The sequence below is a fragment of the Ambystoma mexicanum genome, chromosome 6q (assembly GCF_040938575.1).
Source record: "Ambystoma mexicanum isolate Mex_15411 chromosome 6q, UKY_AmexF1_1, whole genome shotgun sequence".
Lineage (NCBI taxonomy): Eukaryota > Metazoa > Chordata > Amphibia > Caudata > Ambystomatidae > Ambystoma > Ambystoma mexicanum.
In genome coordinates this window covers 894,804,993-894,877,081 of record NC_090937.1, presented here as the reverse complement: position 1 = coordinate 894,877,081, position 72,089 = coordinate 894,804,993, and positions in this window count along the sequence as shown.

The following is a 72,089-nucleotide window of genomic DNA, read 5'->3' as shown; positions in this document are numbered from 1 at the left end:
GTGGTTGTTTCATGAGACTCCAGCGCCTGTACAGGGGATCTGTGACAGTACACATCCATTCATGGTGCATCATCCTATGTCATGTACCACACATGTCTCACATCCTGTCGTGACATTGTTTTGCTGTGCTACCTTGGTTGTTGCATCATAGTGGTAGTACTTGGCCTTTGAGACGTACTGCTATGTCAAGTCATCTACTGGAGGGTGTTTGGGTTCCTTTTCATGCCTTGGATTTTGTGATTTTGGAAATGAGTGTGGATTCTGAGGGTTCAGGCATCTCTTTACACACAAGGTGGGAGATGGACACGAAGGGTAAAGGTGATCCTGTGGCCAGGTGGGAATGAGGGTTGGAGGCTCCATGACCCAGGTGCAGTTGTTCAGTGGGTCATGGTCATTTGCGAGGGGGGGGGGGTTGTTGTTGATAGTTGCGTTGCCCTGCAGTGTGATGGGAACTCTGACATTGTAATGTTGTTGTCCTATGTACATGTTGTGTTCTGCTGATCAATGCCTGTTCATGTGTTGTGTTTTCCTTTCAGGTGCGAGGGGATAGTCGTGGTTTGACATGCTGGGGTGTACACATGGTGGATGTTCACATGTGATGTGTAGGGAACACTGATGGTCACTTGAGTGCACATGCATATGTGGAGTGCATGTCCTTGCAGAACCACACACTTGCACTCGGATGCACTCCATGTCCTCCCACCCTTGCATATCCACGTGTACACTGTTTGCCTTCTGGTGCCCACTGTGTCCCGCCAGCACATGTTCTGTGACCGATTATGGTTCGAGTACATGCCTAATTTGTTTTTTGATGTAGTCTGTCACTTAGATGTGATGCTCAGGGTGTGCATCACACGCAATGGCTGTTCACTGTGCTGTGCGCTGAGCAGTGTGATGCAGGAGTAGGACATTGCACACATGAGCTGCAGTGTTCATTTTGCAATGCATCATGTGCATATAGCCAGGCATTCATTGTGATGTTACGTCTACGACTGTTGTAATGCATTAGGAATCGACTTATTTTTGGTGGGACATTTTGTTGGTCTGTCATTTCATCGGATTCCGGGTCAGGCATCATTGTCCGATGCCACTGTACATTGAGGACATGGAAATGTGTACCTTATCGTTACTGGGTCGGTGTATGGGTATTGCTTGCCATGTCATGTTGATGTTTGGGAGGGTTTGACTGACATGACAGTGATGGCCATGGCCTGTTTTGCAGGTGTGTGTGATGCACACCTTGCATGTCCAGGTCATCCGCTTCTCAGAGCAACTAGCTGGGGGTAGGTTTCTCTCCGCAATCAGGGCCCTCCCCCTCGAACAGACTTCCTGACTTGAACTTGAGGGGAACCATCTCCAGTTCTGGAAGCACCTCAAGACCTTCCTCTTTGCTTCTGCTTACTCTCTGCCTCTCCCTTGCAGAATTGTTCACTGGAACTGCACAGGAGCTGCAACTGGGCCACTCTCACCAACCTCGGTCCCTGGCCCAGCCACTGTCCACTTGCACTGCCACCCTGGCAACCCCTGCACTGCAGTACTGTCTCTCTATCCCTACAGCCCTCCCTTCCCAGCACTCGTCTGCACTTACCTTAGCAGTTGCCACCAGGCGACCTATGTATAATTTTTTGGCCTACTTCCCCTGTACTGGACTCCCCCCCACCCTTGCACTTTTCCCTTCCCCCTACCCCTGCACTTGCACAATCACAATGACACCTGGCCTAGTAGTACCGTTCTCTGTGTTCCCTTGTTCCCCCCCCCTGCCTCATTGTGCCTTGTAATACTTGTGTATGGCTCATGTCATGTCACATGTCATGTGTGCATTTTGGTTGCACAGGATAGCTTGTGTTTAAGTAGCTAGGGATGCAGACGATGTGGCACTTCCATGGCAACTATCTCAGGGTGGTAGGGTTGTGACAGTTGACTGTCACTTTGTCATCATCGATTGTCACCTGGTATGTGCCAGGCCTGTGTGCACTCCGCAGGGTTTGGAGTTTAGGTGAAAAATGTGGCCACAAGCTGGGTCCGGGCTACCTCGCCACGTGCCCTGTCCCCTCCCATGGGCAGCGCCTGTGCCTGTGGTTGGGGATGTGGGGGCACCACCATGTCCACCGGGACGCCCTGCCATGTTGCAACATTGTGCAGGACACATGCTGCCACAATGATCCTGCACACAACTGCTGGTGCATAGAGTAGTTGCCCACCAGAGCGGTCAAGGGAGCGGAAACGTGACTTGAGCACTCCGAATGTGCGCTCCACTATGCCCCTGGTTGCAATATGGGCAGCGTTGTATCTTACCTGGGGTGGTGTGGTGGGGTTCCGGATTGGCGTCATCATGTGGTTGCTCAGAGGGTAGGCACTGTCCCCTGGGGAGGTGATAATTGTTCAGATTATTAGGGTTGGTATATTTGTCTGTGTGTGACTTGCATGCATGTGCAAGGGCATTTGTACTCACCTAGGAGCCATGTGTCGCCATGCTGCCCAGCTTCCAGGGCCCGGCTCAGGGCGGACATTCTGTATATGAAACTGTCATGGGTGGAGCCAGGGTAGTTTGCATACACAGAGGTGATGATTCCCTTTGCATCGCATACCACCTGTACATTGATGGAATGCCAGTGCTTGCGGTTTCGGTAGATGTGCTCAGTGGCCCTAGGTGGACGTAGGGCCACATGGGTGCAATCTATGGCACTGAGCACTTTGGGGAAGTGTGCCACCCTGAAAAAATCCAGGACAACGGCCTGCCTTTCTGCGGGTGTTCTGGGCATGTATATGTGCCTGTGGACTGAGGGGCGCGCTGTCATGATTGCCAGTACCTGGTGTAGGCAGCGTGACTGCGTGGCCTGTGAGACCCCCCCCACTATGGCAGTGGTCCGCTGAAACGACCCAGTGGCCAAGAAATGCAAGACATTGAGCAGCTTCTCCAAGGGGCTCAATGCTTGGGAGCAAAGGGTGGGGGATGTGAGGTCATCTTCCCACTCCCTGACCAGGTCTAGGATGATATGGGGTGGAAACCTATACCTGCCGTAGACCTGGTCGTCAGGCAACCCAAAAAGGCCTGTCCGTGGTGCAAAAATGCGTGCCCTGGCTATTCTCCTCCTCCTGCGGTGTCCCACAATCACTGCAGCAACAAATGGGGCATTCATCGTCGCTGTATATACGCGTTTGTTGTTTGCGCGCACTTTTATGCTGTGCGCGGGCGCGGGACTCCTCCGTGTGGGCGGACTCGTTGGTTTCCCGTATTCGGGTGTCATCGCGTGTGGTCGGAGGGGAGCGAGCATACACGCGATTGGCCTGGGTACGTGTGTTTCGGGGTGCGCGGGTAGTTCCACACGCGATTGGCCTGGGTACGTGTGTTTCGGGGTGCGCGGGAAGTTCCACACGCGATTGCCCTGGGTACGTGTGTTTCGGGGTGCGCGGGAAGTTCCACACGCAATTGGCCTGGGTACGTGTGTTTCGGGGTGCGCGGGAAGTTCCACACGCGATTGGCCTGGGTACGTGTGTTTCGGGGTGCGCGGGTAGTTCCACACGCGATTGGCCTGGGTACGTGTGTTTCGGGGTGCGCGGGTAGTTCCACACGCGATTGGCCAGGGTACGTGTGTTTCGGGGTCCCGTGAACTTTCACACGCGATTGGTTGGGATCCACGTGTGTACTGTCATCACGTGCAATGAGGGATACTCCCTCGCACGTCACGTCACAGACGCGCTCGCGCGCTGAGGGCCTTTGGTCCAATGAAAATGCGTATGCGTGCAGACGCGCTTACGCGCTAAGGGCCTTTCCTCGAATTACACGCTGACGTGCAGAATTTTCACGTGCCAAATCACTCCGTATCAAGCTGGCCACGCGTAAGCACACGGAAGACCACGCTCCTGCCCAGAAGGCCGAACTACTGCCCCCCAGAGCCCCGAGCACGCTCCCACCTGCCATCTGCTGCTGCCTGACTGCCTGCTGCCCACGTGCCCTGCCATTTGCTGCCTGCACATCAGCCAGGGGTGCTGTTGGTGTGACCACCCCTGCTGGAACCAAAGACTCCCGACTGGGATTCCATCGCTCCACAGCCCAGCCCCAGGACCCAGTTGCCCACCCACTCCTGCCTCTGGGGTTGTCATGTCGGGGCAAACTCCATCTGTGACCACTGACAACCCCCGGCCAGAGAGGCAGAGGGGCACCAGCTTCAGTGCCACCGAAGTTGGTGTCCTGGTGGAGCAAGTCCTGGGGCAGTATGATGCCCTCTTCGGAAGTTGCCGCGCCGACAAGGAAGGACGGACTCGGATCTGGACTGACATCGTGACTGCCATCAACGCGGAGGGGGTGGCAGTCCGCGACTTCCAACATGTCAAGAAGCGCTGGGAGGACTTCAGGTCCAGGACCCTGACCAAGGCCCGGCGCCTCTTGAAGGCAGCGGATGCCAAGGGGCGCCGGGGCCACTTGTCGGAAGAACAGATGAGGGTCCTGGAATACATATCCCCAGCGCTCCACGTCCAGGTCCTTGAGAGGCAGACCCGTCTGGAGTCGAGCGGTGAGTGTACATGCATCCTGATTGTGAGCAGTGCGTGTGGTGATTGTTCAGTAGTGTGCAGGTTGCACATCTGTTTGTATGGGGTCGAGTATGGGTGCGGGTGTACAGGGCCGTGGGGCTGACACATGCGAGGGCTGTAATGTGTGAGACATGGATGGTGCCTGTGTGTGTGGGCTTGCATGCCAAATGCTGTTGTGTGGGCACACAAGTTTGTATGAATGTGTATGTGAGTAGACATGTCCGTGATGTCACGCATGTATGTTGTTTTCAGCTGATTGTATCAGCGCTGTGTACATGTGCATGTGTGTGTATTTGACAAGGGTGCAACAGTGATGCAACATGGATGCATGTGACAGCGGTATGTGGAAGCCTGATGGGCAGATGTGACATGGATGCCCGTCTGAACACTGCGACACTTAGCAGAGGTGTACACATGCATGCAAGTGTGGTGGTGTGTGTACATGTGTGGTGCACTTCCTGTGTTGCATGTGATGTCTGGCTCACCTTTGGCTGCTGATGCTGTTGTATGTGTATGGATGGTGTTGGCAGTTGCAACATGGCTGTGGTATGGCTCGTGTGTGCAAGTTGTAATGACATGTGTGTTGGGGATTGTGATGACATGTCAGAGGTTTGCCAATGCCACTCATGTACAACTGTCATGTGTGTATGTGTACATTGTACAGTGCCCTGATGCCTGTGTTTTGTTTCTCCCTGTCTGCAGCGTCAACTCATGAAGAGGGCGGAGAAGGTGCTGTGGAGCACAGCGGCGGGGATCCCACCGCCAGCCGGAGACGCAAGGCCCGGCTCCCCTCCCAGGTTGTCATCTCGTCGGGGAGTGAGGAGTCCGGTGCCGCGTCCCAGGCCGCAGCTGCCGGGGGGAGGTCCAAGAGGCGGAGGTTGCAGTTGGACTCCTCGGCAGCAGAAGGGGCAGCTGGGACCCCACAGGGCCCAACGGGGGAAGATGGCACAGAGTCATCCAGGTTGGTGGGGGGTTTGGTGGAGGAGGAGGCCATGCAAGCACCGGAGACGGGGTCTGGGGGTGGGGATCCCACTGGTGCTAGTGGTGCAGTGCAGGACCAGGGACAGGAGGCAGCACAGGCCGCCGCGGAGGTGCCTGTGTGCAATCCTGTCCCTGATCCTGTCCCTGCATCATCTTGCACCAGCAGGGATGCCCATGTCCAGACCAGTTTTCAGGCAGGGGATGAGCTGACGTCAACTGGCCTTCCTCTGCCTGCGGACGTGGCTATCCAGGCCCGGGTTGAGCCTGTCCTGGCTGGAGTGGCGTTGCGTCAACGGGCCATGCGAGGTGACCTGCAGTCTTTTCATGAAGAGACTGCAGGTCATCTCGAATGGCTCGTTGACCACGTCAGCCTGCTGGGACAGGTCACCCAGGCCGGATTCCTCCGTCTGATGGGGCTTGCCACGACCCCCTCCTCAGCTGGACCCCCTACGCGCCAGTCGTCCTCTGTGCCATCTTCCCACCCATCAGTCACCTGGGTGCCCTGTGGAGCTGCCTCTGACGGTACGGCCAGGCTGGTGGAGGAGGCATCCCTGCCACAGTCGGGAGTCGGACGTCCAGCAGGGGTGGCCACGTCAACGACTGCACCCCAGCCGGCGGAGGATGTGCAGGCAGCAGGAGGCAGTGCAGGGGCAGAGGCACAGCAGCAGCAGCACCATGGTGGGAGCCATGAAGGCTCGGGGCCTTCGACATCGGAGGGGCAGGCATCGGCCGGAGGGCAGGAGGACCCAGGACAAAAAGTGTCTTCCGTGTGGCAGCGGTTGGGCCACGCCATAGATGCGGAGCAGCAGCGGGCGGAAGAGGCACGGCTCTCAATGGTCAGGGCGGAGAACTCCATGCAGAGGGCCCTGAGGCGGGTCGAGTGCCTCGAGGCAATCCGCAGGGCTTTGGAGGTGGACACGTCGACGGCCCTGCGGACCCTCGGGGCCATGGAGGAGGACCGCCTCCGGGACATTGAGGAGGAGTTCGATGATGCCCTGGCCCGGCACATCCAGAAGTGAGCCGTGGAACTAGCCCGCTGCCCTTGTACATAGTTATGTAGGTAGTGTTAAGTTTCATTTTTGTTTTTATTTCATTTGGACCTTTTGGACATTGGTCACATTTTTGTATATAGTTTTTTTTATTAGTTAGTGTAGTTAGTTAGGTTTCCTTTATTTTGTTGGGATGATGGACCCTGGCTTCTTGGATTGTACATAGTTGTGGACTTGTACATACTTTCTTTTTTAACATTATCCATGGATCAATGGCTTATAATTTTTTTTTCACATTGGATTTTGTTTGGTGGACTTTGACTTTGTACTACATTACTTTGGATTTCTATATTCTTTAATTGTTTTTTTATTTTGAACGGACATGCTTCTTTTCATTTTTTTCCATTCACATTTCTGTTTATTCATTTTTGTTTCTATTCATCTTTCCTTTAATACATTATTTATTTGTTGCACTTCAATGTGTGGTGTCTCATTGTTTTCATGCATTTCATGTTATGTGTTTTGAGAATCACTGACACCCATTGGGTGTATGTGAGGGACATGTGTTTGTTTTGGAACTTGCAATTGGTGTTCTGTGATGTAATTGCAGAATATGAGTGGGTGGATGCAATACTCGGGTGGGTGTTTTGCATTTGGGGGCTGACCATAGAGACCAGGGATCTGGACTGTGATGACATGTTGGGTGGGGAACATGAGTTGGACATGGGTGGGGGCCTGCTGGAGGGTGCCCCTGGATGCTGGGGGGTGAGGGTGCAGGGGGACATGTGTGGGGGCCTGGTGGAGGGTGCCCCTGCACTGCTGGGGGGTGGGGGTGGTGGGAGACATGTGTGGGGGCCTGGTGGAGGGTGCCCCTGGATGCTAGGGGGTGGGGGTGCAGGGGGACATGAGTGGGGGCCTGGTGGAGGGTGCCCCTGGATGCTGGGGGGTGGGGGTGGTGGGAGACATGAGTGGGGGCCTGGTGGAGGGTGCCCCTGGATGCTAGGGGGTGGGGGTGCAGGGGGACATGAGTAGGGGCCTGTTTGAGGCTGCCCCTGCACTGCTGGGGGGTGGGGGTGGGGGGAGACATGAGTGGGGGCCTGGTGGAGGGTGCCCCTGGATGCTAGGGGGTGGGGGTGCAGGGGGACATGAGTGGGGGCCTGGTGGAGGGTGCCACTGGATGCTGGGGGGTGGGGGTGGTGGGAGACATGTGTGGGTGCCAGGTGGAGGGTGCCCCTGGATGCTAGGGGGTGGGGGTGCAGGGGGACATGAGTGGGGGCCTGGTGGAGGGTGCCCCTGGATGCTGGGGGGTGAGGGTGCAGGGGGACATGTGTGGGGGCCTGTTTGAGGCTGCCCCTGCACTGCTGGGGGGTGGGGGTGGTGGGAGACATGTGTGGGTGCCAGGTGGAGGGTGCCCCTGGATGCTAGGGGGTGGGGGTGCAGGGGGACATGAGTGGGGGCCTGGTGGAGGGTGCCCCTGGATGCTGGGGGGTGAGGGTGCAGGGGGACATGTGTGGGGGCCTGTTTGAGGCTGCCCCTGCACTGCTGGGGGGTGGGGGTGGGGGGAGACATGATTGGGGGCCTGGTGGAGGGTGCCCCTGGATGCTAGGGGGTGGGGGTGCAGGGGGACATGAGTGGGGGCCTGGTGGAGTGTGCCCCTGGATGCTGGGGGGTGAGGGTGCAGGGGGACATGTGTGGGGGCCTGTTTGAGGCTGCCCCTGCACTGCTGGGGGGTGGGGGTGGGGGGAGACATGAGTGGGGGCCTGGTGGAGGGTGCCCCTGGATGCTAGGGGGTGGGGGTGCAGGGGGACATGAGTGGGGGCCTGTTTGAGGCTGCCCCTGCACTGCTGGGGGGTGGGGGTGGGGGGAGACATGAGTGGGGGCCTGGTGGAGGGTGCCCCTGGATGCTAGGGGGTGGGGGTGCAGGGGGACATGAGTGGGGGCCTGGTGGAGGGTGCCCCTGCACTGCTGGGGGGTGGGGGTGGTGGGAGACATGAGTGGGGGCCTGGTGGAGGGTGCCCCTGGATGCTAGGGGGTGGGGGTGCAGGGGGACATGAGTGGGGGCCTGTTTGAGGCTGCCCCTGCACTGCTGGGGGGTGGGGGTGGGGGGAGACATGAGTGGGGGCCTGGTGGAGGGTGCCCCTGGATGCTAGGGGGTGGGGGTGCAGGGGGACATGAGTGGGGGCCTGGTGGAGGGTGCCCCTGGATGCTGGAGGTGGTGGGAGACATGAGTGGGGGCCTGGTGGAGGGTGCCCCTGGATGCTAGGGGGTGGGGGTGCAGGGGGACATGAGTGGGGGCCTGGTGGAGGGTGCCCCTGGATGCTGGAGGGTGGGGGTGGTGGGAGACATGAGTGGGGGCCTGGTGGAGGGTGCCCCTGGATGCTAGGGGGTGGGGGTGCAGGGGGACATGAGTGGGGGCCTGTTTGAGGCTGCCCCTGCACTGCTGGGGGGTGGGGGTGGGGGGAGACATGGGTGGGGGCCTGCTGGAGGCTGCCCCTGGTGGCTGGGGGTGCAGGGGGACATGCGTTGGTGGGCAGTAGTGCTAGTTGATATGTGGGTTGGCTGGTGGGCATGGCCATGGTGGATGGGGTGCCTGCAGGACATGTGCTGGGTAGGCCCCTGTGGTGTGAGCCACCTGCAGGGGCCGTGGAGGGTGTAGAGGGTACACCTGGGAGGACCCACACGTGCAATTCACGTGTGCTGCTCCCCGCGCACCCCCGGAATACACGTACCCCGCTCAATCGCGTGTGGAACTTCCCGCGCACCCCTGGAATCCACGTACCCGGCCAAATCGCGTGTGGAACTTCCCGCGCACCCCTGGAATCCACGTACACGGCCAAATCGCGTGTGGAACTTCCCGCGCACCCCTGGAATCCACGTACCCGGCCAAATCGCGTGTGGAACTTCCCGAGCACCCCTGGAATCCACGTGCCCGGCCAAATCGCGTGTGGAACTTCCCGCGCACCCCCGGAATACACGTACCCCGCTCTATCGCGTGTGGAACTTCCCGCGCACCCCTGAAATACACGTACCGCGCTCAATCGCGTGTGGAACTTCCCGCGCACCCCTGAAATCCACGTACCCGGCCAAATCGCGTGTGGAACTTCCCGCGCACCCCTGGAATCCACGTACCCGGCCAAATCGCGTGTGGAACTTCCCGCGCACCCCCGTAATACACGTACCCCGCTCATTCGCGTGTGTCACTTCCCGCGCACCCCCGAAATACACGTACCCCGCTCAATCGCGTGTGGAACTTCCCGCGCACCCCTGGAATCCACGTACACGGCCAAATCGCGTGTGGAACTTCCCGCACACCCCTGGAATCCACGTACCCGGCCAAATCGCGTGTGGAACTTCCCGCGCACCCCTGGAATCCACGTACCCGGCCAAATCGCGTGTGGAACTTCCCGCGCACCCCCGTAATACACGTACCCCGCTCATTCGCGTGTGTCACTTCCCGCGCACCCCCGAAATACACGTACCCCGCTCAATCGCGTGTGGAACTTCCCGCGCACCCCTGGAATCCACGTACACGGCCAAATCGCGTGTGGAACTTCCCGCGCACCCCTGGAATCCACGTACCCGGCCAAATCGCGTGTGGAACTTCCCGCGCACCCCTGGAATCCACGTGCCCGGCCAAATCGCGTGTGGAACTTCCCGCGCACCCCCGAAATACACGTACCCCGCTCAATCGCGTGTGGAACTTCCTGCGCACCCCTGGAATCCACGTACACGGCCAAATCGCGTGTGGAACTTCCCGCGCACCCCTGGAATCCACGTACCCGGCCAAATCGCGTGTGGAACTTCCCGCGCACCCCCGTAATACACGTACCCCGCTCATTCGCGTGTGTCACTTCCCGCGCACCCCCGAAATACACGTACCCCGCTCAATCGCGTGTGGAACTTCCCGCGCACCCCTGGAATCCACGTACACGGCCAAATCGCGTGTGGAACTTCCCGCGCACCCCTGGAATCCACGTACCCGGCCAAATCGCGTGTGGAACTTCCCGCGCACCCCTGGAATCCACGTGCCCGGCCAAATCGCGTGTGGAACTTCCCGTGCACCCCCGAAATACACGTACCCCGCTCAATCGCGTGTGGAACTTCCCGCGCACCCCTGGAATCCACGTACACGGCCAAATCGCGTGTGGAACTTCCCGCGCACCCCTGGAATCCACGTACCCGGGCAAATCGCGTGTGGAACTTCCCGCGCACCCCCGTAATACACGTACCCCGCTCATTCGCGTGTGTCACTTCCCGCGCACCCCCGTAATACACGTACCCCGCTCATTCGCGTGTGTCACTTCCCGCGCACCCCCGAAATACACGTACCCCGCTCAATCGCGTGTGGAACTTCCCGCGCACCCCTGGAATCCACGTACACGGCCAAATCGCGTGTGGAACTTCCCGCGCACCCCTGGAATCCACGTACCCGGCCAAATCGCGTGTGGAACTTCCCGCGCACCCCTGGAATCCATGTGCCCGGCCAAATCGCGTGTGGAACTTCCCGCGCACCCCCGAAATACACGTACCCCGCTCAATCGCGTGTGGAACTTCCCGCGCACCTCTGGAATCCACGTACACGGCCAAATCGCGTGTGGAACTTCCCGCGCACCCCTGGAATCCACGTACCCGGCCAAATCGCGTGTGGAACTTCCCGCGCACCCCCGTAATACACGTACCCCGCTCATTCGCGTGTGTCACTTCCCGCGCACCCCCGAAATACACGTACCCCGCTCAATCGCGTGTGGAACTTCCCGCGCACCCCTGGAATCCACGTACACGGCCAAATCGCGTGTGGAACTTCTCGCGCACCCCTGGAATCCACGTGCCCGGCCAAATCGCGTGTGGAACTTCCCGCGCACCCCCGAAATACACGTACCCCGCTCAATCGCGTGTGGAACTTCCCGCGCACCCCTGGAATCCACGTACACGGCCAAATCGCGTGTGGAACTTCCCGCGCACCCCTGGAATCCACGTACCCGGCCAAATCGCGTGTGGAACTTCCCGCGCACCCCCGTAATACACGTACCCCGCTCATTCGCGTGTGTCACTTCCCGCGGACCCCCGAAATACACGTACCCCGCTCAATCGCGTGTGGAACTTCCCGCGCACCCATGGAATCCACGTACACGGCCAAATCGCGTGTGGAACTTCCCGCGCACCCCTGGAATCCACGTACCCGGCCAAATCGCGTGTGGAACTTCCCGCGCACCCCTGGAATCCACGTGCCCGGCCAAATCGCGTGTGGAACTTCCCGCGCACCCCCGAAATACACGTACCCCGCTCAATCGCGTGTGGGACTTCCCGCGCACCCCTGGAATCCACGTACACGGCCAAATCGCGTGTGGAACTTCCCGCGCACCCCTGGAATCCACGTACCCGGCCAAATCGCGTGTGGGACTTCCCGCGCACCCCTGGAATCCACGTGCCCGGCCAAATCGCGTGTGGAACTTCCCGCGCACCCCCGAAATACACGTACCCCGCTCAATCGCGTGTGTCACTTCCCGCGCACCCCTGGAATCCACGTACCCGGCCAAATCGCGTGTGGAACTTGCCGCGCACCCCCGTAATACACGTACCCCACTCATTCGCGTGTGTCACTTCCCGCGCACCCCCGAAATACACGTACCCCGCTCAATCGCGTGTGGAACTTCCCGCGCACACCCGGAATACACGTACCCCGCTCAATCGCGTATTTTACTTCCCGCGGCGCCACTTTTTTGATGCGCTGGGACTCTACCGCCTGCCTTCGTGTGGCGGACGTGTTTCAGCTTGTGCGCGGCTTTGGCTGTGCGTGGGTTTGCCCTATTCCATTCCATGAATACGTGTGGTTCGTGTGCGTGTGGGCGTTACCTCTGCTTCCGTGCAGTGCATCCCCAGTTACGCCCTTATTTTCGCGTGTTGTTCCCCATTCCGCGCGTTACGCCCCATGTCCCGCCCACTTTCTGCTGTGTGCGCTGAGGTTGTGCGCTTTCACTGTGCGCGTCGCGCACCGTCGCGCACGCCTTTCGCGATGTTGCAGTGACTTGTGCGCCATGCACGGGTTTGGCGCACATCCCGCGGTGAACACGCGCAGGGACTTCCATGAATCGCACACGTGCGCGTGCGCCTGTTTTTTTCCGCTTGCGCCTGCTTGCGCCTGCTTGCGCCTACTTGCGCGTAGATTTTCGGCGCACGTTTGTTCCATGAATCGGCCCCATAGTGTTTTTGGAATAAGACGACAATTGGACTACTGTGCTGGAATGGTGAAATTCACTATAAACTCACAGGAAGATCCACAAGAATTTCTAATGTACTTACTACAAGTACTGGAAAACAAAAACATACCTATAAATGTAATCTTTCAGATTTCATACATGTGGAAACATACATGCACTCTCTGCAATAATGTGACACAAGAAGAAATCCCCAATGAACGCTTCATATATATATATCAATACCAAATTGTGAATCCATTCCATTTCAGCAACTTGTACAGAATGCAAACCATGGTAGATTATGCTCTACCTACAATTCAGATAATCGCTCCACGTTAGTAATACAAACACATAGTAAATACGTAATACTAATGCTTCTACGTTACAATGCAGATGGTACCAAAAACAACTGCAAGCTGACTGGATTCACACATGGTCAAATATCACTTTGTAAGAAAACCTTCACAACAATAGGTATAATCTACCACGCAGGAGCCACAACCAATTCAGGGCACTACACTGCATATATAAAAAAGAAATGTGGATGGTTTGAATGTAATGATAGTACCATTACTCTAAAGCAGAGATTACCAGCAAATCTTACAAACGCTTATTTGATGTTCTTAAAACCAAAATTTGATAAATAAACTGTATTTAAACCTTTAAGTAAATTTGTGTTAAAAAAATATAAACTGTTAGAATACTCCAAAAGCTATCTAACTGCTCAAAGATTCTACAACAACTAATCAGGTAAATGAATACCACTAAATTAGACCAAAAAATACACAGTTAGAATAGGCCAATTGGTATCTAACTGTCCCAAAATTATAAATTTGTGTTAAAATAATATAAACTGTTAGAATACTCCAAAAGCTATCTAACAGCTCAAAGATTCTACAACAACTAATCAGATAAATGAATACCACTAAATTAGGCCAAAAAATACACAGTTAGAATACGCCAATTGGTATCTAACTGTCCCAAAATTTAACAATATTTAGGAATAGATAAATCAAAACCACTAACATATATTAAAAAAATAGACAGTTAGAATACGCCAATTGGTATCTAACTGCTCCAAAATTGTATAATATCAAAACAAATGAAGAATCTGTTACTGCTCCAAAAAAAATACAACAAAGCAAAGTATTAAGCATTAGCCAGAAACAACAAGTGAACACTGAAAACAAACAAACAAATAAACTGTAGCATAACAGAAAAAGGGTCTTTTTTAATCCAACATGGATTTTTTTTTCTCCCACAGACCCAATGATTTTAGCAACAAATACAGAAACTGAGCAAATTGCACAGTACTCTGATTTGTACTCTACTAAATTTGAGGGTCGAAAAAAAATAAAAGTATATTGCTTATACAATGTAATAAGTCATTACAAAATACTAATACTAACATGCTATTTTCTTTTATCACAGAAATGAAGAAGAAAAACATGGACTCCCATTACTAGACCAAACAGTAAGTATACAATAATAAGGACAACCATAGCAGCATATCACATCCATAGTATCTAATACCTTTGTTCCTTATACATTTGTTTTTCACCAAAAGTTATAAGCAAATATGAATGTGATATGCTGCGGTGGTTGTTGCCAGGGCATAGAGTCTTGGGTGCATGGCAAAATGGCCATGCACCCAAGACTCTATGCCCTGGCAACAATGACCGCAGCATATCACATCCATAGATTCAAACATTTCAACTATGATCTATGGGAAACTTTTAATGTCCGCGAACAATGTGAGTGTTCTTAGAACACTTTGAACTTGCCAGCGAACAATACGGACACCGTTTTCAGGACACCCCTACGAACATTTCAGAACAACGCGATAGTTCTTAGAACACTTTCAACTTAACAACAAACAATACGGACAGCGTCCTAAGGACACCCCCTACGAACATTCCAGGACACCGGGAGTGTTCTCAAAAACGTCTTCAGAACACCCCCATTTTGTTTATTTGCGAACATTTCAGGACACCGCGGGTGTTCTTAGAACACATTCAACTTGACAGACAACAATACGGACAGCGTCCTCAGGACACCCCCTACGAACACTCCCCAGACACAGCGAGTGTTCATAGAAGCGTCTTCAGAACACCACCATCTTGTTTATTTGCGAACATTTCAGGACACCGCGAGTGTTCTTAGGACACATTCAACTTGACAGAGAACAATACGGACAGCGTCCTCAGGACACCCTCTACGAACATTCCAGGACACCGGGAGTGTTCTTAGAAGCTTCTTCAGAACACCACCATCTTGTTTATTTGCGAACATTTCAGGACACCGCAAGTGTTCTTAGGACACATTCAACTTGACAGAGAACAATACGGACAGCGTCCTCAGGACACCCCCTACGAAAACTCCCCGGACACCGCGAGTGTTCTTAGAAGCCTCTTCAGAACACCACCATCTTGTTTATTTGCGAACATTTCAGGACACCGCGAGTGTTCTTAGGACACATTCAACTTGACAGAGAACAATACGGACAGCATCCTCAGGACACCCCCTACGAACACTCCCCGGACACCGCGAGTGTTCTTAGAAGCGTCTTCAGAACACCCCCATTTTGTTTATTTGCGTACATTTCAGGACACCGCGGGTGTTCTTAGAACACATTCAACTTGACAGAGAACAATACGGACAGGGTCCTCAGGACACCCCCTACGAACACTCCCCAGACACCGCGAGTGTTCTTAGAAGCGTCTTCAGAACACCCCCATTTTGTTTATTTGCGAACATTTCAGGACACCGCGAGTGTTCTTAGGACACATTCAACTTGACAGAGAACAATACGGACAGCGTCCTCAGGACACCCACTACGAACACTCCCCGGACACCGCGAGTGTTCTTAGAAGCGTCTTCAGAACAGCCCCATTTTGTTTATTTGCGAACATTTCAGGACACCGCGGGTGTTCTTAGAACACATTCAACTTGACAGAGAACAATACGGACAGCGTCCTCAGGACACCCCCTACGAACACTCCCCGGACACCGCGAGTGTTCTTAGAAGCGTCTTCAGAACACCCCCATTTTGTTTATTTGCGAACATTTCAGGACACCGCGAGTGTTCTTAGGACACATTCAACTTGACAGAGAACAATACGGACAGCGTCCTCAGGACACCCACTACGAACACTCCCCGGACACCGCGAGTGTTCTTAGAAGCGTCTTCAGAACAGACCCATTTTGTTTATTTGCGAACATTTCAGGACACCGCGGGTGTTCTTAGAACACATTCAACTTGACAGAGAACAATACGGACAGCGTCCTCAGGACACCCACTACGAACACTCCCCGGACACCGCGAGTGTTCTTAGAACAGTTTCACTTTGCTTGCGAACAAAACGGACACATATTGAGTCCTTAGAACACCCCCCAGTCAGTTTATTTAGAACATTTCAGAACACCCGTGATGTCCGCAAACAAATCGAACACAAAAAGAATGTCTAACACATAAAAAACACAACTTTCATCCTATCTCATACACTCCCACCCTCCCCAAACACTCCTACACACCAACACACTCTACAAAATACACATTTTGAACAAAGTTTCACTGCGCTGTCCGCAGACGTCCGCGAATCCAAGATGGCGGGCGCTACCGAAAAATCTGACGCGCTTCACTCTCCACGCCGTCCAATCAGCGAACACGTTGCATGTCCGCGAACATCACGCAAGACGATTGGCCAATCAGGACACTGTCCGCGGAGCGAACAGGGAAGTGTGTCTGCGAACCGAACACAGATATCACAAATTTTTTTTTACCTACTTTTTGGTCATTTTAAAAAAAACTACTGGACGGATTTTCACCAAATTTGCAAAAGCACGCTTTCGGGACCAAGCCGCTGCTCCTGGTCCAAATTTGGTGGAAATCCGACAAGCGGTTTGGGCTGTAGGCGCGAACAAAATTGTTTTCCCATTCAGTCTATGGGAAAAAAACAAGTTTTGGGACCCCCCCTATAACTTTGCCCCCCCTGGACGAATCCTCACCAAACTTTGCAAATACTTTTTTTGCAAAGTTTGGTGAGGATCCGTCCAGGGAGAGCGAAGTTATAAGCCACCCAAAAAGTGCTCTTCCTATGGAAACAGCAACTTAGTGGCCATGTAATATACATATATATATATATATATATATATATATATATATATATATATATATATATATATATATATATATATATATATATATATATATATATATATATATGTGAATTGGTATCTGCATATGCCTGAAACAATCAGTTCTCGATTTTAAAAAAATGTGCACATGCATGCAATCCAGTCCTTGTCATGCCTTTTCTAAAAGAAAAACAAATTCTCTTTATCTATGTATTTGTGAAAGTGTGTTTGTATGTTCGGGGTTGGCTCCAGCCACGTAAACAGTTGGTGGCTGAAATCTTGGCCCAAGGTCGGCATACCAGTCTGAGGTATACTGGTGATAGTGAAATGTGACCAACCCCACCCCTTCGCCCTGCACAGGCTGGGTCCGGGAAGATTGACGATTTGGCAACTTTTACAAAAATATTCAGGACACAAAGTCGGCATACCAGTCTTGGGTGTACTGGTGACAGTTAAATTTGACCAACCCCACCCATTCACCGTGCACAGGGGTGGAGCGGGGTCGGGCACTGTGCTACCAGTATATGCGATTTTGAGTGATTGCTGATTTTGCTATTTTTCATAATTAGGATGTTATGACACAATAAAACATACAGAAGGCTATAGCAGATCCCCACGTGCATGTCAGCTACAGACCCATGCAACACCACACCGGGTGGTGCCACTAGTGTTAATATCAAATTAACAATTTTATTACCATTTAGAATAATATCAAAATTATTTATTTTCATGTTTTGTGTACTTTTCTTAAGGAATTCTTTTCAAATCTAGATCCATGAACAGAATCTTGAAGTCCAAATAAGCTTGCAGTACCTTTTTGAATCGAGATCTCGGGGAGAATAATGCAGGTTTGTCTTCATTCAAACTGAATAAGAGGTTAAAATTGAGTTTTATTTCATTGCGCATATACGTAGATTGAGATATGCGAGCAGTTTTAGTTTGCTTTAATCCCCATTCACCTCTTCCTTATCCGAGTACTGTAATAGTAATTTGTAGCCTTCCCACTTATTGTGGGTAGCATGTTTACATCTGAATAATGTACAACTGTTACAGTATTTTCTCTTTTCTTTAGTCACGTGTCACAACTCTAGTTCTCATACTCATAATTCATGTTACTCATCCCAGTATTTTGTTAGATCTCGATGTAAATATAGAAAAAGAAAGCAAGAATGTCACAAAGTGTGTGTAGTTCACTTACCATATCTGAAAAATTAGTAATTTTTGCAGTAACATACTGTTTTAGTAGGTAACTCGTTTTAAAAATAGATCTCATACCTGTGCATAATTCTCACTCATTACAGTGGTATGCAAGATCTTGATGTCAACATGGAAACAACAAACAACAATCTTACACATTGTGGACAACGATCTTAACACATCTGAATAATGCATTATCTTTACAGTATTTACTGTTTTCTTGAGTCACTTTTTACAAATCTTGATCTCATACTCACTCAGTATTCTGTTAGATCTTGATGTCAAAATCGAAACTGAAATTAACAATCTCACACATTGTGGGTAGTGTGCTTAAGACTTCTGAATGATATATTCTGGCATTTAATTAAATAGACCAATGCATACTGGGAGTGTTAGTGTTTTATCTTTCAATTGGATTACAACACCAAAACATTATGATTTTCAAAATCAATTCCAGTCGAGTTCAAATGATATACAGTCATTCATTTAATGACCCTAAAACATCTCCAAACAGAACAAACACCCTCCTCACTTGGTAAAATAATTTAAATTAATTCCTGTTCCTCACATCCCGTTTCATAACTGATCGTCTTGAAATCTTAAACTACGTTTACGCCATGGTGGTTGGCGGACTTACCGCCCCATTCCGACCTTGGCGGTAAGTCCCCAATCCCCATTTACCCTTCCCCATTCCCATTTTTGCCCCATAGGGCATAATGGGAGTGGGGAAGGCGTTAATTACGCCACCGTAAATTCATAAATTTAGCGTTAAAAGCGCCATGGCGCTAAGGGACCTCGTACTCAGGCGGTAAGGGTCGGCGCTGTTTACGCTGCCGTAAACCCCTTAGCGCCTGGGTCGTAATGAGGCCCCTAGACATTGTAAGAGTACTTATTTAATGTTAGCCTAACCAAAATGTAAAATGTAGTTTGAGCTTCAAATAAAGATGCCTTTAATATATTCTACAAACATGAATTCATCAAGCATCATGGCAGTAGCAAAAAAAGAGATTAAAAGTCATCAAAAATGCAATGCTCCCATCATGTTGCTTAGAAAACCTGGCATTGACGCGTTTCACGGATAACTTTCCACTTGTTCACAACCAACTGTCCCAATACCTAGTGCACATTTAAACATTTAAACATCCTGTGTTTTTCGAAACAAAGATAGAAAGAGGACTAATTTCTCTTAGACCTTTTCCTCTATATATTTGTGGCAGCCATTATTAACTGGTTGATTCCTTCATATGTTTTACCTTCCCATTGCAGCTAATAGGTATGGGTGCTTAAACATTGCATTTTTTAGGATACATACAAAAATATCAATATATAAATATAAAAATACCTATCAGTGGCATTGTATTAAAGTGTGAAATGCAAACAACATTATATCCGAATGAGTTTGATGTTTACAATTTTGTCTCCAACATAAAGAATGGAAATATACTGACCACATTCCACTTCTTGAGCAAATGAATACAAACTGATTAGTGCTTGTCATGTCATGGTTAATGCATGGTGCTTGTCATAGCATGTCTTCATTTGTACATGCATATTGCAGGTGAAGGTAATGTCACTCTGTATTTCATAGGTAAAATGCCAACGCAGTTCTTTTTTTTTTTCAACACAATGTTGCAAGAATAGCTTAGTGCAAATCCTGCTATCATATGTAAAAAGTTAGATATTAAGTGTCCAGTGCTTATCACACCACATTTACACTGTTATCACATTTCAATTGCTGAACAAACCAAATTTCATATATGTATCTTAAAATTCAGCCTTACTGTGCAAAAGAGCCAGCAGCGTTTTATCATGTAAACAAAACCACTCTAAAGTGCCTAGTGCTCCATTTCTGGTAAAGTTTTCTTATCTCAACAACCTTAATGTGCAAAATTGCTAGCAGCATTTTCTTATGTAAACCAGACAACTATAAAGTGCATAGTGCTTCATCATTAGCAACATTTTCCTGTCGAAACAGAACGACTATAAAGTGCATAATGCTTGATTTGAGTATATCCTCTCTCATTACCATTACCTTTATAGTCAACAGATGCACCAAGCACTTTAAGCCTACTTGTAAAACAAAACCACTGTAAAATGCATGGTGCTCCATTATTGGTAGCTGGTTCTTATAGAACCAAAGCAGCTTGAAACAGCATAGTACTTAGTTGGAATGCTTTTTTTTTTTCTCATAGCCATTGCCTTTTAACTGCAGGGTATGCCAAACATGTTAGGCCTACTTGTAAAACCGCCAACCATTCGCCAAACATTTGTTGTCTACAACATATTCCCCGAAGATGTCAATAATTTTTAGCCCTTATATCCTATCTCTCTATCTCTACTTACCCATAAAAACGAGGGGGATGGAGAGAGAGAGGGCCATATAATCTCATGCCTATGTGGCTATATAAGTGTTAGGTATTGGAAACAAATAACCAAGAAAAGATATGGTGCAATAAGAAAAAAGTAAGAATAGAATTAAAATTGTGCATGTTACTGAAAGCACTAATGATTGTATCTTTTTTTGTCAATGAGGTATCCAAATTCAATCATACTATAGAGTCGAAGCAAAGAGATCAGAAAGTGTACACTTCATATCTGATAGAGTTAGAGAGGTAAATTCATTGTCCTAGTAAAGTATAGAGTTCTCCATCGATCTTGTGGCCGATCGGTTGTTTACTCTCAAAATCTAAAATACAGCATGTCTCCTTTTTGCCGGAGTATTAGCTCTCTGTTTCCTCCCCAGGGTCCAGTTGCTATTGCATAAATGCCAAAAAAGGCAAAGCTTTCCATGTTGATTTGATGGCAGTCTGTGAAATGTTTGGCCATAGGATAGTTGGAATCTTTGTGCAGGATGGCTCTTACATGTTGTTGGATTCTGATCTTTAGTTTGCACTTAGTGCTTAGGATGTACCATTTCTGACAACCACAAGTCAGGACATACACAGCATATTCTGTTTCACATGTGATTCTGTCCAAGATCTCAACTTTATCACCTATTATGGGATGTTTAAATGACAAACAATTTTTTGCATATTTGCATATACTGCATCTTGTGCATTTGGTGAAACCCTTCTTTTGACTGGTGAGCCAATTCTATCCTGTTTTTTAGTCTTGAAACTCTGAACCAATGTGTCCTTCAGGGAACGGTTCCTTCTGAAATTGATTTCTGGATTTTTGTTCAGGTTGAATGTGAGATCCCTACCTGCAGTATGATTTTCCAATGTCTCTGCAGTATGTGTCTAATCATGGCAGCTTGATTGTCAAATATGAGAATCATCCATGTGGTATCTTTTTCTATATCCTGATTCTATTTTTTGAGGGATCCTGTTAAGAGGCCTTGTCTGTCTTGCAATCTTGCTTTCAGATATGCTCTCTCAATCACCATTTTTGGATATGCTTGACTTCTAAAGCCTTGTGCAGTGATCTTGCTTTCTGAGTCATTTGCCCCCAGCCTTGTGCTGTTGCATTCTATCCTTATAAATTCGCCATATGGGACTCTCCATATTGAATTCTTTGGGTGTCCATTAGTGGCATGCAATGGGGTGTTCAATCTTGTTGCTTTTCTATGCAGTTCACATGTCAATGTCTAATCCAACACCCTTAGATTAACGTCCAAAAAGTTGAGAAAGGAACAACTGTGTGTCTCTGTAAATCTTAAATTGTGGTTATTCAAATTCATCTGTCCAACAAAGTTGAGCCAACCTTCTTCTGATCCTTTCCAGATAATAAACAAGTCATCTATATATCTGAGCCATAAGACCACATTGTCAGTGTTTACTTGATTTTCTTCAGGCCATACTTCACATTCTTCCCAGGCACCCATCATTAAATTAGCATACGATGGTGCAAATGTACTGCCCATCGCAGTGCCCTGGACTTGTCAGAAGAACTTGTCATTAAAAAGAAAAACATTATTTGTTCAACAGAGATCTATCATTTGTAAGACCATTTGTCTATGTTCGAGATAGTTCAGCGACCTGGTATTAAGAAAATGTTGACAAGCCCATTTCCCAAATGTGTGACCTATTGATGTGTGAAGAGATACAACGTCCATGTTGGCCATCATATAATCAGATTCCCATGGTATCTCATGAATGCGCATTAGGAAGTCTGTGGTGTCTCTAATATACGATGGAAGAGAACTGACAAACGGGAATAGGACTTTGTCTATGTATTTAGACATATTTGCGAAGACCAAACCTATGAGGGATACAATTGGCCTCCCTAATTTTTAATATGTTTAGATGCTAGGTGCTAATCTAATCAGGCAGTTGTTGGTATGTAAATGATCATATATAGATATACAGTATAATTACATTTGAAAGGTAAGTACTTGATAGCTGTGATCGTTTCACTATAAATAATAGAATGTTGAATTACTAGAGATATTAAACACATTAAAAAAAGTTGTATTACTCATTTCTAGGTAAGGTACAAATCCATATTTGTTATGTTATGTTATGTTATTTTACATTTATATAGTGCTGTATATACCATTGGTATGGTCTGAAGGCGCTGGTAGGTTGAACTCCCTTGGGAACTGAAGTTCAGCTCAGTAGAGAGAGTAGGGGGAGTCAAAAAGGTGCATGTGAGCACCGGGTATGTGTGCAGCTCGTGCGGTATTTGTGTAATAGCTGCTTCTTAGTGGTAGGTGTGGTGGTTGAGAGATCAGGAGTATGTGTTTGTTCTGGCAGGATTTATCCAGACCGGATGTGTCTGCGTTAGGCCTGAGGAGAATGCCTAGCTGGGGTGTGTGTAACCAGCAGTGTTTACTTAGAATAATGTGGAGTGAGCGGCGGATGTTGGTATGAGAACAGTTATACCGAACGGTGTCATAGTATCTCTGTGTTCTAGTTGAGTGGTGATGTAAAGGAGAGAGTAAGTGTGGTGGTGTGATATGATGGGTTATACGCTCTTTCAAACGTTCTCTGCATTCCAAACCATACTATATATATATATGTCAGGCAATTCTATGCGCTTGAGTCCGTTCTATGCACTCCTATCCACTCCATGCACCCCAGTCTGCTCCATACACTCCAATCCGCCACACGCACTCATGCATTCCAGCCCACCCCGTGCGCTCCAGTCCGCCCCGCGCACTCCATTCCGCCCTGCGTACTCCAGTCTGCTCCACGCATGTACTCTTGTCTGCCCCACGCAGGCACTCTTGTCTGCCCCACGCATGCACTCTTGTCTGCCCCACGCATGCACTCTTGTCTGCCCCACGCATTCACTCTTGTCTGCCCCACGTATGCACTCTTGTCTGCCCCATGCTCTACGCATTCAGCAGTTCTACATACTCATCTATTCTACGCACTCATCCGTACTGGATGCAATCTGTGTTCGTTCATTCTACATACTCATCCGCTCTATGCAACACGTCTGTTCACTCTGGGTACTCATTCGCTCCAGGCACTCGTTTGCTTTATGCCCTTACACATATTAAGCATTCACTTGTTTTTCGCACTCATCCCCTCTACGCACTCAGCCCCTCTACGCACTCAGCCCCTCTACACACTAAGCTCCTCTACACACTCAACCCCTCCCCGCACTCATCCACTCCCCGCACTCATCCGATCCCCGCATTCATCTGCTCCCCGCACTCATCCGCTTTAAGCACTCGTGCTTTTCACGCATTCAACAGCAATATCCTGTTCTATAAAATCATCTCTACAATCATCTGTTCTATACCTTCATCTGCTCTGTGCACTCATCCTCTCTGAACACTCATCCTCTCTGAACACTCCTCCGCTCTATACACTCCTCCAGTCTATACACTCCTCCGCTCTATACGCTCCTCCGCTCTATACACTCATCCGCTCTATACATTTGCCTGGTCTGTACATTCATCTGCTCCAGCGATCTACACATTCGCCGCACTTCTGTATTCATCCGCTATCCACACTCATGCGCTCTACTTGCTTCTCCTGCAGATACCTGCAGATATGACCTGGAGCCATCACATGCTCTACATACTCATCCTTTCCACATACTCATCTGTTCTACACACTCATCCGGTTTACGCTCATCCGTTCTGCAAAATCATCTGTTTTACGCACTCCTGAATTCTACTCGCTTCTCTGTATTTATGCACTTATCAGCGGTACATGCTTGTCCACTCTACACTTTCAGCCGCTCTACACGCTCATCCGCTCAACATGTTCAACCATTCTATACACTCATCATATCTACATATTCATTCGATTTCCACACTCATTCGAACTGTATAGTTATCTGTTCATCCACTCATGCATTCTTCCACTCAGCGCATTCATCTGTTCCACCTGCTTCATCCATTCTAACTATTTCATCCACGCCATTCATTTCGTTCACTCCTCATGCATTCTGTCCATTTCAGGAGTTTAAATCTCTTTACTGTTTCCGTATGATTTACTCTTATTTAACATTTCACTGCTCTGATCTACTTTATTTGTTTAATTCTGTTTGTCCTTCTAGTTTATATTAGGGGTTATTAGCTGTCAATTTCTCGTATCAGGTAGTTTGTTGGATTGGTGTGATTGAATTGCTGTTAGTCTGCTTGGGGTCATTTGGTACGGGTTGGTTTTAGGGGAAGAGCCAGGTTTTCAGCAGTTTGCGGAAAGACATTAAATCCTCAGTTAGGCGGATGTGGGGTGGGAGTGAGTTCCATAGCGTGGGAGCCAAGGCTGAGAATGATGATCCGCCTAACCTGACTGAGTTTGTCTTCGGTATGACTAGGAGGCCGGCTGAGCTAGATCTTAGGGTGCGTGGGGCGTGATAGGGTTTTAGCTTGTCTTGAAGATATTGAAGTCCGGTTTTATGCAGTGCTCGATGGGAGATGCATAAGGTTTTGAAAGTCACCCTTCAGGCTACTGGATGCCAGTGCAGCATCTTAAGGGCTGGGGAGATGTGGTCTCTTGGGCCAAGCGCAAGTAGTAATTTGGCTGCTGCGTTTTGTGCCCTTTGGAGTTTATTCAGTTGGTACGTGTGGACTCCGAGGTATAGGGGGTTAGCATAGTCCAGTCTTGATATAACGATTGATTGGACCGCGGAGAGTCTGTTGGGAAAGGAGAGATATGGAAAGATGAGCCTAAGGGTTTTAAGGTGGTAGTGGCAGGACTTTGAGACTTTGTTGACTTGGCGCGAGAGTGTTAGGTCAGCGTCAAGGGTGCATCCAATATTTTTCGCTGATTTGGAGGGGGTCGGTGAGTTGACCATGGCGGATGGCCATGGTAGTGGTTGCGGAAGAAGTTCAGAGTTGCCACATACCATGATTTCCGTTTTGGAGGGGTTTAACAGGAGGTGGCTTTGGGTCATCCAGAGTTCTATGTCTAGGAGGCAGGAGGCCAGGTCAGGTCTGGATTTGGGTTTTGAGTTCAGAGTAGTTGTAGCACAGGATATTGTGTGATCAAATTATTGGTGGGAGGGTGATCAAGTAGAGATTGAACAGGAGGGCGGATAGGCATGCTCCTTGTGGGACTCCCGTGTCGACTGGTCGGGCTTGGGAGGTATAGGTGGAGAGTATCGTTATTTGGTACCTATCTTTGAGGAATTAAGCTATCCATTTAAGAGAGGTTCCACGAATTCCTAGGGAGTGGAGGCGGTCTAGGAGGATTGAGTGATTGATTGTGTCAAAGGCAGCAGATAGGTCGAGAAGGATTAGTGCGGCGCATCCCGCTGAGTCTGCCGTCATTTTAAGGTCATCCCAGATTGAGGTTAGGGAAGTTTCAGTTCTGTGATGGGCTCTGAAACCTGATTGGGCAGGGTCTAGGTGATTGTCGGCTTCGACAAAGGCAATTAGTTGGGGTAGGCGGTTCGGTCAATGAGTTTGGCAAGGAACCTGGTATTTGAGATGGGGTGGTAGTTTCTAGGCTCGAGCAAAGGTTTTTTAATTAGAGGTTCGACATGAACCGTTTTGAATGCGTCAGGAAAGATACCAGATGAAAGGGAGGCATTTAAGATGGATCTTGCATGTTCTCCTGCGCAGGTGGAAGCGAACATTTCTTTGAGGGTTGTGGCTGGGCAAGGGTCCAGCGGCGAGCCAGATGGTTTGCGGGCAGATAGAAGTTTGAGAAATTGCTCTGTTGATATTGGACTAAAGTATTCAAACGTTGGTTGCGTAGTGGTTGCGGCTGGTGGGCTGGCCGGTATGGGCAGAGAATTGCTTGCTGGATGTAAGAGAGCCAGTTTGGTGGCTAGACTATTTGTTCTTTTGAGAGCCGTGGTGTAAAAGTGGAGGGAGAGTGAGTTGCACAGTGATTGTGAGGGGGTTGGGACAGTCGTGGTGCAAGCCGGAGTGGTGAATTCGGAGATGATATTGTGGAGTTCTTTGCTTGGGTTTTTGCAGTTTAGGATTAAGGAGTTGTAGTGGGCTTTTTTTTGCTTTCTGGATTTCGGCCTTGTACTGATAGAGGTGTCGGGCCAAGGTGGCCCTGCTCTCCTGGGTTTCGTCTTTCTGCCATTTGCATTCCAGGAATTTATATAGTTATTTAGTGATTTTCAACTCAGGAGTGAACCATCTGGGGAAGAGGCCACGGTCGGTTGATGGTTTGCCAGGGGGTGTGATCGCCTTAGAGATGCGTTGAGCCATGAGTCAAAGGCGTCAGGGGTCAGTTGTTTGTTGAGAAGGCAGGTAGGTGGTGGAGACTGGAGGAGTGCGTCGGCTAGGTCTGGGGCGATTATTAGTTTTTTCCAGCATTTGCGTAGATTCGGAGGTTCAGATTTGAGTACGGGGAGGGTGTCGGGTGAGCAACTGGAGAACGAGAGAATGAAGTGATCGGACCAGATGATAGGGGTGGAAGGCTTTAATTGAATCAGGGTGTTGGATCCAAAGATGACATTGAGAGTGTGTCCTTTATAGTGAGTAGAGCCATTTATGTGGGGTTGGAGGTTAATTGTGTCTAAACCGTCAACCAGAGAGTGTGTCATAGGGTTGGTGGGAATGTCGAGCCATATGTTGAAGTCTCCAAGAAGGATGAGGTTGGGATGGTTTAGTTGAAGGGTGGCAATAGATTCACAGAGGTTGTTTGCAAATTGTCTATCATAGCCAGGGGGCCTGTAGATTATTAGGAAGCTGTGTGAGAGCGACGGGGAGAGGGATAGTTTAACAGGAGAGATTTGCAGGAAGGAATGGAAGGTTGGTTGTCGATGATTGAGGTGTGGAAGAGAGACTTGAAGACAAATGCTAGTCCCCCTCCTCTGGAGTGACGGTTCAGTGGGATGAAGGAGTAGTCAGGGGGGAAGGCTTCATTAACAATTGGGGCAAAGTCGTCAGAGAACCAAGTTTCAGTGATGAAAACTAGGTCTGGTTTGTCGGAGGCGAGGAGGTCAAAGATGCAGTGTCTGTTTTTTGCTACGGATCGGGCATTAAATAGGATGCAGTTCACATCGGCAAGCGTGGTTGGTCTCGGAGCTGGAGCGGAGGGGCGTGGTGGCGGAGAGAGCGGATGGAGAGGGGTAGGGTGGGTAATGCTCAATGGGAATAGTGGGCGAGCAGAAAATTGGCAGGCTTCGGGCGGGATTGGGTGGCTGCGTGTGTTAGGATGATCGGGTTTGGTTCGAGGGATTTGAAGGTGGGGTGTGGGATGTTAGGAGTTTTAGTTGCCGTTGATGAGAAATCGAGGGAGAGGGGTTTTAGGAAGGGTGAAGCCACGGGGGAAGGAGGTGATTGCGGGAATGAGGTGGTGTGTCGAGACAGGGGAGGCGAGGAGTGCTGAGCGATTGAGGGGGACCAGGTATGTTTCCTCTTTAGTTTTTTTGTTGCCATTGGTATGTGAGAGAGGGCAGGGGGGTCAGAGGGGGAAAGGATGCAGCTTTGGTTCTTGCTAGGGCTAGGCGTGCCATTTTTAGTGAGGGGAAAGGGTGCAGTCGGGGGGGAAGGTGGCGGGGGTTTTTGGGCAAGGCGGGGGGTGGATGATTGCAGGGCGGGGTGTGCCTGTTATGATAATGGGGGGAGCGGTCATGGTTAACATTGGCTGGTCGGTGGTGGGGTTCAGGGGAGGAGTGGTTTTAGGGTGGTTGTCTCGCCATTGTGCCCCTCTGGCTTGGTGTTTGGAGAGGGGAATGGTAGGGAAGGGGGGTGGGATGATTTGGGCAGGGGGGACGGGAGGGAAGGCAGCTCGTGGAGTGGGGGCGGTCCACGGTGGTCATTTCTGACAAACTCTGGTGGAGTGGGTGTAATCATGCTTGGTACAAGCTTTTGGTGGAATTTTAGGAGGGCTTTCTAACTGTAGTTCTAAATTCAGTGGGGGCACACTTTTAGGCACACTTCCAAGTTCAATTTGCACAGAGATGTTATTAGACTTCTAGGTTCGACTGTACATAGAGGTGATATTAGGCTTTAGGTATTATTAGGTACACTTCTAAATTCAACTGCACACAGAGATGATATTAGGTCTACCTCTAGATTCAATTTTGTATAGGGATGTTATTAGGTCTATCTGTAAGTTCAATTTTTTGTAGAGGGGGTATTAGACTATTAGGCACACTTCTCTCAATTTGACTTTATACAGGGAGGGTAACAGGCATGATTCTAAAATCAACTTTGTATAGAGAGGTTATTAGGGAGATTAGTCGATTCAACAAGGCACGGTATTTGACTAATCGGATATTGGACACACTTCTAAATTCAACTTCCGCAGAGAGGCTATTGGGCGCCCTTCTACATTTAGCTTTCCTCAGAAGTTATTGGACCTTTAACTTTCCCTTAGAAGCAATTGGACACACTTCTAAATTCAGCTTTCACATAGTCTATTGGGCAGACTTCTAAATTCAACTTTCGCAGAGAGGCTATTGGACGCACTTCTAAAGTCAACTTCTTAATGCAATTCTAAATGCGACTTTCACATAGAGTCTATTGAGCACACTTCTAAATTCAACTTTCACAGAGAGGGTATTGGGCACACTTCTAGATTCAACTTTCACAGAGATGGTATTGGGCACACTTCTAGATTCGACTTTCAAAGAGATGCTATTGGGTATACTTCTAAATTTGACTTCTAAATGCACTTCTAAATCCAACTTTCACCTGGAAGCTATTGGGCACACTTCTAAATTCAACTTCTAAATGCACTTTTAGATTCAACTTTTCACAGAGGGTATATTGGGGACACTTCTAAATACTACCTTCCATGAGCGGCTATTGGGTACACTTCTCAATACAATTTTCACAGAGAGACTATTGGGTAAACTTCTAAGTTCAACTTTCATAGAGGGGCAATTGGGACACTTCTAGATTCACAGAGAGGTTATTGGGCACACTTCTAAATTCAACTTCTAAATGCACTTCTAAATCCAATTTTCACTTAGAAGCTATTGGGCACACTTCCAAATTCAACTTCTAATGCACTTCTAAATTCAACTTTCACAGAGAGTCTATTGGGCGCATTTTTAATTCAACTTTCACAGAGAGACTATTGGGCGCACTTCTAAATTCAACTTCTGAATGCACTTCTGAATTCAACTTTCACATAGAATCTATTGAGCACACTTCTAAATTCAACTTTCCACAGAGAGGCTAGTGGGCACACTTCTAGATTCAGCTTTCACAGGGATGCTATTGGGCACACTCCTAAATTCAACTTTGGACAGAGGTGTTACGGGGCTCACTTCTAAATTCGCAGAGGGGCTATTGGGCACACTTCTAAATTCGATTTTCACAAGGAGGCTATTGGGCACATTTCTAAATACAACTTTCAATGAGCGGCTACTGTGCACACTTCTAGATTCAACTTTGCACAGATGTGTTACCAGGCACACTTCTAAATTCACAGAAGGGCTATTGGGCACATTTCTAAATTCGATTTTCACAAGGAGGCTATTGGGCGGCTATTGGGCACACTTCTAAATTCAACTTTGCACAGTGGTGTTACAGGGCACACTTCAAAATTTGCAGCGGGGTTATTGGGCACACTTCTAAGTTCAGCTTTCACGGAGGGCAATTGGGACACATCTAAATTCAACTTCTAAGTGCCCTTCTAAATCCAACTTTCTCCTAGAAGCTATTGGTACACTTCTAAATTCAACTTTAATGCACTTCTAAATTCAACTTTCTAATGTACTTCTAAATTCAACTTTCATGAAGAGTCTATTGGGCACACTTTTAAATTCAACTTCTAATGTATTTCTAAATTTAACTTTCATGGAGAGTCTATTGGGCACACTTTTAAATTCAACTTCTAATGCACTTCTAAATTCAACTTTCTAATGCACTTCTAAATTCAACTTTCACTGAGAGTCTATTGGGCACACTTTTAAATTCAACTTCTAATGCACTTCTAAATTCAACGTTCACAAAGAGTCTATTGGGCACACTTCTAGCTTCAGCTTTCGCAGAGATGCTATTGGGGACCCTTGTAAATTTGACTTCTAAATGCACTTCTAAATTCAACTTTCACATAAGAGTCTATTGAGCACCCTTCTAAATTTAACTTTGCACAGGGGTGTTATAGGCACACTTCTAAATTCACAGAGGGGCTATTGGGCCTACTTCTAGATTCAACTTTGCACAGGGGTGTTTTAGGGCACACTTCTAAATTCACAGAGGGGCTGTTGGCACACTTCTAATACAACTTTCAATCAGCAGCTATTGGGCAAACTTCTAAGTTCAACGTTCACAGAGGGGCAGATGGGACACTTCTAAATTCACAGAGAGGTTATTGAGCACGCTTCTAAATTCAACCACTAATGCACTTCTAAATTCAACTTTCACAGAGAGTCTATTGGGCACAATTTTAAATTCAACTTCTAATGTACTTCTAAATCCAACTTTCACCTAGGAGCTATTGGGCACACTTCTAAATTCAACTACTAATGCACTTCTAAATTCAACTTTCATAGAGAGGCTATTGGGCACACTTCTATCTTCAACTTTCACTGAGAGTCTATTGAGCACACTTCTAAATTCAACTTTGCACAGGGGTGTTATAGGGCACACTCCTAAATTCAACTTTCTATAGAGAGGCTACTGGGCACACTTCTATCTTCAACTTTCACTGAGAGTCTATTGAGCACACTTCTAAATTCAACTTTGCACAGAGGGGCTATTGGGCACACTTCTAAATTCAACTTTGTATAGAGAGGCTACTGGGCACACATCCGAAATGTTGAAGGTTGAGTGGTAGTGTAGTATGTTGAGAAGTAATTGCTTCTGTCCCCGCCCTTGCCACACTTACTACTTTGTAGTAAATACAATTTGCTGATACTTAGGTTGTGTAATCATGTCCCTGCTACATTATTTCTGTCTGGTGATAGGGGATTTCTCATGATAAGGTTTTTAGTTATAGCTAAGTATGTGTTTAGTTGAGGTAATACGAAAAGATCCAATGAGTGATGCGTGTGGGTTAAACATCAATAGAAGTGTCACCTTATGGATACAAAAGACACTCATGTTATTTTCAATTTTATTGACACAGCAATGTACAATGGGAGAGACTAGTTTTCAATGTGGCTCAACTGTGGACTCACACACTAGTAAATCACAAAAAAGTATGTGTGTAGATTGTATAGTAATTTCTCTTTGCACTTGTCTGTGAGTGACTCCTTAGTTAGTGAACTTTAATTAGTACATTATTATTGGAATATAGAATGTGTCAACATTTTATTTGTAGTACTACTGTATTTTTATATATGATACATACATTGTGCAGCTACATTTTACACAATATTTTTTGGTAGTGGGTGATTGCATGTTGCAAATAATTCCACAAATAAATGAAGCATGGACTGGTAGCTTTATAGAATTTTGTAAAATGTATGATACAATTTATTTTGATTGTCAAAGTTATATTTTAAAGGGTTGAATAGTGATTAGAAAACATAACTACTTATGTCTAAAACACGTTCAGGAAACATTCTGTACATAGTACTAATACCATTTTTATATTGCTCTTCTAATTAAAGTTTGAATATGTATTTCTTCTTTGTTTGTATTGAAGTTGTTTGATCCACATCAATATTGATATACAAAATACATGTAATGACAATGGGATGAATACTGATGTATTACTATTCAAAATAATACTAATAATAGCTATAATACCTGTCAGATAAGAAAAACAATATATATCATTCTTAAAATAGAAATATGTAATCATTTTTTTGTGATTTTCAAAGTTGAACATTTTGGAGTGAAAAATATACATGTGTAATCAATGTGTAAGTTGTCATCTCACTTTTATATTCTGTCTTACTTGATGTACAATATATTTCACTACATTAAGTTATATTTTGTTCTGACACTGCACTATACTAACACTGTTACAATAGATATTCAGAAATCATCTAATTAAATTAGAGTTGATTTTAAATGATTAATAGCAAGGTACTTTCAAATAAAAAAAGATAAATTTTTATGTGGCGCTGTTTACTCTCCAATTAGTTGTGTTTCCTCCACTGCCCTTGTCTGATGTCTGATCCGATCGCAACTATTTAATGACCAAGACTTTACTGCTGAAATAGTACTGCCACTGTAACTGTATTTCGGTGAAATTTCCTGCTTTCTTGTTGCCTACTGAAATCCTTAGTGTCCCTACTACCCTGTTGATCCACTCCTAACTTTGAACAGACATATATATGCTACTTGGACCCTATTAACTGACTCATGTCTCTGGCTTCTAGATGAACTCTAAAACTGCCTCATATTGATTTTAGTCGTTTGCCCATGCATTTTGCTAAAACTGCTGCCTCATCCTGAACTTAGATGTTTATCCTTGCTTTCTGCTAAAACTACCCCCTCTCGATTTTGGTGTTACATTTTGCAAAAACTGCTTCATTTCGATTTTAGGTGCTTATCCATGCTTCATTTCGATTTTAGGTGCTTATTTAGGTGCTTATCCATGCTTCATTTCGATTGTAGGTGCTTATCCATGCTTCATTTAGATTTTAGTCGTTTATCCATACACTGTGCTAAAACTGCGTCATTTCAACCTTAGGTGCTTATCCATGCTTCATTTCGATTTTAGTCGTTTATCCATGAATTTTGCTAAAATAGCCTCATCATGAATTTTGGTGTACATCCACGCATTTTTAGAACTGCTGCCTCACCCTGTACTTAGATGCTTATCCTTGCTCTCTGCTAAAACTACCCCCTCTCGAATTTGTTGCTACATCTTGCTAAAACTGCTTCATTTCGATTTTAGGTGCCTATCCTTACATTTTGCTAAAACTGCCTCATCTTGACTTTAGCTGCTTACCTCTTAGTTGATCTAGCTTCCTACCCCTGCAGTTCAGACTAATACTATTTATCGGAATTACCACTTAGTATGTGTCTATTTACCACTAACCTGTTGGCCTACATCTTGATCAGCCTCAACACGGCATCACCAACCTAGATGGCTCCACAACTACCTAACATGCCAGCCCTATCAAGATGCCGGTCAAGTGGCACAGTGAGTAGAGCGCTTGCTTTGACATCCGTGCAGAGCTTGCTAACGCAGGTTTGAATCCTGGCGGGGCCAAACTTAGCCTTTCATCCTTCCGAGGTCGATAAATGAGCACCACACACCGTGGGTGATAATAAGCAGCGCTCAGATACCTGAGGGTTTGTAGCGCTATATAAATGCCAAATTAATAATAATAATAATAATAATAATTATTATTATTATTATTAATAACCAAGTCCCACATTTAGATGTAATTGACCTTCAGGTACTGCCACCCCCCAGTCACCCTCGCAACCCCACAGAAAGGAACCTAGGACTCAGAGCCAGACTAGCCAAAATCCACAAGCCCTTGGCCCACTCACTGCCCACCACACAAAACTCTAGACCCAATCCCTCTACACAAATCTGTAACCTATCACATAAACTCTACTCCACAACCCTTTATAACCCCCTCATCCAGGGCACTCCTGAACCCACTCAGGACAAGCGCCATACTACTACCTCAAAAAAGTTAGCCAGTATTCCTAAAAATACAGACAGCCCAAAAATTAAGGGAGCCCTGATCAACGCTAGATCACTGGTAGCCCACACCACAGAAATTGCAGACTTGATCCTTACAGAAGACCTTGATGTACTCGCTATCACCGAGACCTGGCTCCACCCAGCTGCAGGCCCTATGCTCATGCTGGCAGTCCCGGATAACTACACCATCTTGAGACAGGACCGCCCCGATTCGAGAGGAGGTGGTGTCGCCATTATCCATAAATGCAGTCTTATCATGAGACTAGCTACTTCTATAGACGCCCCCTCTTGTGAAATACTAGCAGTCAAAATATCACTTACTAACACCCAAACGCTCAACATCCATCTGATATACCGCCCGCCAGGCCCCATTGGCACCTTCGATGAAGACCTTAATTCTATTCTTTCTAGTAACCTTAAGTGCTCCACTCAAGTACTCACCTTAGGAGACTTCAACTTGGGCTACAATGACCCGGAAGACCATCCTGCTAGCACCATAGCCAACACTCTCACTCAATTAGGCTCCGTACAAAGATGCACGCTACCAACACACTCGAAAGGCAGAGCACTTGACTGGGTAGCCGACTACAATTGCCTAGCGAATATCACAAATATCTCACCTTTAGCCTGGACTTACCACCACCTGATATCATTCACGCTTTCCACTGACAGACCTCCACCTCCACCCACTATTAAGGCCCCACCCACCCTCACCAGAAACAAGAAAAACATGACAGCAGAAAAACTTACCCCTAATCTACTTCCCACTCCTAACGCACTGAACGACAACCTGGACCCCGAGTCCCTGGTTGAAGAATATAACAAGATTATGGCCATTTCGCTGGATCGTATCGCCCCTCTCAAACTTAGACCCTGTAAACCAAAAACGCACCTCAACAAATGGTAAACACCATTCCTCAAAAATCTTAGGCAGCAAAAAATAAATTGTGAGGCCATTTGGAAAAAATCCCCCTCAGACTCTAATAAACTCAAACTCTCCAAACTAGCTGCACTCTACAAAAAAGAAATATACCTGGCCAAACGTACCTCATTTGACTCCCGCATATCCCAATCCAAATCTAATATGAAAGAACTTTTCTCATTCCTCAAAGAAATAGAAACCCCCATAGCACCCACTGACACTTGTACCAAAGATAAAAGCTGGTGCTCAGAAATACAAAATGCCCTAGCAAATAAAATCCTGACTCTTCAAAGTAAAATCTCTAGTAAAAGAGCCTCCTTGAATAATACCCTCAACTCAAAAGTTCCCGATAAAACCATGTCCACCGACCTAGCCCGCTTCCAGTTCTCTAAAGTTAACATATTGGGAGTTGAAAAAATCATCTTATCTCTGAAACCGTTCAATTGCCAGGGAGATCTGTGCCCTGCACAGCTTATTAAATATGCTGCCCGCGACCTCTCCCCTTTCATCACAAAACTGATCAATGCCTCCTTCGCCTCTGGAACCATCCCCACTAACCTAAAACAATCCTGGGTACTCCCATTACTGAAAAAACCCACCCTTGACCCAGCCATACCCACAAACTACCAACCAATAACGACCGTTCCCTTTCTACTAAAAATCTTAGACAAGGTTGCCTATGTACAAATACAGAAGTACTTGGAAGAACACAACCTCCTAGGATCTAGACAATCTGGGTTCCATCCCCAACACGGGACTGAAACTGCTCTCAGTGACTTGAAAGCCCAGATCGACTCGCTCAGAGACAATGGGCAAGCCGCCCTACTCCTTCTCCTTGACCTTTCTGCAGTGTTCGATCTGGTCGATCACTCTGTCCTCTGCACACACCGCCACACCTCAGCTCACTTCTCTCCGGAGGCCATCACCTGGATCACATCCTTCCTTAACGGCAGGACTATGAGGGTCTTCTCTCCCACGGCTGCAGCAGACCCTATACCCATCACCTGCAGCTTTCCTCAGGGCTCCTGCGTCTCCCCCACACTATACAACATATTTACCAAGCCCCTTTTCGATGATCTGGATCATCTTGGTATCACCTACACTAACTACGCAGATGATACTCAGATCCTCCTTCCGCTTTCTGGAGATTATAGAAAGGATTTGGCCTTCTTAAATAGGGTGTACATCATCATCCAGGCATGGATGGCCACTCATGGACTATGCCTGAATGATGATAACACAGAACTCATCATCTTAGGTACTTCATTCAGCATAAAGAAACTTGGCTCATCCTACAATTCCTTCATGATTGATGGAAACAATATCAAAGTCAGACAGGAGGTCAAAACATTTTTCCCTGAAAAGACAAGTGAGCTCCCTTGCATCCTCTACGGCTTATACATGTAAATTAATCCGCGCAGTTTAACCCTTCCTGTTTGACTCCAGCTGCCTGACACTCGCCAGAGCTCTTATTTTGTCTCGCCTCGACTATTGTAATGCCCTTTACCTGGCAGCCACTAAGGCCACCACAAGCAAACTGCAAACCCTGCAGAACAATGCCCTCAGAGCAGCTCTGGGCATTTCCAGAAGAGAACACATTACAGGACTCAGTCAACCAAACAACTGGCTCTCCACCAGACATAAAATTCTACTGAAAACTGCACTTATTCCAAAGTCGCTTAACAATGCAGCCCCAATTTACCTGATCAACAGATTCCACCGCCAGTCCTCATTAAGACCCACCAGAACTGCATACAAAAACTGTCTATCTGTTCCCCACTACAAACGGGCCACCATAGAGGGCAACAGCTTTGTGGTAAAAGCTGCCAAGTTATGGAATTCCCTGCCTACAAACCTTAGAGTAGACATGCCCTACCTTCCGCTCCCTGGTAGTCTCCTGGCTGAAACTGGAGACCCACTAACACCATGAAGTGCCCAGCACTACCCGCAGAAACTGTAACCATGTGTGCCTTCCTGCTTACCTGTATATAACAAACTGCTGGCTTTGTTGGCCCACTACTGTTTTGTACATAACATTGTTGTATTCTATTCTTGTATCATGCATATTCTTTGTACTGTAACTAAGCTTCAAAAGTCTTGTAAAGGCTGTGCCCTGATACCTCCGGGTACGCTCGAGCATTATAAATAATAAAACAAACAAACAAACAAACTTGTGATTATTTCATACAACTGTAGAAGTTTGGCCGCAAGAAACTAACTTGTATTTGTTTCTGTACAGCTATGAAGGGTAAAAATGAAATGTGTCTGCATTTCTCTAATGGGTACATATTATTTTGCAATATTGCTACACTTTTTTGTTGTTTATTTTGTTTTCAACAGTAACAATCATTTTTGTCAGTTGTTATTTTACTTTCTGTGTGAGTGGTGAACTCCTGGACTGCACATGTATATCTATCAATGTTCATTTGATAGATTAACCTATACTATAAATGTTGAATTTTTAATTAATATTATACTTGTGAAACAAATAAAATACACATTTGGCAAGTCTCAGGCACAGAGATTTGAAGTTACAGAGATGGTATAATGTATGATGTTAGGAGTAGAAGTATTAGAATATCTGGACAGTATAATATAACCCCCTAGGAATTTAAGGGAGCACACTCCAGTTAAAGCACAGGTAAGCTGAAACTATTTGAGGGAATGACACCCTTGAATTTCAGTGAAAATACCATTGGTTTAAGGGATGCTATGATCCCAATTTAATGCAACAAAGCTAAGGTACCTTCACTATAATGCCACCATTGTGCAGCCCCTAAGCACACTGACATCACAAATTGCATTACTGATGATATCGCCAAACCTCTCTCTTCCTCATCCCATTGATTCACTACCATCACTTCTTTCTTCCTTGCCCCTGTACCTCATCTGCAATGTGTTGCATTGTGCTCATCACCCTCTTTCTCACTCTCCAGTACTCTAATAATCTGCTTCATTACCCTGACATCATCTTCCTCATCCCATTGAACAATGAGTGTACATCTGTTACATTATCACTTCCCCTTCCCCTTCCTCAATTTAGTACTCCATTACCCCAACTCTCTCTTCCTCAACTCAGTATCCCCTTAATAGTCTATGACATTACACCCACCTCCCTCTTCCTCATCACAGTACTCCAATAGTGTCCCAATGGATTACCCAAATACTCTGTTCCTCGTCCATGTACCCCACTAGTAATCTACTTAATTACTGTCACTCCCCACTGTCTTATCCCAAAAAATCCATTAGTAATCCATTATATTAACCCTACCTCCCTCTTCCCTGTCCAATTACTCATTACCCCCTCTCTCACTTCCTCGTCACCGTATTACATTAACCCACCTCCCTCTTGCTCCACCCCTCAGCACACTAATAATGTACTGCATTGGCCCCACCTCCTTCTTCCTTGTCCAAGTACCCATTAATAAACTTTTGCCATGAATAGCCACTCAAAAATTCCTATGTCTTGGGTGCAGGTAGAACAAACAATATTAGATTTTGTGGTTGAAATCAATGTTAAACTTCTTTTAGATCATTTGTCAATGTGCATTGAGGAGACAGAGGGTACTGATTATCGACAAATAGGGTTTCAACGTGGGGTATCCATCTTTGTTCAGTATTTTAGACTCTCACTGTTTATTGGCAAATATGTCACACTAAGGAAGATGAAGTTATGCAGCCTTTTTGTGTACTTAAGATGTGCATTCAAGGTGTTCCTAGATCTAAACTATGGCATAAATGATTGTTTACAGGAATGCCATCTTCTGAGCAAAAAACATGAATTGTCCTGTATAGTGATAATAAAGCATCTGTAAAATGGAGATTGGCAGGCAACATGACTTCCCATTTTCTGGTGCAGAGGGGGGAGACAGGACTGTGTTTTGGCCCCCACACTCTTCTGTTTATTTATCAACTCAATCCTTGATGTAAATGATACGGTGGCCACCAATACTCCATCTATGGGAAAGGAAACAATCCAGTTATTATTATCTGCTGATGATACAATATCAATTTCACAGACACCATGGGTCTGAACAAGCAGTCTGCACTTGTTCATGAATATTATATTTAAAATGTATTGTAAATAAATAAGAAACACACAAAAGCCATGGTATTCCATACTACGAGAGTCAAGGGTTATACAATCCTGATCTCAGTTGAGGGTATTATACTGGAGCATGTGACGATGAACGATTACCTTGGAGTGAAGTTTGAAAGCAAGTCTGGGTGGCTTGAACAATGTGCTAAAGCCAAACAACATCTAGCTAGATTTGGCACAGCTTTATTAGGCTATGTGAAAACTCAATGGAATGGGGCCATCAGGCCTTCACTTGAAGCATTAAGTATAAAGCCAAGGCATCCACCATTTAGGCCTCTGAGATCGGGGGACATATGAAGATCGATAAATTAGGAATAACAGAAAAAACACATTCCTCAAAAAAATCTTGTGTCTGCCCAAGGAGACCCCTAATGTTCCCATTAAAATGTAGATTAATTGGTATGACATAAAATACCAAATATCCCTTCTATACTGGGGCTATGGATATGGTTATCACCAGTGCTCACCAAATTGAGAAAGTCACTTCTTGATGTCCTCTCCCTGGCAGAAGCTCACTACAGTGGTGTCTGCATATTAAATCAATTCCTTCCTACTTGGATCCGGGTAATTTTTCTGGTGAAAACAGCATACAACTGTAATGTTTATAATCAAAAGACACTGCACTATCAGAATTCTAAATCTGTGTAAATGTATGAGGCGATACAACAATAAATATTTTATGTAGCATAATTGGATATCTTACAACTGCAATATATACTATGTGATGAATTGAGGGAATGTGTGTATTCTCTGGAAGAGGAAGCCCCAAATGCCCACTCTGAGGCTAGGGAGATGAGCCTGCTCTGCAAAACCTTCATAGGAGTTGAAGCAAGTAGGGCCTCACCAGGACATACTCTCCCTTTGGGGAAAAGGACTCTCATTCCTGTGAGGAACTGCGTACACCAGAAAACATGTTGGCATATATGGGACTTTCAAACCATAGCATTTATCAAAACTTGGACGAGGAAGAAGCTAACAGATGCTGTGAGAGAATTCGTTGTTGCCAAGCAGGGGAGGTCCGCTGATTACGTAAAACAGAGAGAAGGTGGATCCGCAATGGGACAAGAGAAACAAATTTGCTGTTAGGTAGCAAGGAGAAGGCTGAGAAGCTAGTGTAGCTGCAAGGCTTTCAATGGGACAAGCCGGGTGGGGATTACAAAGCTACAAGTCTGAGAAGGTGCAAACTGAGGGATGCTGGTGGTGGGGAAATGTGTTCCCATTCTATTTCCAAAATCAACTTTTGTTTTCTCCCTTCATGACATTTAGGATCTGTTTCCTGTCCTTCTTTCATCAACTATACATTGTTAAAATGTTTTTGTTATGCTTTTGAAAGAGTAGTCTTTGTGTTTTGTCTTATCAAAGGCCTTGATGTATCATAATTATTAGCCTTTTACACTTAATTCATTATTTGTCTTTCTTATTTTGAATAAATCATTCCAGTCTGATAAATGATGTCACTGTATTCAGTTTGGTCTTGGGATACCATAAAGTGATATCAAGACTGATACACGTATCAGATGAAAATAATAATTAACTTAATGAGGAATTATTCTAGTTGCAACGTGGGCTATAAAGTCACTTTTAAGTTCAATTGACCCCCAGCACAGCTGCCCACAGGGGCACCTCTGTACGCGCATACACTCTATAGAAAAGAGTACATATGAACTAGCTAAGCCTGAATGCATGCAGATATCATTTGTGGCATTCACAAGGGTCTGTCTAATTTATTTATCTATTGTGCTTTATCTTTGATGTGGTTATATTGAGCATAAAGAATTATGTATATTTTAATATGACTGCAGAAATCAATGATCATATTTCTTTTAACTTGTTATGAAACAATGTAAGGTGTGTTGGGTATTTTGTGTAGATTTGGGGCCTGGCGGTATTTTCTTACCGCCAAAAATAATTTAGCAACAATCACTCCTTGTATTCAGATTGGGTTATGTATAATAATAATACAGTGGATATGCATTATTTCAGTACACAGACATGCGTGGTTGGTATGCGTGGTTGGTATGCGTGGTTGGTGGTATTTTGGTGAGCATAATTCCCTTGTTTTATTTGTGGCCCCAATATCCAGAACCCCTTATTTTTGTTTAGATTTTTCGTGCATTCACCATAGAGACCTCAGGCTTGCATTTCAGGAACACCACATTTTCACTTTAAGTGTGCCACCATGGGCAATTTCTCGCTGTCTTATCTACGGCAGCGAGCATTCATGTGGTATTTTTCACTAACTTATATACGGTAGTGAACTATGTCCCGGGTCTCTATTTTTGCTGACTCATGTACCTTCAGCAAAAAGGCTATAACACACACAGTTATTTATAATTGCTCATACCGAATGACATTTGCTCATACTGAATGGCTGCAGCCAAATCTTATTTTTAGCTACCTTGAAAATGACAATTGCACTGTCTAAACATCTCCCCACATCATCAGCACTGTATTGGTAAATATAAAACACACCACCCGTCTGATTTCAGATATTTTTGTGTATTATAAAGTTAAATTTAAACACGATCTCACTCTTTACAGAAATAAATGAAATAGCACAGTAACAGCATTATTTGTGATACACTGAAAAGAGAGTGGCGGAAACAAGAATTCAATTTGTAACATTAAACACGTGGGTAAAGCACAGGAATCTCCTTTCCTACAATGACTGAATATTTTCATACACACTCAGCCCCCACACCTCAGCGAGATAATTACCAGGCTTATTCAGAATGTAACTTCTTTGGCTGGTCGCCTTCTGGAGGGATTCACCCAGCAAGGACAAGCATCTGCTGTCACTCAAACTGGGACTTGTTGACTGGAAAAGCCAGTCTCTGCAACCAAGTTGAGTCTGCTTTAGGAATCAGGCATCCCCTGCTGTCAACCCCGTGCTTCTTCGAGCTGTGTCAAGATGTCTCTCCCCAGCTCCTTCCTCGAGATTAAACAAAAAACTCTGGTTCCCTCCTACCAAAGGATCCTAACCAATAAAATTCTATCATGCCCTAACCACCCTCTGCACACAATGGCTTGGCTTATACAGTTGCAAATGTAACCAAACTGATTTCCTGCTTATTCGAAGTCTTTGCTTCCTGCAGTTACTGTGGACAGAGCACAAAAAGGAAAAAGAAAACAAAAAAACTTGAATGTGTGTTCAAAACTGATTTTCAGAGTAGGCCTCATTTTGCAGTGAAGACACATTCTTTTATTAATGAGTTATAATTATTAGTCTTGTTAGTGAGATTAGTTTGTTAATTACCAAATATGTCTCTTGCAACATAGTCATTTCAGGTGAGAAATGGTGTGCATTTTGAAGGTACAGATGTGTGCTTTTAACTGTGAAAAATGTATTTGCATTTTATATGTAAAAATCGTTTTTGACTGAATAACCTGCCCTTACTTATATGACCATGTTACACTGGCAACACATAGCTTGAAACAACTGCATCATAGCAATGCACCAAACCCATGCAGTGGTGCTGCATAAAAAAAACATGCTACACATTTATCCTGTGCAGTAGTGCTGTACTCTGTGCTGTACTCTGTGCTGTAACACGCTAAATAACCTTACAGGTGTGTATTTTCTTCTTCCCGAGTTTTATGACATGTCGAATACATGAAAATATGATGTTGATGAATAATCTGATGCATTACTCACTTTCCCTATTCCTCCTTCCAGTACCCCAATAGTAATCTTTTGCAATACCTCACCTTCATCTTCCTCATTTTAGTACCCCATTGTTCATCCATTACATTACTGCACCTCCCTTTTCCTCATCTCAATACCCTATTAGTAATCCATCACATTCCCTCACTTCCCTCTTCCTCATCTCAGGATCTCAATAATAATTAATGTTATTACCCCAACATCCCTCGTCCTCACCCCAGTATCCCATTAGTAAAATGTTACCTCCCTATTCCTTGTACCAGTACTCTATTACCCCTGCCTTTCCCCTCCTCATCTCATCACTTCAATACCCATGCCTCATACTTCCTGTAACCAGTACCCAATTAATAATCCATTACATTGGCACAACCTCTCTCGTCATCATCCCTGTACCTCCTGTAATCCTTTATATCACCCCACTTTCTCTTCCTCGTCCCATCACGTCATTGCCCCACCTCTATCTATTTCTTGTCACAGTACTCCATTACACTCATCTCCCTCTTCCTTTTCCGAGTATCCCATTCATAATCTGTTGCATTATCCCCACACCTAATCTGAGGCATTTCCTCCACCTAACTCTTTCTCGTCCCAGTACCCCAGTAGTTATTAATTGCAGTTTTCCCACGTCATCCTTCCTCTTCCCATTACCCCAATAGTAATCTGTTACATTATCACCACCTTCTTCTTCTTCATACCAGTACTCTATTACCCCTGCCTCCCCTCCTTGTCCCAGTACTGCATTACCCCATCTCCCTATTTCTAGTCCTCACATCCCATTAGTAGTCTGTGACATTACCACCAAATACCTCTTTCTCATCCCAGTGCTCCAATAGCAATCTGTTGCATTACCCCACCTCCCTCTTCATCATCATAGAACTCCACTCACAAACCAATGCATTGTCCACATCCCTATCTGCCTCTTCTTTGCCCCAGTACCCCATTAAAAATGTATTACTTTACCCAGATGTCTCTCTTCCTCATCCCACTACCCCACTATTAATCCATTGCATTACCCCCACTTCCCTCTTCCTTATTTTAGTACCCAATTAGTAAACCATACCACACCTGCTTCCCTTTATCAAAATAACTATTAGTAATCCATTACATTGCTCCACCCTCCCTCTTCCTCATCCCCGTACCCTATCGGTAGTTAGTGTCATTATTGCCATCTCAATCTTCCTTGTCACAATACTCCAATAGCAATCTGTTGCCCCCACCTCAATTTTCCCTGGTCCATTACCCCAACAGTAAACTGATGTTTCCTCAACCCAGTGGCCCAGTAAAAATATCTTTCAGTAACACCATGTTCTTGTTTCTCATTGCAGTACTCCATTATCCCTGCCTCTTTCCCCCTCATTCAAGCACCCTATCTGTAATCTGTGACATTGCTACCATCTCTCTCTTCCTCATCTTAGTAACCCAATACTAATCTTTTGCATTACCCCCACCTCTCTCTTCCTTGTTCCAGTATCCCCTTGGTAATCCAGTCATTACTGCCACTCACCTCTTCCTAATCCTAGAATTTCATTAGTAATCTGTTATATCAACCCCACCTCCCTCTTCCCTGTCCCAGTACTCGGTTACCCCCAGATCCCACTTCCTCATCAACGTATTCCACTTCCCCACCTTCCTCTTTCTTGTCCCAGTACCCCACTCATGATCTGTTGCTTTTCCACTATATCCCTCTTCCTTGTCCCGGGAACCCCTGTTAGGATGCACATACAGCGTCCCAGCCAGGCAAAAAGGTTCAGGCTGAGAAAAACCTATCAGCGTGGAGCACAATGTGAGCAGGGTGAGTTTGGTGCGGCAGAAGGCACGCATATAACGTGTAGTTAGTTTTGACAGATACTAGAAATCCACATAAAGCACACAGAAAGAGCAACACATATATTACCACTGCAGTTGCAGAGGTAGTAGATAGGGAAGTGTATAGGCCCTGTGTTTGGTAGTTGGTAGTTGTAGATGATGTTATGTTTTTTACTGAGGTGTGAGGAAAGAGCTGAAGTTGGACAAAGATGGAGTCAGAAAGGTACTGTGGTAGGAGCAAGGTCAGCATGTTAAGGCCTAAAACACAAGCAACAGAATAGAACGCTGGCCTTGATAATTCGCAAGGCAAATTCCTTTTCCATTCCCCAGGAGAGAAGCCGAGGTCAGAGGCACTGTGGTGCACAGATAAACATTAATTGTATTCAGATGCAATACAAGAACATGGTTGGAATGAAATGTTAGTTATAGGCAGGGCTGGTGGGGATATTGCTGTTCAAGAACTAATTCAAGACATGGGGTTTTGTGATGCCAATAGGCCCTGCAAAGACTTAATCTCATATGAATTACAAGCACTCACACAAACAAAGAGAGTGGTGCCCTGGTCACATCATTACTGAGCAGCAGGGGATGCAAGGAGATAATGGTGGAGCGGTGTCTTGAACGTTCCATGATTTGAGATAGGAGGAGCAGATGTGATGCTAATAAATTCAGCATAATTTCAGGGGTGTATATCGTTCGCGCTGCAGCATGTGGTATAATGAAAAGGCCTACTGTCTTATCAAAGCAGAGTTGGCCTCACCAGTTTACTATGCATGTGTCTGGATCGGCGAGGTGCACATCACGTGACGGTCAGAATGAATTAGTGTGTCACTATTTTAGAAACGAATTGCGTACCTTGATTCAATAGTGACAATCTAATGGGCTACACGTCTAGGGGAATGGGTTTAGATAAGGTGTGGCCAATTGTTCCAGGGACTATAGTGGGGTATTTGCATGTTCTATATGCGGTAGCCAATGAGGGCGCTGGGATAACATTGTAAACTATGTATGCCGATTTTGCAGTTTGCCGCTATATAACCTGTAACTTCTTGGGGTGCAACAAGCTCTGTGTCAGTTCAGATATACGGGAGCCTGAGACCTTTTGGCATGCAATAGACCTTGTTTTTGCTTGCACATTAGTGCAGTGATCTGTTGGTCTCTTGGATTATTGTTACAGTTTGTGTTTTGGGTTGCTATTCTATTTACACCCCATTAGTAATGTGTTGAATTACCCCCACTTCCCTCTTCCTACTGCCAGTAACTCATTAATAATAATTTGCATAACCCTGGCATCTCTCATCCTCAGCCTAGCCCCATTCATAAACGGTTACATTATCATCACCTCTATCTTCCTTGTACCATTACTCTATTTCCTGCTTCCCTACTCTTAGCAGAGCAGCACATTAGTAATTTGTTGCATTAAGGCATCTTCATATTACTCATCCCAGTACCCCATTTCTAATCTGTTGCATTACCCCTACTCTCTATTCTTTATCCCTGTGCCCATTAGTAATCTGTTGCATCACACAGCCTCCCTCTTCCTCATCCAATTACCAGATAAGAAATCCATTTCACTACCAGCACCTCCCTCTTCCCCATTCCAGTTCCCCATTGCCCTCTCTCTCATTTCCTCATCGTACTACTCTACTTTCCCTGCCTCATGCTTCTGCTTCCCAGTACCAAATTAATAATCCATGCAATGTACCTGCCTCACTCTTTATTTTTCCAGTATTCATTAGTAATATGTTACATTGCCCTGCCCCCTTCCTCTTCTCAGTTCTGGCATTGTAATCAGTGGAATTACCCCATCTCCCTCTTCTTCAACCCAGAACCCCATTAGTATTTTGCTGCACTACACCACCATCCTCTTCCTAGTCACAATACCCTTTTAGTAATCTATTTCATAACTGACACATTTCTCTGCCTTGTCACAGTACCCCATTTCCTCATCTCTCCCTTCATCACCCCAATTCTTTATTTCCCCAGATCACTTTTGCTAGTCCCAATGCCCCATTAGTAATCTGTTGCATTAACCCACTTTCACATTCCTCATCCCAGTATACCAGTAATCAGTTACCCCCACCTCCACTTTGCCCATCCTAGAATAACATTAGTAAGCCATTGCATTACACCGCCCTCCTTCTTTCCCATCCAACTACACCATTAGTAATCCATTCTTATCTAGTGGACACAAAATAAAGATGAAACACTTCATAAACCCCATGTTGCATAGCAGAAGAACACATAGGTATAGCATAACAAAAACTTGAAATCCAGTGAAAAAACTTTAGTTAAGGGACAGTTAAGTTGAATAAGTTCAGAACAACAAAACCATTACAACTCATCATCATCCTTATCAATAACTTTATTCGGCCATAAACAACACAAACAAATGAATAAATGGCCACAAATACCAAAAGGCAGTAAAATAAGATCATTATGTCCTTCCTCCATTGGAGGCTATATTTACAAAGGTTCCAGTATACTTGTGGCCATTCCCCAAAGTCTGTTTCCCCAAAGGTAGTGCATGTTCACCTTATAACACAGTGTTGTGGAGGGCCAGGATGTGGGCCAATTGAAATTGTGCTGTTGGATAATGGGGAGCTTTTCATAATGAAACCCAAAATACAATTTGCTATATGCTGGTCCTGGAGTTGAACCCGGATAGAGTCATGATCACTCAACCCCCTGTGATGCATCCTTTTGCAGTTCAGTATGGTCTGCCGGGTTACAAATAGAGAGCCACATAAGGTGCATAACCAATGTAAGCTTTTATTGTTCAGAGCTTCCCTAGATTCATAATGATTTTGGGGTAGATATGGGACCTGGTGCAAGTAGAAATAGCGACGCGTTGGGCCATAGCCAGAGTGCACACTGCGGTCCATGAAACACGCACTATTTTTTGCATGATTTTGCACTGCATGACCAACCCCAAGTGTTGGCTTTTCTTCTGATTTTTTTTTTAATGCTGTGGGCCTGATCTACTCCCCTAGATGAAGCCCACTTAAATGGATACACAACTTGAGTTAGTGGACTTAAGGTTGACTTGGTATGACTAGATGGAGCTGGGTGCATCTCAACGGTCCTTGTCACTTCAAGCCCTTTTGGATTTCCACTTGCACATTGGAGCTTGGTTCCCCCTTGACCACAGTTTCATTTTGCTTTGGGTAATATCCCCTTTGCTACAAGCTAGTTCCTTTGGTCTTAGTGTTGACGCTGTGACATCTGCCATTAGCACTGGCAGACGCCCCATTGACGCCCTCTTTCCCAGGGCCTCAATAAAGACCATGAGCAGCCTGCTCACATCCCTAAATTCCACAATTATAGGACTGCAATAATAGCCACAGAGAGTAGAAGCTCCCGCATCAGCAGGAGCAGTGCCGGGAGCAAAAGTGTGTTCGAATAGAGAGTCTATTAATGTTGGGGTACATGAATTGCTCTGGCGTAATGATCAATTACTCTCCCAGTGTTTCTTGTTTTGATTGGGGCCTAGGGTGGTGGGTGAGTAGCGGGCACACAGTCTTGAACTGGCCCCTGCATGGCTTCCGTGCCAACAGAATCTATTATGGCCTCTGGAGCTGGAATTCCCTTCAGGTCTGAGTGAGAATCTAGCAAGTCAAAACTTATTTTGAGTTCCCACGAGATTGCAATTGTGATGTATTTAACCTTTAGTGGCTGTGGATTGGTCAAAATGCTCGATCATGGCGTAATTTGTAGGGGGACGGGGGTGTTTGTCCCCCTACAACTTTCATGGCACAACATTTTGTCCCCATTCATTCAGCTTGGGCACCTTTTCTTCAGATGTCATGTGCCCCCCAACTTTTTCAGCAAAGTTACTCCACTGCGGTCAATAGGGATTTCCTCACTTGCAACTCTGCCCTCGACAGCTTGTTCGAATAGGGGCTGTGTTAGGGAGCATTTTCAATATGTGCTAATTTCCCTTACCTTTTGAGACCCCCAGCAACTTTGCTGGATTGCTGGGATTTGATTTTTTTTTACTTGGGAAGAGTGTGAGCCTTTTCTCACACTCTTCCATGTATTTTGTGTTTGTTTTACTTTTGTGTTCTTTGGCTATGGAGTTTTAAAACAACTTCAGTGGCATCATCTTATTCTGCGTCAGTGCAGTGGCACAGGGGTGTCTTTCAGACTCCTCCAGGTTTAAATACCTTACTGGGACTTAATACCGTCTCTCAGAGCATGTAAAGTTAAATTGGCTTTACTAGTCTTTTTAAATGTACTGACCCAGCACACACTACCTTCTATGGAGTGCTGGAGGGGTTGCTTAGTTTCCCCTGAGTCAAAACACTCATGTAACAGTAAAATGTTATCCTTTCCTACTTTAAATGACTGGTGGCAATGGTTTAGATCAACTACCGTGATTTTTCCCGACCGCTAACATTGGTAGCTAAAATTCCGGTCAGGCATGTTTTTCAATATGGTGCCCAAGACCGATCTGTAAAAACAGACTCCGGTCATCTTTTTTGGCCATTTCTTTTAGGAAAGGTCCTTCTTGTGTTTGTCTCTGCGAGCCAAACCAGGTTTGGTCCCTTTGTTTGTTGGCCTTTGGTGGGCTTTAGTGCTGAAGCCCTCCTCTGGCGCCTGAGTGTCTGGGGTGGACAGGATGTGAGGGAGGTGCCCAAAACTCACTGTGCTTAATCTCCTAGGACACCGGAATGCACTCTGGTGTGATTGGCTGGCTGGCTGTCCGGAAAGGACAGCCACCCTGCTGTGTGAGTGACAGCCAGGCTGCAATGAATTGGGGAAAACTGTTTAAAAGCAGGTCTCTGGGACTTGGAAAGCAGAGTCAACCACTAGGACGAAAGAACCGAAGATGAGCTGAAGGAAGAGGACTGCTGCCACTCCTGGATGACCAGTGAAGCCCTGCTGCAGGTCTGAACTGCCTGAAACTCCAATCGACAGAGAAGCCCTTCAAGGTTAAGTTCTTCCCTCAAGTTTGGTGGGAACAACCAACTCGTAAACCACCTGGACCCTCTCCCAATTTGGTTCAATTTCATCAGAGTGCTGTTGAATACCAGATAGCCAGAGGGAAGGAAACCAGCTTGTGGACTTTAAGGCACTTACACCTTAAACTGACATCTAGCTACAGCATTTGGCCTCATCCCTGGGCAGTGCAGGTACCTCCCGAAGTCCTCCTTCTTGTCCCCACGATTGAAGCTCAGGAACAGCGAGATCTGCTCAAACTGCCAGGAAAAACTCCCTCAGCTACAGCTTTCTTCATAGACAAGGTACTGTGCAAACACTGTCCGGGATTATTTTCGGCCATCGAGAAAGTGCATGAAACTTTCCTCAACTTCGAAGGCTTGTCCTTCCCTAAACATTCATCAAACTTTTCGCCTAGCCAAATTCTTCTAAACTCTGTGGCAAAGACTTAAACATTATCTACCAGAACTGTGCTATCCTATACAAAGACTCTGAACCATTAACTTTGGTCCAGGCCTATGAGAAGAATTGATGGTTGTATGTAATTTCCTGAACCCCTTTGCCCTGCCTATAAATGTATTTGGGCTGTCTATTCTTATAACCATGTCTTTTTATTCCTTGAATAAGTATTTGAAGTGCCATTTTGCTCCAAAAACCTTTGGAGCTAAACTTGTTCAATTGCTTACCGGTAAGATTTTTGAGATTTATTAGTGTGTGATATTGAGCTGCTTATGCTAGTGTAATGTTTTCTAACTGACTGAGTATAAAAATGTATATTCTTTTACCAAGAAACATTGAGTAAGTGTTTACTTGAATCAATGTATTAGTTGGTCCTTTGTGTAACTTGTTCTACTGCTCACTTAAACTCTTGAGATAAGTCTGCTGCTCAGCAAATGCTACCACTTTACTGTGTTGTACAGGCGTGTATGAAAGGTGAAATTATGCTTACACTTGTAGTCCAAGTTGCCTGTAGTGTTCCAAAAGGGTACTGCAGGTGATTCTGCCTAACAGGCTGGTTGTGCATTTTAAGTCATTTTGCATCGACACCGGGGCACACATGGGAACTGGGCTACTCATGAGTCAAAATAATGTCAGTTCCCCAATTGGAAACTACCCCCCCCCCCAGCGATCGTACTTCATGTCACTCCGACAATTTTCCCTTTACCTCTCCTTACTCTCCAGAGGACACCCTCGGAATCCCTGTCCGGCCGCCCCTCCTCATGCCCCCAACCACTAGCCTTGGCTCACCTCTTATATGTTCTGGAGGACAAACCACAAGTCCCGGCCATTCTCCCTCCCCATTCTTTCCACCTCCCTCCACTTCCATATGGTCCGTGGTCCGTTTGCCCTCCTCTCCAACGTACCCAACCTAAATTCAAAGTTATCACTCCTGATGCTGCCACCTTTCGCTTCCTGGAATGCACAATCTGAATTTTACGCGGTGTAGCAGATCAGATCTGGTGGGCCGAATGGCACCCGCCACCAGACTCGTAGTTTGCCGGTCTAGAAACAACGGTGCTGGTAAGCCTGCCGGCACCTTTGTTCCTGGACCGGCAAACTTGTAATAAGGGCCTATGTGTTATTCTGCTTTCAGGAAATTGAGTGAGATAAGATAAATGATTAATATTCTGACTTAGGAGTGGAATATGCTAAATATCTTGGTATGGTCCTGTTTCATTAAATAGGAAAAAGACTGAGCAAACAAACAGAATCGTGATAGTTTGCAAACCGATTTGGTTGAAACATTCAGAAAATCATTACATGACTGTGAGTGGATATCTTGATGCAAAATTTGAAGACTGGAATGTTTCAGTAATGTGAATAGTAATCCTAGGGTTTTTAATATTTACTATTTATGTAGAGCACACTGAAAATGGAATTGGTGCTGAAAACAAATGCTGTTTATTATGTACACAATTGTATGTATAGACCTCGATGTATACATGTTTAATGGACCGTGCCAATGATTTGAAGTTGTGACTTCTTGTAACAGTTAATTGACAAATTCCAGAGGAAAGCACTTAACTCGGTGAGCTATTTTACCTGATGACTGCTTGTTAAATATGACACAAAGAGGAAGCACTTTACAGTGCTTCACTGTGGCACGTAGCAGCAGCTGGTAAGTGTACAAGGTAGAGGTGAAATATAATATATGGGGAGTATATTTTAGATATTTTAATTGAATGTAAACTGGGGACTATACACTGATCAGGGTAGGGAAGTGATAGGAATTGATTAACTTGGTATGCATCCGTGATATAAATACACGTTTTGCATATACACGATTTAGTAAAGACTTTAATCTAAAACAAATAATCTGTGGGTGTTTTTTTCTATGCAAACTGCAACTTCCAGTCAGTGGTTCATGAAACAACCAGGTTGAAATGCCTCCCCAATCATACATAGGTGGGCCTCCATGGTCCAATCCCATTGGTATGTGGGGTAATCTCAGATGTTCACGACAGGATGTTCATGGGAAATATTCCTATCGTGATATGACCAACGTTCCCAGATCATGGTGCCATCGCCAGTTATGGGTTTGCCGTTTTCCCAATGTTGGGAGCCTCAAGTGAGCTATAGATAGGAGGCTGGCATAGATGAGTCCAAACAGATTGCCAAGCAGTAATCCTGCCTTTATGTGAAATGGCTACAAGAATTAAGAAAGATTTATTTTTATGTCAGTTTGTTTTCATTTTAAATGTATGGAACTGGTCACATGATGGCGTACTGGGTTTACCTTCTTCAACATTTCTGCAATATATGCAATGGCACCATGGATTTCCAACAAAATAGGAGCTCCATTATGAATTTGGGTGGTAATGAATAAAACATGTTTTATTACAAATAACCCTATTTTTCCCCATCCAATGTCTTCATAAATTGAGTTAGTTACCCCACACAGCATTTTGGAAATAGTACATGACGTGAAGATCATGGGTATTACCCCACAATGGTACATCCAACCAAAAGGTAGGGGTAAAATATGATGGACCTGTGTACACAAACATATGGGACACATGTCAAACTAATATGCACACATTGAGCCTCATTAACAGTTTGTTGGTAATTTTGTGGTAAATCTGCAGAATTACCGCCAAACTTGATTACCATTACCTTCATTTGGGCCCATGGTTTTACCACGGGATTACAAGTGGTGGTAATTCACCATTCTTGTTGTTGATAGGGCTCCATGGAGACATTTGGTGGAATTGCTGCCAGAGTGTTTATTGTGCAGTAAAACCACCATTTTCTGGAGGAAAAGTGGCAGTTTTACCTCCAGCATGTTGCTGAACTAAATCCTCCACTTTACATCCACATCATTAATTTAGCAGTGTGGGAAAATCAGCAGTAATTCTGCTACCACCTAAAAACGTGGCGGTAATGTATTACCTCCACTTTTTTTCCCAAACCGCCAAGCTTGTAATGAGGCTTGTAATGAGGGTCATTCTGATGCTCTTGTTTCGCCCCTGTGAGCTGTTGCACTATTATGCAAATCCAGGTGTGTAAAAGAAATATAACAATGAAAGATAGAGGCAGACCTACTAGGCCTTGAGAGCATTCCAAACATGCAAGTACAGAGAGAGAGGATAGCTCAGCAGCAGCGTGTGCGTCTTGGAAGCAAGACGACATCAAGCAACAACAGGTTCGATCCCCGGGTCCGCGCTTAGAAACCTCTGGGCGTTTAAGCGCGTTACGAAACTAAGAAAAAAAAAAAAACACAATTACGCAACTAAGAAAAACACATTCCTGTAACAGCGCCTCGATGCCTGCGGGCTGTGTGAGCGCTTTATAAATGTAAAATAAATTTAAAAAAAAATAAAAAGAGAGGAGGGAGTGGGCTGTTAATTGCTAGGTGTATCGCTAGGGAGTGAGCAGCTGTAAGTGCTTAGGTGGAGAGGTCAGCCGCCAATAAATAGGGAAGTGCAGGTCTGCGGTGACATAGGCTAGTGGGTGCCAAGGCAAAGTGCTAGGAGGGGTGGAGGCTCTAGGCGATTGGGTTTGGGAGTGCAGGGCTCGGGAGGACATATGAAGGCTCTGGTCACCAATCTCAGCAACTGTAGGATTTAGCAGAGGAGGAAGGGAAGGAGGAAGTGAAAAGGAAAGTCTTGAGCTTCTGGAATTTGAGGAGAACTGGCTCAAGGCAAAAAAGGAAAGTGGAGGCTTTTCCATAGGTGGCAGCCTGCTGAGTAAAGAGATTGGCCACCAGCCCTCTCTTTAGTGAAGCGCTTAACACAGAGAGTTAGTGGTGGAGGAACATAAAGATCTGGAGGGTGAGAATATAGTCAGAACAAGTTGTAGATAGAGTGGTCCCCGTCCCCTGACAGCCTTTTGGATGATGCAGAGATATTTCAATTTGATCCTTGCAGCAACCAGGAGCCAGTGGAGAGTTTTATGGGCTGGAGAGATGCAGTCCCTGAGCCTGAGGCCAAGGATATGTCTCCCAGCCCTATTCTGGGTTAGCAGGAGGGGCCTTAGAGAAGAAAAGGGTAGATTAAGAAAAAGGCTATTGCCTAGAGAGAACCAGAGCTCTACAGTGTCATCTATATAGAGAAAAAACAAAAGGACCGGAAACAGAGCCTTGTGGAACTCCGTGATCGAGAGGAAAAGGAGGAGAAGTGTTGCCGCCCCAGGATATGGCAAATGCGTAGTTAGATAGGTAAGAAGTGAACCAGGAAAGGACAGAACCACGAAAACCAAATGAGGAAAGTGAGTCAAGAAGCAAGGTATGGTCCACGGTGTCGAAACCAGAAGAAAAATTAAGTAGAATAAGTACAGAAGAGTGTTTCAAACAGCGAGCAGCGAGAAGAGAGTTAAGTACTGAGGTCAAGGTGGTTTCTGTAGAGTAACGTGGACGAAGCCCAAACTGAGTAGGCGGAAGGAGAGATGGATCAGAAACCAAAGAAGTAATTTGTGAGTAGACAATAGTGTCCAGAAGCTTAGATAGAAAGGTAGGAGAGAGCTAGGACAGAAATTGAAGGCACAAAAAAGATTTGTTGTGAGTTTTTTTAAGAATAGCTATGATGATAGCATGCTTGAAAGCCAATGGAAAAGTTGAGTTGGCAAGACAGATATTGAAAAAAGAGGTGAGAAAAGATACCATAAGTGGGTAGACTATGGGTTGAGTAGTGAGTGAAGAGGATCACTAGGGGCAGCAGTAGGGTCAGTTCTAGCGAGAAGGAGGGCTACATCAGAGTCAGATACAAGCGTGAACTTAGAGACAGTAGTAGAGGGTAAAGGGAAGGATAAAGAAGAAGGGCTCAATGAAGGAGATGACAAAATATCATGACGCAGATTATGTACTTTAGTGGAGAAGAAGTTTGCAAGATCTGAAGCAGTAAGGGATGATATAATGGAAGGATCAGGAGTAAGTGGAGAAAGTAGACAAAAAAAAAGTCAAAGTTTGAAAAAATAAAGGCGAGGGTGAGTCGATTGACTATTGAGAATGTCCGAAAAGTAGGTACACTTGGAAGATTTGAGGCAGTTTTCATACAGAGTGAAGTATGAAAATTAAGTAGACTGATTGGTTGGAGAACGATCCTTGGGCCAGCGTCTGTCAGGGCGACAGAGAAGACGGCACATAGATACAAGATGTGTAGAAAGCCAAAGTGGAGCAGGTTTACGAGTAGGATGAAAGGAGGAAAGAGGGTAATGTTGGTCAAGACTACATACAAGAGAAGAAGAAAGGGAGGACGTAGCTTCGTCCATGGTGAGAGTGGACAAATGAGTGAGAGAAGGAAGCGAGTTGATGCAAGTGTCATAGAATAGTGTAGAATTAAAGTTGCACATACCTTGTCTGAGGAAAGTAGTTGCTGAAGAGGGAGAGGGGTTGCTGAGACCAAAGGAACAAGAAAGACGGAGAGTAGGAAATGGTCTTAGAGGTAGGTAGGGAGAGTACAAACACAGGATGAAGTGAATGATGAGACAGAAATCTGATCAAGGGTAGAGCCAGAGGAGTGAGTATGAGGAGTCGAAAGTGGAGAAAGTAAGTATGAGTCTAGTATAGAGAGAAAAGGTGATGCTATACGGTCAGAGGAGAGGCAGACATTAAAGTCTCTAAGCAAAAGAAGAGGGGTGGAAGTAGGAGAAATATGACTAAAATGATGATCAATATCATAGCAGAAGGACCCCATTGGGCCTGGGGGACGATAGATGATCAGAAATGAGATAGCATGAGGGAGAGTAAATGATTTAAACATGTATTTGAACGATGAATAACTAGGTAAGGGTAGAGTAAAAAGAACAGAGAGACATTTAGGATGGAACAACAAGCCAATGCTGCCACCACATCCAGAAGCACGGGGGCATGTGAGAAAGATGACAGGGAAGAAGTGAGAGATGCAGAAACATTTGAATTATGTGGGAGAATCCATGTTTCAGGAAGACAAAGGAAGTGGAGATGTGATCGAAGCAATAAGTCCAAAACAGCAGAAGTCTTGTTGCAGATGGGATCTTGTGTTTAGTAGACCAAGCTTAATAACAGTCGAAGTGTTGATATTTTGCTGGTAGCTGAGATGGAAGTGTGGTCACATGGTTGAAAGCTAGAGGGCGTAGAACAAGTGTGAATTGAAATGGTCATGATGAATATCCACAGTACTTTGATGGTAGACCAACCACAGAATGTGGTATCCAGGGAGGTGCTGGGGAGAGAAAGCAGGAGGTAAGCAGCATGCTGGCGTGGCCTTTGTCTACGGTCACACCACAGACAGCTGCAGACAGCTATGTTCCACCTTGCCTCACTTCACTGTGGCTTCGCCTGAGGGTGGGTTTTCCTAGCTGCGGCGAGTGAGTGCAAGTGAGGAAGGTGGGCGTGGCCTTGCGTTGCTGGGTTCCATTGCTCAGCAACCCGGAGCGTGCCTCCAAAGAAATGCTGGCAATATGGGGTGCCGAGGTGAGATGGTGCTGTGATGTAGCAAGAAAAAACAATCCAAAGCACACATGAGGCAGGTGAAATAGGCAGGCAGTCCAGGGGTGAGCAGAGCTCCAATAGCAGCAGGCAGCAGCAGGCCACTTGGCTCACTTTGCCGCTGTTTAGCCCTCACTCAAACAGTGAATGTTTGGGGAGAAAGTGGAAATGAGATGTGCAAGCAGAGCAAGGTAGTTGTTAAAGAGCCAGGGAGAAAGGTTGGAGCCTTTGGGGACACCACCATTGGAAATAGAGGGGGGTAGAGAAAGAGCCCAGAATAACCTGGTCCCTGAGGCAAGAGGTGAGATAGTCCAAAGCCTGCTCTGAGATACCTAGGTTATCGTGGAGTTGCTTTATTAACTCTTTCTTAAAAAGGGAAAGTCCACAGGAGGTTAGGTGACAAAAAATCTTATTTAAGTGGCCCAATGCCTGCTACGGTAACAAGTGGTCTTTGCCTTATTGCATGATACCCAAAGTGTTTTGCGCTGCCGGAAATGGAGGAGGTAGGACAAACAGTCTAGAGAAAAGCAAGATGGTGTCATCCTTATCCAACTAAGTCAAGCTCCCTCTGCCTTGACTATCTCCACCCCTTCCCAAGCCCACAGCACTAAATGCCCGTTGGCATGCAACACAAGTGTGTGAGGCTGGTCTATTTGTTCAGGGTGTGCCCGCTGAAGCCTGCTTCCCCAACTGCTCCTGCTGATAGTTTTCTGGGATGCAGATAGATTTTACACACCCTCAGAAAGGATCAAAGAGTGGCATGTCCTAATAGCTATTGTTGTGCTGGTTGCAGCGGAAACAGCAAGTGTAGGGAGAATACACACAGTCTGTCCGTAGCTGGCTTGGACTGATAGTGTTGACATGTATTTGAAACGGTATCCAGTGATTCCATCGAATACAAAGCATTGAATGCAAAAGCATTGAAAACATGAATTTTTTTAAAGGTAAAGGTTTTATTTTTATTATAGTGGGTTTTAAGGGGTAAAAAAATGGGGGTTGAGGCGGGGACCCCCCATTAAAAAAAAATGAAAAAAAATGCATTTTTTTCTATGCATTTCTTTCCATGATTTTGCATTCAATGCTATGTGCACGGACCAAAGTGCAGGTATTCATTGACACAATAGGACCACTATAGATCAGATCCTAAGCCTACAGCTTCCTCTAGCAGTGACAACAGGTGAAGCTATGCAAAATGTTGAACCACTGTATATCCTAAAGCAACAGTTCCTCTAGCCAAGCATTGTGTGCATTCAGCCAGCCTCTACTGCATATGACCACTTTGGGGATACACACATCTGGCCTTTTATCATATCGTATGATGTGAACTACTAGCCACCATACGCCAAAACCTGTGCATTGCCTATGTTTAAACATTGATTTGCCATCAGGATGACAGAACACCACAAATCGGTGGCTTTGTTATGTGATGTTATGTTATTGGGTTCTTCTAGGATGCACTATCACCCGTGGATATATTGGCGCTAAAGGAAGAAACTAAGATAGCAGGTGATAGACACAGCCTTACCTAAGAAGCTTTTTATGAAATAAAGAAAGGTCTTATGATATTTTTCCGAAAATTAAAATGGTCTTCTTCCAGCCTAAGTGCTAGAGAAAAGGTGAACCAGAGAGAGGAAGCTGCAAATGAAGAAGCTTTTCCACCTACCAATCTTTCCTAAACTCAGGAACAACCAGTAGACAAAGTTTTGCTGAGTGTAAAAATCTCCTTGGCGAATCAGGGAATATCTTCTCCTGCAAATAGAGAGCACCATGCTTATGCATGGCTCGGAGAGCGAAGTAAAGCGCTTTAAATGTAATCCTGCTTTCAAATGGAAGCCGGTGGAGCTGGGAAAGAATGGGAGAAACATGTGCATATTTGGATAGTCCAGTGACCAAACAGGCTGCAGAATTCAGAAATATTTGAAGCCACTTGATATGATATTTAGGCAGTGCCAGTAAAGTCACATTGTGAAAATACCCAAAATAGCACAAACTATCACCGGACCTCTTAATGAGTCTGATAACAAAAGTAAAACCCTTTATAGGGTTTTGAGTTTAAAATAGCCTGCCTTACATCTTACGCTGATTTGTAAATTAGGAGAAAGAGAGCAAGACATTTTGACTCTAAGATGTTTTACTGAGTCTACCAGAACAGGGAAAGTGCCTACATTTGGGGGGCCAAAAATCCGGGGTCCAAAAGCAGTGTGCTCCGGCCGGTTCAATAACTAAGCTTTATGTTTTATCACCATTGAGTTTTAGCCAATTGTCATTCATCAATGTGCCTGGCTGCAAGGCAGTCCCTCAGGAATGATGGCGATACATGCAGATTCTGATACATTCTAACGATCAGTTGAGTGCCATCTGCACATTAATAAAAAATGCCATCCAGGTGAATGGTTAAGGCTGGATAAAGGTAAAACAGAGATGTTAAAAAGTAGTCACGATATAGCCAAGCCCTGAGGGACCCCACAAGAGTAAGAGGCACTGGTGCAGACTGAGATGGCGGAAGAGTAAGCATCAAAGACTGATCCGAAAGGAAGGACTCCTTCCAAGCCAGTGTTGTCCCTGTGATGTCAACCTCACAAAGGTGTCGACACATGGTGGGGTGGTTGATGGTGTCAAAAGCTGCAGACACGTCATGCAGATCAAGAAGCCTAATACACCCCAGTCCGACTACCTGATGAGGTAATCAATAACTGAAACAAGTATTGACTCAGTTCCCCTTGTGAGATTGAGACCTCATTGAAAAGGATCAAGGATGTGAGCGTCCTCAACAAAGTTCATAATTAGAGGAGTAATTATGACCTCTAATACTTTCATGAAAAACATGAGTAGTGAAATTGGGCGAATGTTTGCAGGTAGTGCAGGATCCAAATGAGTCTTTTTAAGGAGGGGTTAGCAGTGCATGTTTGAAAATGGTTGGCAGTAAACCATGAGTGATGGACAAATGTATGGCTGAGGTGATAGACTCTGCCTCTGCCTCTGCTCCCAGAAACCTCCATCTTGCCATCACTAACACCCTTGACATTCTTGCCCCAGTCATGAGGATCTGCCTGAAACATGCCTCCAAGCGTCACGCCTGTTAGTTCAACACCCACTTTCTTTAGAACTTGGAGATTTATAGGTTCCTAAGAAGAACAAGACATAAGGTGAGAGATCACCTCAAGAAGCTGATCTTCCGTGATTTTGGAAAAGATAGGAAAAAAGTTTCATGCGTCCGAAATATCGGAGTAAGTGGAGAAGGTGTAATTGCCACATCAGTTGTTGAAGCCGGATTGTTTGCTATGTAGTCTCATTTCTGTTTTTAAAGGTGCAACCTCATCGGCCACCGTAAGAATGCATCTTTAAGTGCATGTAAAAGATCAGGAGCAGTGCTTGTGGATGTTAGGGCAGTCAAATTTACTTTTCTACAATCTCAATGGGGTGGGTTAAAGGAGTGATAGATTTAGGTGGCTGTAAGCTAAGTATTGCACAGGGCACTAAAAAATGATCCAACCACACCAAAGGAAGACATGTGTTAACATTGATGGACCCTGGACATGTTGGACCAGTTGAAGACCTGCTAATAAAGAGTTTAATTTATAAGCCTGATCAGTAGCATCATCTGCCCAAACATTAAACTCTCCCACAACAAACAGACATGGGTGCTTCAACTGAATGTCTGCAATGATGTCAGCAAAGGCCTTTGAGAAGTATATAGCATAGCTTGGCAGGCAGTAAACAGTAAGAACATGAAGAGTGAGTGTAGACAAAAGAGACATCCAAACAAGGATGTGTTCCATTTTAATACTATGTGAGATGGTAATGAATGAACATTGAAAGTGGCGCTTAAATAAAATAGCAATGCCACCTGCCAGATGGGTTGCAGCACAATCCGCATTCAAAATTGAGTAGGCCAGAGGAAGGACCTGAATCAGGTCGGGTGTAGAGGTTTCAGTAATACAGGTTTAAGAAATACAAATAAAATATGGACTATGTGTAAATAACAGATCAAAAATGGCATTCAGTGTCTCCTGTGCATAGTCGAATCCTGTTGTATTTTTGAACATCTCTGCAGCCTTTTTGCATTGCATTCTGAGCCTCCTGTGCATATTCGAATCCTGGTTTGTTTTTTAACATCTCTGCGCCCACCTGTGGTACTAAAGTATTACTATTGTATCTGTTTTCTTGCTTCCCTTGGTTACTATGCTGCATGGTGTGTTTGTGCTCGTACTGTGCTGTGCAGCCCCTCTTTCTTCCTCCTATCCTCCACCGCTCCTAACACACTCACCATCTCCCCTATCTTAGCCTATTGCTATACTAACACCTATCCTCCCTCTATCACGAATTATGGAAGAACAAACCTTAAAAAGGACATCCTGACCACTGACCCATCTATTGCAGACACCTATGTCAGCGCAACTTCCAGACAGATCTTTACTGATATCCTCTTTTCTGTTCCCTCTCCAGATCTGTGGACACCTCATCTCATCTCTACTCTCTCTCCTTTCACATCTTCACCCATTAATGGTGGCACTGGATGGGAAGTAGTCTTGACAGGCTTTGCATCATCCAGGTGTATCAGTAATATCTACCACACTGGCACTATCTTGGTTCGGGGTTCTCAAGCCATCCTACTCCTCTTTGACTGGTGCCTGCTGTCCCTCATCAACCTCCTTCTCACACCTGCTGCACCTTCTTCCACTCTCTCTGCCCCCTCCTCTGACTGGTGTACCACGCCCCTGTACTCCGCCTCAGAAAACCTTCAAAGGTGGTGACCTCTTGCATCTAGCCACACTTAATGCTTGTTCTGCCATTAAACACTCTGCTGACATATGCTTCTTCCTTGAAGACCTTGACCTTGATATCCTTTACCGAGGCGTACCAAGGCGTGGTTAAATGTCAGCTCAGACACTGCTTTTAACCCCCCTCTCCCTGGTGGCTATAAGATAATCTCCAAGGGTCACCCTAACTGTGCTAGCGGTGGGATTGCTCTGATTTTCCCTGAGTGGGTCCCTTCTTCTCCCATACCCTCCCAGCCTTACTCTTTATTGAAAAGCCTGGTTTGCAAGCTGGTCATCTCGCCCACCTCCTCTCTGACCATTACCACTATATACAGGCCACCTGGTTCTACCACCCTGTTCCTCTCTGAATGTGCTGATTTATCCTCCTCTCTCCTCACAACCACATCTAAACTCCTTCTCATGGGTGAATTCAAAATCCACCTTGACTACTCAATAAGGGCATCCACTCTATTCCGTGACCTCTGCACCTCGCCCTCCATCTGCATTCTCCCTTCTGGTCCTACCCACACACTTGATGCCTTCATCCACACTGATCTTTCACTCCCCCCCACTGATCACCCCACTCTTCTAGTCAGACCATTCTCTCCTCTCCTCTCACCTGGTTCCTCTCGGCCCTCTGGCCGCACCAGTTAGGTTATTAGTGAAATTAGTGTCAGCTGCTGACTTCGCATCTACCTTCATTTATTTTATTTTTTACATTTATAAAGCAGCCCGAGGGCATTGTGGCGCTGATACAAGCAAACATACTTAGTTACAAGGAAAGAACACAACGGGAGAAGGGATCAGGGGAAACAAACACCCTTGACAATCTTGTCCCAGTCATGAGGATCTGACTGAAACATGCCTCCAAGATTAACACCTGGTACGACTATGAACTTGCAGCCCTGAAACACAAGTGCAGAGCTGCAGAACAGAAGTAGGTGACCTCAGGCTCACTCTCTGACCAACTGTCCTTTTGCCTCCTCCAAAGGCAATACAGACTCTCCATTCACTCCAAGAAAAAGTCCCACATTCAGACTTGAGTCTCCGGAGCATCCGACAACACAGCTGAACTCTTTAAAATCTGCAAGGAACTAGCCAAGCCTTCTGCAGTGTCCCCCTCAACTATTCCCTCTGAAGCACTCTGAAACACACTGGCCACACACTTCACTGCAAACACTCAGTACAACCTGAGCACCCTTGCAACCCTCTTCCACTCCACTTGCCCCACCCCCTGCCTCCTACAGCCTCCCATTCCTCCCTGTTCCCCCCTCTGCCTTTCTCTCCTCCTTTTCTCCTAGCACTCCTGATGAGGTCACCAGAGGTGTCTGCTCCATAAAGGTGTCCTCTAAACAGGACTCACCCTGTTGCGCCAGAACCATTAAGGACAGTATTTGCTCTCTTGCCCCTGCACTTGCTGATTTCTGCAACCACTCTTTTCATACTGGATCTTTCCCCTCCTCCCTCAAGCATTCCCTTGTGCGTCCCCTCCTGACAAAACCTTCTGCAGACCTGTTGTGTCCAGCAAACTACCACCCCATATCAATCCCCTGATTCTTTGGGAAACTCTTGGAGAAGCTGGTCTTCCCATAACTGACCCAGCACACTGAACTTTTTGGTTGCATACACGACCATCAATCTGGATTCCAAGTCTCCAGAGGCACAGAAACTGCTCTTCTGAATACCTGTGAGCAACTTCTTGCATCTCTTGACTCCACCTCTCCATCTGTTCTCATTCTATTTGATCTCTTTTGAAATGGTCAACCACTCCATCCTCATGAAACAGTTCCACGATACTCTAGATATCTCGACGTGGGCACTGGACTGGCTGACATCCTTCCAAAATGACATCCATCCCAGGTTATTCTACCTCTTCCTTCCTCCCTCACCGGTATATTCACCTGTGGCATCACCCAGGGCTCCAATCTTTCTCCTGGCTCTTTAACACCTATATTGCTCTTCTTGAACACCTCATTACCACCTTCTCCCCCAACTAGTGTTATGCAGATGACACACAACTCTTCTTCAAACTTCCCTCTGATCCTCTCCTTACTTCCACCATCATTTCTGACTGTCTATCTGCAATCCAGTACTGGTGTGCTTCCAATGATCTCTGCCTCAACACCAGCAAGCCTGAGATCCTTCCTATTGGGACCCCTGCTCCCTCTTTCTTACCCTCACTCTGGCCATCTTCTATGAGCTCTCCCCCATCGCCTTCATCTGAAGCCAGAGACCTTGGAGTCATCTTTGACTCCTCTCTTTCCTTCCTCCCTCACATTCAGGATATTGCCAAGAAGACCCACTTTCAACTCTGCCTCCTCAAAGGAATTCACCCTTTCCTCACTTTCCCCAGAAGATCAATGTCCTTAGAGCTCTGGTTCTCCCTAGGCTACTTGCCTTTTCCTTAATCTACCCTCTTCTTCTCTACGACCCCTCAGCTAATCCAGAATAATGCCACAAGACGTATTCTTGGCCTCAAGCCTAGGGACTGCATCTCTCTGCCCCTAAAATCTCTCCACTGGCTCCCAGTTGCTGCAAGGTTCAAGTTCAAATCCCTCTGCATCATCCACAATACTGTTTGGGGCCAGGGACCATGCTATCTAAACCTGTCGTTCACTAAATACTCTCCCTCCAGATCTTTATGTTCCTCCGACACCAACTCTATGTGTATCATGCGCTTCTCTAAACAGTGACCTGGTTGCTGATCTCTTTCCTCAGCAGGCTCCCTCCTATGGAACATCCTCCGTCTTCCTCTTTGTCTTGTGTCGGATATCCTCATATTCCAGAAGCACCTCAAGACAATTCTTTTTACCTCTTCCTTCCCTTCCACCATCCTCTGCTAAACCCCAGAGTTGATGAGATTGGTGAACAGGGCCCTTATGTGTCCTCATGGGTCCTGGTCCCCCACACCCAATCGTCTTCAGCCTCTGCCCAATCCCAGCACTTGCCTTGGCACCCACTGGCCTATGCCACCACATGCCTGCACTTACTCATTTATTGGCAGCTGACCTTTCTCACCAAGTCACTTAACAGCTGCTGACTCTCTAGCACTTCCCTCTTTGGTACACCTAGCACTTACCCCCTCCTTCCTCATCCCTCTCTCTCTCTGCACTTGCACATGGTGAACGCGCACAAGGCCTAGTAGGACCGCCTCTATCTTTCATTGTTATATTTACTTTTCTTTCCCATGTTCCCTCCCGGTTGCCCTGTGGGCACTTTGAAACACAATTTACTTAGTGTATAAGCGCCTTACAAATGCACAAATAATAAATAAATAATGTTTCATTAGGGAGCGGGCATTGCATAGCAAGCCAAACAATGTCAGAGTCCTATGCGATAGAGAACAGGAGGGAACAGAAGAAGGACTATTCTCAGAAAAGAGACCACAATGTGCTTTCAGGCACAAGCACTGTTTTGTTGTATGACTGTCCCTTGTGCTTACGGCAAAAGGTGTCCAATCTATGGACACTCCCTTGGCTTTGGGCTTACTAGGTTGTGAGGGTACAGCTAAATCAATAGGGTCACTTGCCCAAAGCCCACCCGGGACCGGACAGGCACAAACGGGCTTTACTTTTGGCTAGAGTTCGGCTGTAAACTGTTGTGTGTGACGGCAGTGCGATTGCCGTGGTCTGCCAGTATTATAACACATGGTATTGCAATAGACCAATCCTCTGCTGGCTATGATAGAACTAGAAAGTGGCCTGTGGCAAGCAGCCATGCATGAAGGATAGAAATGAAAGTAGTACTTCTTGACTCTAACCGGGTAGGAGCCACCGGGGAGTCAGCTAATGTGAGGCCAAGCACCCTCTCCCGCGAGCAGCGCATAGAATACAGGGAAAGGAAACTTAATTAACATAAAGAAGCTAATGTAACAAAAAGAACACGTGAGAGTGCACATTTAAAAAGCCCATATGGCATCTAAAGCGAATGCTAATTCGTCAAATTGCATGTGAACCCAAATGTTAAGTAGGCAAAATCAATAAAAAAGGGATGCTGTGTCCCTAAGGCAAAGAACATTTTAAAAAAAATGTCAACAGACAACTGTGACTACAAAGTTTCTCCCAAAGTATGGGGCAAGCGTAGTTGACAGAACTGCCTATAATCCAATAAGTATCCAATCCCGTGCTGGCTACGATAGAACTAGAAAGCAGCCTGTAGTAAGCAGCTTTGCATGCAAGGATAGAAATGGAAGTTGTACTTCACAGCACTAACCGGGTACCAGCCACCCGGGAGTCAACTAAGGTTAGGCCAGACACCCTCACCCGCGACTAGCTTGGAGAATACAAGGAAAGGAAACCAAATTAACATAAAAGCTAATATAACAAAAAATAATGAACACTTCCAGAAGTGCAGGTTTTAAATGCAGCCTCTGCACAGAAGTGACTTTACTGTGACAGGAGCTGTCAGACAGGGAACCTGTGACCTCAGAACCTGCTCTGTTCGAGAGCAGGTGTTGTAAATTAGGAAATGGATGCAGCAGGGTACGTGTGTGTTTTATGCTTTTAGCATGGAGTTTGATGAACGTTGGGTCTGAATAACGAACCACAATTTCTGAAATGGATAAACTGTATCAGTCTAGTATTAAAAAGCTGGGGCTTCCCTTCGCTTGCTAGATGGCATCCTTTGCAATGAGGAGAATTGCAGTCAAAGAGGCCTTCACATACCCTTACTTTGTGAAAAGTGAACTGGGTATGATTCATATTGCCTCAAAGGGGCAGTTATTCCACGCCACTTAAACAAACTCTGATTTTACCACCATTGATAAGTCTAATTCAGACCAATCAGGACCAAATTACTATACATGGACTCTGCAGATTTTTTTTTTTTTAAAGTCAAAAAAGCATAATTGAGTGGCGGAAAGATCATGACTCTATGGTCTGGGGAAACATACCATGTTCGCAGGTGTTCTGTCTGGTTTCCACTTTTATTGTGGGATGAAGACAGCAGCTATAGCTTTATAGAGCTATACTGTTTGAGATTTATGGTGTCCACACTTTTACGCGTTACTTTTATCCTCTAGAAATTATTTTGCTGCAGTTCCGTGGCATGGGAAACCAGCAAAGTGGAGATACCTTCTCCGCTTTTCATGGCTCCTCCTTACACGTGAATGGCATGTTCTGACCGGGATAAAAGAAATAGAACCTGAATATGCCTTTCATAAGTACATTGCATTGGAACCCTTTATAAAATGCAATCTACAAAGCGTATTTGCCGGGCGTATTTTAAAGAGTAAAAGTGAACAGTACAAGCGATTTCACATTCATTTAATTTTCACTTTTGCAATCTGCTTTAGGACCAGCAACATGTACGTGTACACATTGGTGGTGCCCTGCATGTAATTGGCATTCTTTAGAAAACTACTCCCATATTTCTCAATTTCTACCACTCACTAGAGGGTGCCTCAGGGTTAAGTGCTGGCACTGCATCTTTTTTACATCTCTATTTTATTTAATTGCTTAAAGCACTGACCTAGCCCAAGAGCAGCATAGCGCTGTACTGACTGCGGGGTGCCAGTGATTGGACTAACATCTTTTGTTGCACAATACTGTGAGTTGTGGTCTGTGCTTCATTGAGATTAGTCCATGGTCTTTGGGTATTGTGTTGAGTATTTCTATATGTGATATTGCTCCCACAGATGTGACACACCATCCTAATACTCCCATGTGTACACCCCACCCCATAATTTAGGTCAAAGAACACAGTGAGGTTGTCTATAATCAAAATGCAATTAAAAGGAGAAGATAGTTTCAAATAACCCTGGAGACCACTACAATATTGGAGATAGCCAAAATAAATTCTTAAACAAAAAGAAATGTTACCAGACTATACAAATCTCACTATTATAAGTCCACAAACGCATTCACTTTCAAACAATCACACTATATTGCATGTATTGTATTTCTTTGCATTTGTATTTACATTTATTTCATATACAGGGAGGAACATTGTTATTTTGATCACAAAACAATGCACAATAGATAAGAAATCAGATTTGATGGGAAGCAGTGAGCTTTGTACAGTGGGGTGAGTTTGAGGGACATTCTGACCAGGTTGTGGAGGGAAGTAGATGGAGCAGTCACTGGGGACAGCACATAAGTGGACATACAAATATTAAGGACAACCAACATTAGAAATGTTTAAGTGCAGGTAGGCAGTACGGCAAGCTGTGCCCATGATGTGACCATGAGGGATGAAGTGCTAAAGTGGAGGCAGAAAAAGGGACAGAGGCAGGCTAGAGGTGAGGAGAAAAATGTTTAGTAGAAAGCATATGAGAGGTAGGTTAAGAAGGTAATTCACAGGTGAGGAGGTAGGTGTTTAGTTGGATTTTGAACACATCGCTGTGGATTGTTTCTCGGATGTCTGTGGGAAGACAATTCCATGCAGGTGGAGCAAGAAGAGAGAATGAGTAGAAGCGAGAGGAAGGACAGGGAGGGTGACGGGCCACAAGGGTAGTTGAGGAGACAGTGCTGAGATTACCAGAAGGCTTATAGCATTGGATGAAGGGGTTCCTTACAATGGATGGATTTGTGAACAAGGAGAAAACATTTAAATCTGGCCCTGTTTTGCATCATCAGCCATCCAGCCTGGTAATGGTACGAGGAAGTAGGTATGAAGTGAGGGAGTTCAAAGAGAGTACTGGTAGCGAAGTTAATGATCTTGTGAAGAGGACAGAAAGTATATTTGGGAGACCAACGAGGATGCTGGCACAGAAGTCCAGTTTAGAGGAGACACAAATGGTTAAGGGATGCTTGGCAATGTTGAAACGAAGGAGGTGCCTGTTTTTCCTAATATTTAGGAGGTTGAGGTGAGTTGCTTTTTCAGTTTTGCTGATGAAAGTACAGAAGGCATGAGAATGGTCATAGATGATGCTGAGGTTTCTAGTTAATGAAGACTAGGAGAGAGTGTCAGGTGGGAACTGGATAGGCAAAGGGAGCACTTGACAGGGAAGAAGAGCACCTCTGTTTTGGTTGAGTTTAACATCACTGACTACAAAGCCATCTAATATTTAATGGCAGAAAGACAGATGGAACTCTGGACAGAGAGATCAGAGGAGAGTTCATGGAAAGAGACAATGATTTGGATGTCATGTCAACAAATACTCGGCATTCTATATATTTCAATGTTTTTTCATCAGTCTATCTTCACAGATTACTTTTTGGGTGGCCTTTCACCAGATACAAGAGTGTGCATTTTTCTATTTCAGCAAACTTGTGGTACTTTCTTTTCTCCTGTATTAAGACAAGTATGATAACAGAAAGGAGCAGCCTAAATGTCTTTTAACAATCACTGTTGCAAATACTTTGGGCATCATTATGAGTATGGTGGTGCAGAAAGAAAACAGAGGTAATATGGCAGTAACTCCATTACTGAGGAATTAACACACCAGGTTTGGTAGTGAGCTGGAGGATTTTCCTCTAGCAAAACGCCGGAAAGGAAATCTGCCGCCTTACTGCCAAAAATCAGTAAAATCTGTAGAATTACTGACAGTGCTAATTCTGCCAAAATCCCCTTCTAGTCCTATCTTCTCCAAAAAATGAGGACATACACTGCCCATCACCACTATCAATTGGGGGTAACAGTAAATCTTTTTGATTGTATTTCAGAGGATTTAACACCAACATTATGCTCGACTTGAAATGAGGCCCTTCATTTCCTCAAGCATCAACACAATTATGATGTCAGAGAAAAAATACTTAAATTCCCGACAATTTTTGTCTTCGCTTAACTCTTCTATACTGGTGTGAAGTTGTAAATGTAGGGGATAAAATGTAAGCCTTTTTTTATTGTATCCACCCTATGCTGAGCTAGTGTGTATATTGGGTTCTCACTACACATGGTCGCTGCTTTCTAGGAATATGTATTAGTGACCATATGAGTACAGTGTTCAATCTGTACATACATGTATTTGTTTACTTTAATGTTCTGCTTTCCTTGAACATTAATGTACTCCTTTCAAACTAGATACATGTCTGATTTTAAAGAAGCCTGCATTTAATGTTTTGAGTATCTTTATATTTCTGGTCTGGAGATGTACTATTCTTCAGTAACAGATACTTAGTTGAAGACCCCATCATCTTATACCTGACTCTGCCTATACATTGAAAGACAAGAGACACCAGAGGATTGCCCAGATTTTCAGGAAAATAATTCATTATTTCAGCATGCCTTTCGTTACGCAAACATCTTAACTAAACCTATGGCTATCCCCAGCTGCATAAACTGTGTGCTATCACTCCAGGCAATAGCATTATACATGGATACCATGGACCAAGGTGGCTTGACACCATTTTAACCACTAATTATACTTTAACCACATATACTTCTACATTAAGTACTCTGCATTGAGTGCACGCACTGCATTCAATTTCAAATTTTGTTCTTTAACAACATGTTGATTAGCCCTTTAAGAACAACATCCCACTTATATAAGGAACACAGAAAATTTGGATATTAGCACCTGTGTCTGTGTTTTTAAAGTGCATCCCTGTGCATTCTCAGTCCTTTATCTTCCCAGATGTTACCCTGATCAAATCAAACAGTTTGGGGTTTATTTAACATTGCAGATGTAACTTCAGGTTTTGGGAGACCCAGAAGGGAACCCATTCACCTGGGCATCATTCCTATAGCAAACCCCAACTTCAGGTGGTTTATATGGAAATCAATCTGCAAGCGCGGACTGGTCTTCCTTCTATGGGTTGTTCAGGCCTCCTTCTCTCAATGAACATTTCTGTACTCTGGGAAAAATGCCCTTCTACTTTCCAATCTGCAGTTTGTTCCCCTTGTGCATCTTCCTCACCCAATATTCCATAATCATCCCTCTGACCTATATGTATGCCATTATATATCCCTCCAACCTCACCCATGCTTTGTCACAGAGGATTGGTTTTACAGTCACCGAATTACAAAGGTTGGAAGGAAAATATATATATTTTTTAAAACATGACCATTTTGATTTTAAGAAAAATGACCAATCTAATATGTTCAGTTGGGGTGAACATTTAGAGATGGTAATGACTATTATGCATTGGAATTTGACAATTTTACACATTTTAACATGTTTTGGCCATTCCTTTACAGCAACATTTTTAGTACAGAATCTGCTAGGTATTACATTTGGCTCAGACATACCCAAAGTTCAGGCCAATCAGAAATTCTGTTGCAATGAACAGATTTATTTTTGATTGCACATTTTAGAAACATTTTCCTCAGATTAAATGGATTTGTTTTGTTAATGTGAAACTCCACCTGTTCTTCACAGGAGGGCAGAGGCAATGCCATGTTTAAATATTCCCTTTTCATGTTTTCACTATCCAAAGCAAAATTCTCTGGGTGTGCATTTTGTTCATAAACTTTCACCTTGAATAATTCAAGGCAAATATCAGTGTGCTAGCATCTGTATGCCCGTCACCTCTTACACAGCTTTCATGGCTAATGCATATTTTACATGATCTTTGATAAATGATGAAAATATGTTACAGATGTTCTTTAAATGTAAGCTTAAATGTAAGCTTTGAACCCATTGGAGTAGGGTGTGTTGATACAATCCCAGAAGACAGCGGAAACAGGACTAAACGTACCCATTATGTGTGCACTTCCCTTGTATTGAAACTGTGTGAGGCCAGGGAAGGTATACATGCAAGTATTTGAAGTTTTGTTTTCAGTTTCAAGGCTTTGCCTCTCCAACTTGCTTGACAAGTACAAATGAAACCCACCTGCTGCTTCACTTTTGTTCTTGCATTTCAGATCCATTTGATAAAAAATGAAATCTAAATAAACTTGTACAGTGAAATGATACAGTAATAGGGTTTCCATATTGTCATAAACTTTTGTTTCACTCTTAATAAAGGCAGACACGTCTTTATTTAAAGCTGCACTAGGTCTTGCATCTTTGTACTCTTTCGTCTGTACTCAAAATATATACTATCCTGTGGTTGACATTTTGGGCTCAGGAATTTACATAACCGAGATATGCTATACCAATATTAAATGATGTACTACAAATGCATATTGAAGAGGGGCATTGAATAGAAAATACATTACCAGTGCACTTTCTGTGGGATGTTCAATGGCAGAAAGAAAATAGGAATTTTTAAATTGGTATTTTCAAATCTGGCTTCCAAAATAAAGGCATTTCAGAATTAACTTTCCAACATTTAAGAATGTGGGCATGCTCCACAGCTTGATAGTCATCATTTTTAATTGGGACAGCAAGCAAGAGGCACACATCTCCAATAATCTACAGAGACCATGCATGCAGTTTCTCTTGCTCTTGCACTTGCCGGTAAGGCCATTTTGATTTTATTTATTCAAGGCCACATTTTCATTAGCTATACATTCCTTCACAAATGTCATTTGTCTGATGTATTTTCTGCCTGGCTAAGCTTATTTGGTACTGTATTCTGTGGTCCAGATGTTTTCAGATGACACACCCATGACATTTCTGAGAAGGATGCAGCGTTGATGCAATGCAACTGATTCTGTCTAAATACAAATATATCAGAAATGTTTCTGTTGAGTAGCTCTGATTTCCAATGTTTGCCATTTTTGTGGCAAATGTGTTGGAGGTAGAACAAAGATTTTTAGTCAGTGCATCATTGACAAAGTACTGATGTTTGAACCTTATGTAGAGACATTGGTTAACATCACAATCTACCTTCTGTTTATTCCATCCTCAATATGACTCATGTTCAATGCCCACAAAGGAAACTTCAAGTGCAAGTGGAAGCTTTTTTTAGTATCCATTGCTCATCTATTGCTTTTTCTGTCTGCGATAATTTGCCCAAAAACAAATTCAGTTCAAGCTACAGGTAGTACGAATCACTTGCATTATTCTCTAAGAAATGATGACCATGTATGAATTTTTCTAAGGAAAAACGTGGTTGGCTACCAGTAAATCTCCAAGTTGAGGCTAGAGTAGTCAGTGTGTCCATGTAGGTGACACCTGTATGCTTGTCAGAACTGGTGGTTTGCTAATTACACTGCAGACCATTGAATCAGGGTTGGACCTTCATTTGAAATGTAGAGGGTAACCTTTAGGATATCCATCTGTAATGTCATTCCCAGAACACTGTGTGACA